The following is a 72,089-nucleotide window of genomic DNA, read 5'->3' as shown; positions in this document are numbered from 1 at the left end:
GTACGGACTGTGACACGATACGCCCATAAGGACTCGAAGAGACGATCATGCCAGTCTCTCCGATTCCTTGTCACCGTCTTCTTGAGTATCTTGCCGAGCGTCTTGTCAAAAGCCTCGATCGCACCGTTAGCTTGAGGGTAGTAGCCAGTGGAGTAGTTCCACTTGATCTTGTACTTCTCCGTGAACCTGTACATCTTGTTGGACTTGAAGGCCTTACCGTTGTCGGAGGTGATTTGATGAGGTATCCCAAAGCGATATATGATGTTTCGCTCTAGGAAGTTGATGACGTTGTTACTCTTCACTTCCCGTAATGGGACAGCTTCCGCCCACTTCGAGAAGTAGTCCATCGTGGCGAGGATGAAGCGATGCCCCCTGGAAGATGGAGGGTCGATAGGGCCGATGACGTCGATTCCCCAGGCATCGAATGGCCAAGAAGGGATGGTAGGGTGAAGAGGGACAGGCGGCCTGTGCTTGAAATCACCATGAACTTGACAGTTGTGGCATGATCTAGCCACCCGAAGGCAGTCTGGCATAATGCTGGGCCAGCAGTATCCTGCTAGACGTATACTATGATACATCTTGGCCCCTCCTTGGTGCCCGCCGCAGACTCCATGATGCATCTCCTGTAGGATCTTGTCGGCTTTTGTTCGGTTGACGCATCGAAGTAGGACCTCCTGCCCATGGGAACACCTATATAGGACACCTCTTCAAAAAGATAGAAAGGAAGTCGTCGTTGTAGTTGGCGCCTCATGACAGGGTCGTCGGGGAGGCTCCCATGCTTGAAGTAGTCGAGGAATAGTTGCAGCCACTCGCCCTCCTCTATGGCATTTGTCATGATGGTATTGACTTCGTACTCTGCCGGGATGAGCTCTAAAACAGCCGGGAGTAGCCACCTTTCTTCCACGTTCACCTGCATTGTTTTATTATTTGGGAGCACCAATGCCGCTGCTAGTTTCGCCAGGGCATCAGCAGGTGCATTCCTACTTCGCGGGACATGGAGCACTTCAACATGTTGAAAATTTTCCATTAGATTCCAGGCCGCGGAATAGTACGCCACCAGTTCAGGCTTGCGAACCTCATAGGCTTCGTTGACTTGACAAAGGATGAGTTGAGAGTCTCCATAAGCCCGCAAGGAACGAACCTCCATGGAGAGTGCCAAGAGGAGGCCGAAGATGAGCGCCTCATACTCTGCTTCGTTGTTGGAGCATTCTTCTTTGAGGAGGGAGAATGAGTGATACATCACCCCTCCTTGTGGCGTCTTGAACACCAATCCTGCACCGGCTCTTCGTCTTGGGGTACCATCAGAGTCAGCGTCCATGCGGGAGGCACCGTCAAAGTAAAGTTCCCACGACGCGTCGAGGTTGACATCGAAAACCTCCTCGTCAGGGAGGTCCGTGACAAGAGGTGAGTCATCTGGAATTGGGTGCGCTGTGAGAAACTCCGCCAAGGCTTGACCCTTAATTGCTTTTTGAGGCACAAAGGTGATGTCAAACTCCATCATGATAAGGGCCCATTTTCCAAGTCGCCCCATGAGCGCGGGCTGACTTAAAACGTACCTCACGGGGTCTGCCCTCGCGACGAGCTGGACTTCATGCTTCAACGTGTAGTGCCTGAGCTTCTTCAAAGCAAAGATTAGGGCCAAGCACAACTTCTCTATAGAAGAGTAGTTTCGCTCAGCCCCCACCATGGTGCGGCTCAAGTAATAACACGCCACCTCCTTCCCTTCATCATTGTTTTGGGAACAAAGCACCTATCGAAGTAGGCTGCGCTGCAATGTATAGAATGAGGAGAGAATTCCTTATTTAACACTCTGTCTAAATTTTATGCCCTATTTGACATCGACATATAATTTCTTCCCTATTTGACAACGAGTCTAAATTTTATGCCTTTTATAATACTTGTGTCCATTTTAAGCCTAAATGATACCTTAAAAGACCATTTTGCCCTCATGTAGTATGTTTGTGTGCGTGTGCGCGCGCGTGTACATGTGTGCTACTGCCGTGGGTGTGCGTGTGTGCTACTGCATGTGGGTTTGCTATTGCATGTGTGCGTGTGTGTGCGCTGTTGCGTGCCCGTGTGCTGCGCATTAGGATTAATCTTGTTATATGTTATACAATGCAAGTGTGGATCATGGGTGTGTTGCATGTCACTTGAGCACTAGAGATAAGGTGAGTTAGTTAGTCTGTTAGTGCTTGACCGCGTTTGTACACATTGCATGCAGGCCAGATTGTGTGGCCATTACGGGGGAAAAAGGTTATGGGATGCTGCACAAGTTCTAGACTTGGGCATGCATGTAGACAGGGATTAGCTAGTGGCCAGGTTACGGTTTTTTTTATCTAAGGCCGAGTTATGGGTTAGTGGGCGAGAGTGCCGGATAGTCGGTGCATGCGTGAGTCCAACCCTATATATGTTGCATATTACACATAGTGGGCGAGAGTGCGGTCGTCTCTCGTGTGAACCAAGGAGCCGACCTCTTGGCAAAGCCATTGTTCCTCTTCCTTAGTGCTAATGTGTGTGTGGGTGTGTTTCCCTGGTCATATGTGTTCTTTGTGTTGAGAGAGAAAGCAACAAAGAGACTTGTATGAGGCAACGGAGGAAGAAGAAGAGGTGTTGCGAGAGGCAGCATCAACACTGTGTGCATCCGTGCTGCTGCTACTGTTGCGTGTGTGTTGCTGCCTGTGAGTGTGTTGTGTGCGTGTGTGCGTGTGCGTGTATGTGCTGCTACGTGTGTGCTACTGCTCGCGCACTGATGCTGCGTGTGTGCGCTACTGCCCTGCACACACACATAACATGAGGGGCAAAAGGGTCTTTTCAAGTGCTATTTAGGCTCAAAATGAACAAAAGTGTTATGAAAGGCTTAAAATTTAAACTCGTTGTCAGATAGGGAAGAAAAAGTTTATCAGTGTCAAATAAGGAAACGAAATTTAAGATAGTGTTCAATAAGGAATTCTTTCTAGAATGAGTGGGCGCCCCTTCACGGGAGCTGCAAAGACAGGTGGATTAAGGAGGTACCTTTTGATCTCATCAAATCCGTGTTGGCATCCTTCATCCCACACGAACGGAGCTCCTTTCTTCATGAGGCTCGAGAAGGGCTGGATACGTCCGGAGAGGTTGGAGATGAAGCGCCTGATGTACGCAAGCTTCCCTTGCAATGACCTCAACTCTTTGAGATCTTGAGGCGGCGGCATGTCGAGGATGGCCTTGATCTTCTTAGGCTCGATCTCTATGCCCCGGTGACGAACAACAAAGCCGAGGAAGAGGCCTGACTGAACAGCAAAGGCACACTTCATTGGGTTCATCTTGAGTTGATGTTGACGTAGCCACTCGAAGACAACTCGAAGATCCTCCTGATGATGCTTGCGATCCTTGGTTTTGACTACCATGTCATCAACATAGCATTCCACCGAATGGTGGATTAAATCACCAAGAACACATGTCATGGCGCGCAGGTAAGTTGCACCAGCATTCTTCAGTCCGAATGGCATGACGGTGTAGTAGAAATTTCCCTTCGGGGTCCTAAAAGCGGTGTCGATGGCATCAGCGGTATCCATCTTGATCTGGTTGTAGCCTGACGAACCGTCCATGAAGGAAAGTGCGCCATGGCCTGTGGTGGAGTCGATGATTATCTCTGGGATTGGGAGAGGAAACTCATCCTTTGGGCAGCCGCGATTGAGGTCGCAGAAGTCCTGGCAGATTCGTATCTGCCCATTCTTCTTCTCCACCGGGACAATATTGGCGAGCCACCGTGGATACTTCGTCTCCTTGATATAACATGCGGCAATTAACTTGTCTACCTCTGCGATGACATCGTCTTCAAGTTTTGGACGTAACCATTATGGTTGCTGCTTGATGGGACGGAACCGTGGGTCAATCGCCAACTTGTGCGTAGCAACACGAGGGTCCAAACACTAGTAGAAAAAGGGTCAAACGTGAAGCACATTAGTGTCGGTTTAAATTTGAGCTGGCACTAATGGTACCATTAGTGCCGGTTCGAACGGCTATGCATTAATGCCGGTTTGTGTTGAACCTTTAGTATCGGTTCATGCCACAAACCGATACTAAAGGGGTGATTGCAGGCTGGCGTCAGGCCGGGGCCCCACGATCACCTTTAGTACCGGTTTGTGCCACGAACCGGTACTAAAGGGGTCTGACCTATAGTACCGGTTTGTGACACAAACCGGCACTATAGGACAATTTTCAAACTCCCCCCCCCCCCCCCCGTGTGTCGCCATTTCAGTTCTGAAAAAATCAAAAGAAAATGAGAAAAACTTCAAAAAATAAAATCCTTCGAGAGGTAGTTATATTACTACATCTACTAGTTAGGAAAATTTGAAAACTTAAATTTGGACATGTTTTGCAAAAAGTGTAGGGAAAATGTAAAACGGCTATAACTTTTGCATACGATGTCGGAAAAAAACATATAATATATCAAAAAATTCAGCACGGTCTACCTGTTTGCAATTTTTTAGGATCCTCAAATTCCAAAACAAAAAAAAGATATGGTCAAATTTTAGTTTTTTTAAAAAAAATTGGTTAAATCTGGTCAAACTACTTATTCAAGAAGTATTAATGTTACTACATAATTATTCAAGAATATTAGTATTACTAAATAATTATTTCAATTTTTTAAATTTTGGTCAAATCTAGTCAAACTATGGTAAAACTGTGGTCAAACTATGGTCAAACTTATTCAAGAAATATTAGTGTTACTAAACAATTACTGTTTTTTAGAATAATAGTTTCAAACTCAAACGGTGAAACGTGTGACCTAATGCTCAAGTTAAACTGCTGAGGGTTAATCGGATTGATAGCTTACATTTGTCAGGAAAACAACAACTGCAGACTTGGAATGTAGGGGGAATAGAACTCCGAAGTTAAGCGTGCTCAGGCTGGGGGAGTGAGAGTATGGGTGACCGGCCGGGAAGTCAGGCGATTTGGAATGAGTGATCCACACTTGAGCAGTTAAGAGAGGTGCTAAACCATCAAATAATTCAAAAAAATTAAAAATCGAAAAAAAATCAAATTTTTTTTCCAAAAATTTCAAAAAAAAATTCAAAAAAAACCTTTAGTACCGGTTGGTAACACCAACCGGTACTAAAGGTCCCCCATACCAGGGTGCGAGCTCACGCCACGTGGTGGCACTTTAGCGCCGGTTCGTGCCGAACCGGTACTAAGGGGGGGGGGCCTTTAGTGCCCACCCCCTAGTGCCGGTTATGGAACCGACACTAAAGGCCCTTACGAACCGGCGCTAAAGCTCCGTTTTCTACTAGTGAAACCTGGCATCTCCTTGTAACTCCAGGCGAAGCAGTCTCGGTACTCCATCAAGAAGCTTCGATAGTCCTCCCGCTCCTCTTCCGTCAGTGTGGCGCTAACGAAAGTGGGGCGTGGGTCGTCGTCCGTTCCAAGGTTGACTTGGACGAGATCATCGAATGTGGGTTGTGCTCCATCTTTCTAACTCATGTGGTGCCGATATGGAGCTAAGTTCATCGGCATCACTTGGCTCACCGTTGGTAGAGTGTTGTTGATGAGGAATGGCGGACAAAGTGTCGGACTCATCGCTTGATGAGACGGACATGGCGTGGCAGTTGACTCGTGTTCCGACACCGAGCTCCTCCTCTTCATCGGCAGGGACATCGTAGGTACAACATTCCATCGCATCGTGTATCGGATCACCAAGGACGCATGTCATGGCATGCTGATATGTTGCACCTGCATTCTTCAATCCAAAAGGCATGTCATTGTTGTAGAAGTCTCCTTCTAGCATTGGTCGCCTTCTATCTTCTGGTTCTCGTGGTGCTTGCATGGAGCTGAGCTTCCCCTCATTGTCGGGGGCGTCGGGGTTGTTGCATCCAAGCCCAAACTTTGGTTGAGCTTTGCCCTTTTGCTTGATGAGGTCTTTTGCTTGTCTCCACCATTCCTCACATATGTCGGGTGGTGAAGGCATCCTGTTGTTCCGCCCAAGAGTGATCCCGGCCTTCTCCAGCAAACGAACCATCTTGGGCTCCGCCTTCATTGTCGATAGTACCTCCTCTGGGTCACTACAAGTTTGGGGAAATTCAAATACAAAATCACATTGTTTTACCTGCGGGACTTTGTAGAAAATGGTCTAGACTCTAGATCCGGATAAACTGGGGATTGCCCAAACCTCCAATGGGGAAGTCACTGAGATATAGAGCGATGGGGGTTGTACACCTTGAGCTCCCCTTGCGATTTCATCCACTTCTTTTATTCTTCTTCTATTAGCAATTGGTACGGGCGCAGGCTCTTCCCTCCGGGGGTTGCGTGCCCGTAGCGTGATGGGTGGTGGCGCATCATTGCCGCCTGTTAGCATCCTAGAGCCTTCCTGGGCACCTACAGAGCTTCCAAGTGTTAAACAAATGGGCTCTCGGCGCGCCAAAGTTGATGAAGAAGTGGTAGCCTCGTGAGAAATTGTTGTGGCCAACCTCAGCGTGATTGGTGTTGACGTCGGGAACCTTTCCTTCAACAATAATGGGGCCACTGGACTAGGGATAGAAGATCTTGTTCCACATGATGTCGAAGTAGAGTTCCCTACCTGCAATTGGGAGGAGGGGTTATAGTCGTACCGCACAGATGAAGATGGCGTCCTACGGACTTGGCCCCTGTAGGTCCGAGGGGAGGAGCCCTTTGCATCGGCAGGTGAGCTCGGCATGATGGGGAGCTTCATCTCGGCTACTAGCCCAAAACCTGGTTTGGTCAAGAGATCCATCGGAGGTGTTGTGCGCCCCAAATGCTGGTCGCTGTCTACAATGGGGAAATAGTACTTCGCATCTGCATGGTGAGACTCCTGCATAGTATAAGGAGATATGTTGCCGATGATGCGCTTTTGTGTACCGCTGGCATCGAGGAACTTCAGGCATTGATGGAGGGTGGATGGAACGACGCGGTACTTGTGGATCCACGGTCTTCCTAGAAGGGCGGAGTAGGAGGTATTCGCCTCAATGACGAAGAACTGCACCTTGAAGCTAAAAGTTGACATCTGGATCTTCAATGTAATGGCACCTAGTGTAGGCTTCCCATGGTTGTCGAAGCCGCATATCATCATGTCAGTAGCCTCCAAGTCGTCCACCGTAAAACCTGCCCGCGTCAAACTCTGAAGATGGAGAATGTTCACGGCAGACCCTGGGTCTATGAGGATCCTGCGAAGATGTGCAACACCAATATTACCTTCCACATACAATGGCCGGTTGTGGTCACCATCATCTATGAGCTTATCATCCTCGTCGAACGTGATCTCGTTCACGAACAAGGGGCTGGAGCAAAGACGGTGTTTCGCCATGGACACCTCGTAGAGTTCCGGAGCCTGGAGCGCCTTGATAAGGGCTTCGCGAAGGTCAGGCACCATCATGAGCGCATCATGCACACTCAAAAGTGCAGGGATCCGCTTGAGGTGGGCGATGATGTTGTAGTCGATGTCACGTGCCTTCATCTTCTCGGCCTTGGTGTTCAGATTCCTCCTCCTGCACAGGCGCCTCCTTTGGGGCGCTTGGCTTCTACACCCTTGTTGGCTTGATCTTTAGTGGTTCAGGTAGGACTTTTCCCCCACGCAGGTTCATGTTCACCTCTTCCAATGGCACTTCCTTTGTCGCCTCTTCGGCGTGGAGGACAGCTTGCTCTTCAGGAGTAAACACGTCTTCGGAAGGGGTGTCGCTGTAGTCATGGATGACGTTGCAACTCTCTATGCTTGGTGATTGGGATGAGCTGGCTCCTTCTTGAACTTTCTCCCCCTCCTTTGTTGGTGCTTGCCCCTAGCCGGGTGGCAAGAACTGCGCCAAGGTTGGTAGCACACGCCCCCGTCGAGGAAAAGGCTCGTCTCCCTCTGACATAGGGACAAATCTTGGTGTGGAGGCCGGCGTTGACTTGGATTGAACCGCCTTAGAATTCTTGGGGGAGCTCGTTTTGGCAAAGCCGAGCGAGGATGTCGGGGTGGAAGCCTCCTTGTGTACGACCTTTGGTGCACCGTCCTCCAAGGCTCCTCCCTGGGAATGGTTGGGGTCACCTGTGGCCGAAAGGGAGATACCGGCGTCTTGGAGAGGACGAGGTTGGATAGCTGGTCTTCAACTTGGGATAGTGGCACCCATGTTTCTTCGAGCTTCGTGTCTTCACTTGGCGGAGATGGTAACTTCATGCTCACCATGTTTACTGCATGGTAATCTGGGTTGATAGCTTCTGGGTCGAGGTTGATCCTCCTCACATTAATGGCTCTTTGGAGCCATTCTTTGAACGCGACACAATCTTCAATGACATGTCCCACATACCTTTGATATGGGCAAAATAAAGGATTATCTGTCATCCTCACCTGATCAGGCCTCCGAGGCTCTGGTAAGCTCAAGGCTCGATGTTCCATCAACTGGTCGAACATGTCCTTGATGAGCTCCCGACGAAAGACATACTGCTTCTTGAGGAGCTCCTGCATCGACTGGCGTTGCCTCCCTCCGGCTTGTTCGCCTCTTGCACCCAAGATAGACACATGGCCTTGCGGTGTAGACAAGAAGACCTTGGTGGTGTTCGTTTCAGCTGGTGCCTTCGCCTTGCTACCGTTGTTGATTTTCTTGGACGTCGAGGCGAAGCGCTTGGCGGGATCAAATGCACTGGCATTCTTATAGAGCTCCATTATCTGCAGTGATTTATCCGTGCTGAGGGCACTAAAAGTTCTAGGCTCACGCCGAGAGACTTCAAGTGACCAATGCTGCTGCATCCCATGGACGCACATCTCAATGGCATCCTCGAGGTGCATCTCCCTGGAGAGACGCACATAACTATTGCGGAAGCGGATGATATAGTCATCAATGGACTCATCTCGTCGTTGTCGTACTTGTGCTAGCTCGACAACCGAGAAGTCCTTCTTCATGGCGACGAAGTGCTTCTTGAAAACCTATTTCATGGCCGCCCAACTCCCAATGGACCCAACCGGTAAACGGCTGTACCAATGGAAGGCGGGCCCGGTTAATGACCCTGAAAATTGGCGAAGGAGAAGTGACAGGCTGTTTGCTGTGTCGCTCCGCCTCAAAGTACGCCAAGTGCTCCCTTGCATCACCAGTTCCATCAAATTGACGAAACTTTGGTGGGTGCCACCCTGCGGGATACGCCATCATGTCATGCCACGCCTCGTAAGGCTTCTCCAGCTCACTCTCGGAGGTGCGAGGGGCTTGATCTATCGCCATTTGCTTCAACTTCTTGTCCACCATATCCCCGACCATGTCGTGGTAGTCCTTCAACTAAAACTGCGTGTGGTACTGCGTTGTCAGAACCAGCAGGGCTAAACCAAGGCCGGGCTTGAGTGTTGGGGTCGTGTTGAGGCACATCATTTAAGGGCACCCTAGCAGGAGGGCCCACCTGGAGTTCCTCTTTTTGCGGATCCACCACTCGTTGTAGCACGCCTTGTGGGGGAACGCCTTGGTTGTTCATCATGAGCTCCATGAACTGGTCAAGCTTTGACGCCAACTGGTCAATCGTCTGGCGCTGGCTTCTGACCTCTTCTTCTAGAGACACTTCTTGTGGTGCTACTTGGTTTACAACACTTCGGCCCTGGGTGCCATCAACGGGTGGCTTGGCAGCTGGATCTTGATCCACAAGGCTATCACCATGATTCACCATGCGAACTGGTGCGGTGTGGAGGTCTTCATCACCTCCCTCGTAATCTGACAAAACCGATGAAGCTAGTTCATGGTAACGAGGGGAGTGCGGGCGACTCTCCAACGATGGCGAGGAAGATGAGTCGGAGAATCCTTCGTCATCATCAAGGTTAACTTGGCATTCTCTATCTCTGGGAAACCCATCCGTCATGCCTTGATGGGCGATGGATTTTAATCTTGTATTGGCCCCTGGCCGGTTTGCAACTTGTCGTCGTCCTTAAAGGTCTTGAGGAAGCCTTGATGTAATGTCGGTGTAGTGACGCTTGTATGTATCTTCATTTTGTGAAGTGCTCCCTCCATCTAATGAGCCTTTCCTTGTTGTCACAGGAAGACACGTGGCCCTGGATCTTGTAGCTTCTTGCGACGTCGATGAGCTCGTCTTGGCATCCCCGTCTGCACCCCTGAGCCATGCACGAACAAGGCCAAGGCACGGTAGGAAGGTCCTCTGGAAGTCTGCCTTTGGGTTCGGCACAATCTCTTCTTCAGAAGGATAGTCGAACTCCTCGGTGATGGCGGGAGGTCGCCATCCATTACTTGACCCTTCACTTGGCTGCACTCCAAGAGTACCGCACAAGGCAAGGTTCTTCTCAGTTGATTCCTTCGCTTTTTCAGCCTCCTGTTGAGCTTGGGCTTCTCCATCTTTTTCCATCCTTTCAGAGGGAACAAGAGGAAACTCTGTGGGCAGTGTTGCTTCTTGCGGGAGGGCAGCGTTGGCTGGACCATCGGAAGCTACTTCGTTGTTGGAGGAGAACGTAAGCTTGGCTTCTTCAACGCCTTCCATCGGTGTGGCCGTCGGCACTGGCATCTTCTGATTCTCTAGTGGAGGTGCTGGTGCAGTCGCCTTCACCTGTTCATCATTCATCTGGGGAAGGGATGAAGAAGGAACCACCTTGATCCCTTGCTCAGTGCTTCTTGTGGACGTCTTGCGTTGTTTCGGCGCCAACCGACTGAGCAGGTAGCTATACCGCTCATGCCGCTCCAAGTCGGGGGAGATGCGAAACTTGATCCTGTCATTTTCTTGCACAACCCCACCATCGGGTCGTAAACGTACCTGAGTGTGTCGAAGGACTAAGTCCTCAAGTTCTTTATAAAGAACATGACGGTTTCTCCGACGCCTCTCGCGCTTGTGCTGGTTCTCCGTTGGAAAGATACCATCCCTTTGTACCTGTGGCGTGCGTAGGAGTGCTGGTGCAGGGCACCTCGTGGAGGATGAAGTCCTGTCCGTCATCGCTTGCAGCTGTGGCCGATCTCCCCGCCTAGGAAGTGGCGAAGGTCGTGGTAGAAGTGTCGATCACAAAGGTTCCCGTGGTGGCCACTGTTGAGTGGGCCAAGGGTCCCTCTCATCGTCTTGATGTCCCCGCCTGGGAGGTGATGAAGGTCGTGGTGGAAGTGCGTGTCGCAAAGGTTCCCGTGGTTGCCACTGTTGAGTGGGCCGGGGGTCCCTCTCATCGTATTGATGTCATGACCATCGGTTCCAACGTGAAGGCATGTTGGGATATCTCCCTTGTGGGAAGTGTCGAGTTGGTGAAGGTTGTCGCCGAGGTGCCAAAGTCTGGCGCTCATGTTGAGGATGATGGCTTGGTGCTTGACGCCTCATCCTTCCCGCTGCTTGAGTTGACGATGCACTTGGCGCCGCTGGGTCCTGGAGCCTCCTTTGGATACTGTTCATCTGCTCTTGGAGTTGGCGAAATTCTTGCCGTAGGTCATCGTCCCGTGGCACGAGTGCTTCATGCCGAAGGGTGGAAAACCTGTTGTTGTTAGGGTCGACCGCCGAGTTGTGGAGACACTGCGCCCATGCACCCCTTCGAGTGTCGCCAATGTTGAGGAAGACAGTAGGGCCTGGTAGAACGGGCTCTTTGCGTGAGCGCCTCTTCTAGAACTCCTTCATGATGGCGCGTCTCACCAGTTCCTTGACCTTGCATGGCTCGTATGCACAATCATCAAGGAACAAGTCATACGGAGGGGTTAAGGTGCTTCGGTAAGTGAACACCTTATCAGCTAGGTCCATGGCGCCGAGTGACCAATCCTCCTCCGGCACCGTGCTCTGAGCGATGCGGGAAGCTATCTGTTGGTGGAGTAATTGTACCTTGCGGTACTTCTGTTGGGGAACGTAGTAATTTCAAAAAAAATTCCTACGCACACGTAAGATCATGGTGATGTATAGCAACAAAAGGGGAGAGTGTTGTCTACGTACCCTCGTAGACCGTTCGCGGAAGCGTTATATTAACGCGGTTGATGTAGTCGTACGTCTTCATGTCTGACCGATCCAAGTACCGAAAGCACGGCACCTCCAAGTTCTGCACACGTTCGGCTCGGTGACGTCCTCGCCTTCTCGATCCAACAAGAGGGGCGAAGTAGTAGATGAGTTCCGGCAGGACGACGGCGTGGTAACGGTGTTGGTGAAGAACAATCTCCGCAGGGCTTCTCCTAAGCACTACGAAAACCATGACGGAGGATAAACTAGAGCGGACGGGGTTGCCGGCACACGGATTGGTGTTTCTTGATGTGTCTTTGGTGCTAGCCCTACCCCTCTATTTATATGTTGAGCCCTGGGGTCGAAACTTGGAGTAAAAGCCTCCTCAAAGTCGGTTTCACCCAAAAGGCAAGAGTCCTTCTCGGACTCCAGGGCTAGACGCCAGGGTTCCCGGTGTCTACCCCCTAGACGCCAGGGTTCCTAGCGTCTAGCCTCTGGTCTCCGCAAAACTTCCTTTTGCACTTTCCAAAAGCCTCGTGGGCTTTCCCCTTTGGCCTAGATAAAGTGTTCTCATGCCCAAACATTCCGGGAAACATCCGGAACGCCTTCCGGTGAATTCCAGAACCCTTCCGGAGATCAAAAACTACTATCCCATATATCAAACTCTATCTCCAGACCATTCCGAAGTTCCTCGTCATGTCCGTGATCTCATCCCAGACTCTGAACAACATTCGGTCATCAACATACATAACTCATATAGTACTATATCGTCAACGAACGTTAAGCGTGCGGACCCTACAGGTTCGAGAACTATGTAGACATGAACGAGACACCTTTCTGGTCAATAACCAATAGCGGGACCTGGATGCCCATATTGGCTCCTACATATTCTACGAAGATCTTTATCGGTCAGACGCATAACAACATACGTTGTTCCCTTTCTCATCGGTATGTTACTTGCCCGAGATTTGATCATTCGTATCTCAATACCTAGTTCAATCTCGTTACCGGCAAGTCTCTTTACTCGTTCCGTAATACATCATCCCGCAACTAACTCATTAGTTGCAATGCTTGCAAGGCTTATAGTGATGTGCATTACCGAGTGGGCCCAGAGATACCTCTCCGACAATTGGATTGACAAATCCTAATCTTGAAATACGCCAACCCAACAAGTACCTTTGGAGACACCTGTAGAGCACCTTTATAATCACCCAGTTACGTTGTGACATTTGGTGGCACACAAAGTGTTCCTCCAGTAAACGGGAGTTGCATAATCTCATAGTCATAGGAACATGTATAAGTCATGAAGAAAGCAGTAGCAACAAACTAAACGATCAAGTGCTATGCTAACGGAATTGGTCAAGTCAATGACATCATTCTCCTAATGATGTGATTCCGTTAATCAAATGACAACTCATGTCTATGGTTAGGAAACATAACCATCTTTGATCAACGAGCTAGTCAAGTAGAGGCATACTAGTGACACTCTGTTTGTCTATGTATTCACACATGTATTATGTTTCAGGTTAATACAATTCTAGCATGAATAATAAACATTTATCATGATATAAGGAAATATATAATAACTTTATTATTGCCTCTAGGACATATTTACTTCAGTCTCCCACTTGCACTAGAGTCAATAATCTAGTTCACATCGCCATGTGATTTAATACCAATAGTTCACATCACCATGTGATTAACACCCATAGTTCACATTGACATGTGACCAACACCCAAAGGGTTTACTAGAGTCAATAATCTAGTTCACATTGCTATGTGATTAACACCCAAAGAGTACTAAGGTGTGATCATGTTTTGCTTGTGAGAGAAGTTCAGTCAACGGGTCTGCCACATTCAGATCCGTAAGTATTTTGCAAATTTCTATGTCAACAATGCTCTGCACGGAGCTACTCTAGCTAATTGCTCCCACTTTCAATATGTATCCAGATTGAGATTTAGAGTCATTTGGATCAGTGTCAAAATTTGCATCGATGTAACCCTTTACGACGAACCTTTTTTGTCACCTCCATAATCGAGAAACATATCCTTATTCCACTAAGGATAATTTTGACCGCTGTCCAGTGATCTACTCCTAACTATTGTACTCCCTTGCCAAAAAACAGTGTAGGGTATATAATAGATCTGGTACACAGCATGGCATATTTTATAGAACCTATGGCCAAGGCATAGGGAATGACTTTCATTCTCTTTCTATCTTCTGTCGTGGTCGGGCTTTGAGTCTTACTCAGTTTCACACCTTGTAACACACGCAAGAACTCGTTCTTTGACTGTTCCATTTTGAACTACTTCAAAATCTTGTCAAGGTATGTACTCATTGAAAAACTTATCAAGCGTCTTGATCTATCTCTATAGATTTTGATGCTCAATATGTAAGCAGCTTCACCGAGGTCTTTCTTTGAAACACTCCTTTCAAACACTCCTTTATGCTTTTCAGAATAATTCTACATCATTTCCGATCAACAATATGTCATTCACATATACTTATCAGAAATGTTGTAGTGCTCCCATTCACTTTCTTGTAAATACAGGCTTCATCGCAAGTCTGTATAAAACTATATGCTTTGATCAACTCATCAAAGAATATATTCCAAGTCCGAGATGCTTGCACCAGTCCATAGATGGATCGTTGGAGCTTGCACATTTTGTTAACACCTTTAGGATCGACAAAACCTTCTGGTTCCATCATATACAACTCTTCTTTAATAACACCATTAAGGAATGCAGTTTTGGTTTATCCATTTGCCAGATTTCATAAAATGCGGCAATTGCTAACATGATTCGGACAGACTTAAGCATAGATACGAGTGAGAAACTCTCATCGTAGTCAACACCTTGAACTTGTTGAAAACCTTTTGCAACAATTCTAGCTTTGTAGATAGTAACACTACTATCAGCGTCCGTCTTCCTCTTGAAGATCCATTTAATCTCAATGGCTCGCCGATCATTGGGCAAGTCAATCAAAGTCCATACTTTGTTCTCATACATGGATCTCATCTCAGATTTCATGGCCTCAAACCATTTCGCGGAATCTGGGCTCATCATCGCTTCCTCATAGTTCGCAAGTTCGTCCTGGTCTAGTAACATGACTTCCAGAAAAGAATTACCGTACCACTCTGGTGCGGATCTCACTCTGGTTTACCTACGGGATTTGGTAGTAACTTGATCTGAAGTTACATGATCATCATCATTAGCTTCCTCACTAATTGGTGTAGTAGTCACAGGAACAGATTTCTGTGATGAATTACTTTCCAATAAGGGAGAAGGTACAATTACCTTATCAAGTTCTACTTTCCTCCCACTCACTTCTTTCGAGAGAAACTCCTTCTCTAGAAAGTATCCATTCTCAGCAACGAATGTCTTGCCTTCGGATCTGTGATAGAAGGTGTACCCAACTGTCTCCTTTGGGTATCCTATGAAGACACATTTCTCCGATTTGGGTTTGAGCTTATCATGATGAAACTTTTTCTTATAAGCATCGCAACCCCAAACTTTAAGAAACGACAACTTTGCTTTCTTGCCAAACCATAGTTCATATTGTGTCGTCTCAACGGACTTAGATGGTGCCCCTTTTTAACGTGAATGCAACTGTCTCTAATGCATGACCCCAAAACGATAGTGGTAAATCGGTAAGAAACATCATAGATTGTACTATATCCAATAAAGTACGGTTATGACCTTCGGACACACCATTATGCTGTGGTGTTCCAGGTGGCACGAATTTGTGAAACTATTCCACATTGTTTTAATTGAAGACCAAACTCGTAACTCAAATATTTGTCTCCGCGATCAGATCGTAGAAACCTTATTTTCTTGTCACGATGATTTTCCACTTCACTCTAAAATTCCTTGAACTTTTCAAATGTTTCAGACTTATGTTTCATCAAGTAGATATACTCATATCTGCTCAAATCATCTGTGAAGGTCAGAAAATAAAGATACCCGCCGCGAGCTTCAACACTCATCGGATTGCATACATCAGTATGTATTATTTCCAATAAGTCAGTTGCTCGCTCCATTGTTCCGGAGAATGGAGTTTTTAGTCATCTTGCCCATAAGGCATGGTTCGCAAGCATCAAGTGATTCATAATCAAGTGATTCCAAAATCCCATCATCATGGACTTTCTTCATGCGCTTTACACCAATATGACCTAAACGGCAGTGCCACAAATAAGTTGCACTATCATTATTAACTTTGCATCTTTTGGCTTCGATATTATGAATATGTTTATCACTACGATCGAGATCCAACAAACCATTTTCGTTGGTGTGTATGACCATAGAAGGTTTTATTCATGTAAACAGAACAACAATTATTCTCTAATTTAAATGAATAACCATATTGCAATAAACATGATCAAATCATATTCATGCTCAACGCAAACACCAAATAACACTTATTTAGGTTCAACATTAATCCCAAAAGTATAGGGAGTGTGCGATGATGATCATATCAATCTTGGAACTACTCCAACACTCATCGTCACTTCACCCTTAACTAGTCTCTGTTTATTCTGCAACTCCTGTTTCGAGTTACTAATCTTAGCAACTAAACCAATATCAAATACTGAGAGGTTTCTATAAACACTAGTAAAGTACACATCAATAACATGTATATCAAATATATGTTTGTTCACTTTGCCATCCGTTCTTATCTGCCAAATTCTTGGGGTAGTTCCGCTTCCAGTGACCAGTCCCTTTGCAGTAGAAGCACTTAGTCTCAGTCTTAGGTCCAGACTTGGGCTTCTTCACTTGAGCAACAACTTGCTTGCCGTTCTTCTTGAAGTTCCCCTTCTTCCCTTTGCCCTTTTCTTGAAACTAGTGGTCTTGTCTACCATCAACACTTGATATTTTTTTGATTTCTACCTTCGTCGATTTCAGCATTACGAAGATCTTGGGAATCGTTTCCGTTATACCTTGCATATCATTGTTCATCATGAAGTTCTACTAACTTGGTGATGGTGACTAGAGAATTCTGTCAATCACTATTTTATCTGGAAGATTAACTCCCACTTGATTCAAGTGATTGTAGTACCCAGACAATCTGAGCACATGCTCACTGCTTGAGCTATTCTCCTCCATCTTTTAGCTATAGAACTTGTTGGAGACTTCATATCTCTCAACTCGGGTATTTGCTTGAAATATTAACTTCAACTTCTGGAACATCTCATATGGTCCATGACGTTCAAAACGTCTTTGAAGTCCCGATTCTAAGACGTTAAGCATGGTGTAATAAACTATCAAGTAGTCATCATATTGAGCTAGCCAAACGTTCATAACGTCTGCATCTGCTCTTGCAATAGGCCTGTCACCTAGCGGTGCATCAATGACATAATTCTTCTGTGCAGCAATGAGGATAAACCTCAGATCACGGATCCAATCCGCATCATTGCTACTAACATCTTTCAACTTGGTTTTCTCTAGGAACATATCAAAAATAAAACAGGCGAGCTAAACACAAGCTATTGATCTACAACATAGATATGCTAATACTACCAGGACTAAGTTCATGATAAATTTAAGTTCAATTAATCGTATTACTTAAGAACTCCCACTTAGAAAGACATCCCTCTAATCTTCTAAGTGATCACGTGATCCAAATCAACTAAATCATAACCGATCATCACGTGAAATGGAGTAGCTTTCAATGGTGAACATCAATATGTTGATCATATCTACTATATGATTCATGCTCGACCTTTCGGTCTCAGTGTTCCGAGGCCATATCTGCATATGCTAGGCTCGTCAAGTTTAACCTGAGTATTTTGCGTGTGCAAAAACTGGCTTGCACCCGTTGTAGATGGACGTAGAGCTTATCACACCCGATCATCACGTGGTGTCTGGGCACGACGAACTTTGGCAACGGTGCATACTCAAGGAGAACACTTTTATCTTGAAATTTAGTGAGAGATCATCTTATAATGCTACCGTCAATCAGAGTAAGATAAGATGCATAAAAGATAAACATCACATGCAATCAATATAAGTGATATGATATGGCCATCATCATCTTGTGCTTGTGATCTCCATCTCTGAAGCACCGCCATGATCATCATCGTCACCGGCGCGACACATTGATCTCCATCGTAGCATCGTTGTTGTCTCGCCAATCTTATGCTTCCATGACTATCGCTACCGCTTAGTGATAAAGTAAAGCATTACAGCGCAATTGCATTGCATACAATAAAGCGACAACCATATGGCTCCTGCCAGTTGCCGATAACTCGGTTACAAAACATGATCATCTCATACAATAAAATTTAGCATCATGTCTTGACCATATCACATCACAACATGCCCTGCAAAAACAAGTTAGACGTCCTCTACTTTGTTGTTGCAAGTTTTACGTGGCTGCTACGGACTTAAGCAAGAACCGTTCTTACCTACGCATCAAAACCACAACGATAGTTTGTCAAGTTGGTGTTGTTTTAACCTTCGCAAGGACCGGGCGTAGCCACACTTGATTCGACTAAAGTTGGAGAAACTGACACCCGCCAGCCACCTGTGTGCAAAGCACGTCGGTAGAACCAGTCTCGCGTAAGCGTACGCGTAATGTCGGTCCGGACCGCTTCATCCAATAATACCGCCGAACCAAAGTGTGACATGCTGGTAAGCAGTATGACTTATATCGCCCACAACTCACTTGTGTTCTACTCGTGCACAACATCAACGCATGAAACCTAGGCTCGGATGCCACTGTTGGGGAACGTAGTAATTTCAAAAAAAAATCCTACGCACATGCAAGATCATGGTGATGTATAGCAACGAGAGGGGAGAGTGTTGTCTACGTACCCTCGTAGACCGCTTGCGGAAGCGTTATATCAACGCGGTTGATGTAGTCGTACGTCTTCACGTCCGACCGATCCAAGTACCGAAAGCACGGCACCTCCGAGTTCTGCACACGTTCGGCTCGGTGACGTCCTCGCCTTCTCGATCCAGCAAGAGGGGCGAAGTAGTAGATGAGTTCTGGCAGCACGACGGCATGGTGACGGTGTTGGTGAAGAACAATCTCCGCAGGGCTTCGCCTAAGCACTACGAAAACTATGACGGAGGATAAACTAGAGGGGATGTGGTTGCCGGCACACGGCTTGTGTTTCTTGATGTGTCTTTGGTGCTAGCCCTACCCCTCTATTTATATTTTGAGCCCTGGGGTCGAAACTTGGAGTAAAAGCCTCCTCAAAGTCGGTTTCACCCGAAAGGCAAGAGTCCTTCTCAGACTCCAGGGCTAGACGTCAGGGTTCCCGGCGTCTACCCCCTAGACGCCAGGGTTCCTGGCGTCTAGCCTCTGGTCTCCGCAAAACTTCCTTTTGCACTTTCCAAAAGCCTCGTGGGCTTTCCCCTTTGGCCCAGATAAAGTGTTCTCGTGCCCAAACATTTCGGGAAACATCCGGAACCCCTTCCGGTGAATTCCGGAACCCTTCCAGAGATCAAACACTACTATCCCATATATCAAACTTTATCTCCGGACCATTCCGGAGTTCCTCGTCATGTCCGTGATCTCATCCTGGACTCCGAACAACATTCGGTCATCAACATACATAACTCATATAGTACTATATCGTCAACGAACGTTAAGCGTGCGGACCCTACGGGTTCGAGAACTATGTAGACATGACCGAGACACCTCTCGTGTCAATAACCAAGAGCGGGACATGGATGCCCATATTGGCTCCTACATATTCTACGAAGATCTTTATCGGTCAGACCGCATAACAACATACGTTGTTCCCTTTGTCATCGGTATGTTACTTACCCGAGATTCGGTCGTCGGTATCTCAATACCTAGTTCAATCTCGTTACCGGCAAGTCTCTTTACTCGTTCCATAATACATCATCCCGCAACTAACTCATTAGTTGCAATGCTTTCAAGGCTTATAGTGATGTGCATTACCGAGTGGGCCCAGAGATACCTCTCCGACAATCGGAGTGACAAATCCTAATCTGGAAATACGCCAACCCAACAAGTACCTTTGGAGACACCTGTAGAGCACCTTTATAATCACCCAGTTACGTTGTGACGTTTGGTGGCACACAAAGTGTTCCTCCGGTAAACGGGAGTTGCATAATCTCATAGTCATAGGAACATGTATAAGTCATGAAGAAAGCAATAGCAACAAACTAAACGATCAAGTGCTATGCTAACGGAATGGGTCAAGTCAATCACATCATTCTCCTAATGATGTGATCCTGTTAGTCAAATGACAACTCATGTCTATGGTTAGGAAACATAACCATCTTTGATCAACGAGCTAGTCAAGTAGAGGCAAATTAGTAACACTCTGTTTGTCTATGTATTCACACATGTATTATGTTTCCGGTTAATACAATTCTAGCATGAATAATAAACATTTATCATGATATAAGGAAATAAATAATAACTTTATTATTGCCTCTACGCATATTTCCTTCAACTTCCTCCTGTAGTTGCGTAGGAGATGAGGGCTATCCGACAAACGAGCGTTGGCCATGAGCCTACGCAAGTCTTGTGACATAGCCTCTAAACCCTCGAGAAGCTCAACCTCGGTACGCCGCGGTGTTGGTGTCAGCGGCTCCGAGTGCGTAGTCGCGGTAGGGGCATGGAGAGACGCCGCACTAGACCGCCTGTTGGCGGCTCTGGTGCGGAGGCGTTGAGCTTCCTCCACATCTCCTTTCATATCCGCCCTTGTCGATTCCTTCAACAGGGCGCGTGCCTCGAGCATTAGCTCGCGACGCTCCTTCTTCATCTTGGCAGCCTCCCGCCTTAGCGCCTTCTTCGACTGCACAATTTGAAACTGCACATGATCCTGGGCTTGATGGATGTAGACCTTCTCGCCAAGCTCGATGACGACCATGGGCGGCATCGATCCAAACCGGATCATCACCGGCTCCGAGTCGCTGTCATGGGAGAGTCCACATGCATGAAAGGGATCTTGATGAGCGGAAACCCTTGCCGACGTCTTATCATGCAGCATGCTGTGCAGGTTGGGAGACGAGCGAAGACGATTCAGACGACGACACCGTAGAGAAGATGGGAGGAGAACCAGGTCCCACCGGGCGTGCCAATTTGTTTGACACGAGAAAAATCTTATGAGCACTTCGGAAGAAGGGAAGAGAAGGAGTATGGATTTCTCTCATGCGCCGGGGAAAAGAAAAATGCGGGCGTGCCAGTGTACCATAGTACACAAAGAAAAGGGGTACGGAAAACAAGTATTTCATTAATCTCATCGGATAAACAAAATTACAAGATCCCATAAAAAATGGTTGCGGTCCGTGGCCTACTAGCGCGGCCTGCCTGACTATGGCGATGTGCGGTCTCCTGGTTCCCGGGGCCTCGAAAAACTCCCGGTTAATTACTCCCGCGGGTTGCTCCGCGAGATACCTCCGATTAAGCCGTGTGGTTGTATTTGTCGTCTTCGCTTCGCGTTCTCCATGCATGATGATGATGGTGTGTGTGTGTGTGTGTGGTGTGGGCAGCGGCAAAGCCCGTGTCCTCTTCGGTACACGTGCCGCTTAAAACATGGCTTTGTGCTAGCCACGTTCGCCCTCGCCGTCGCGCCTCGTCAGTCTTGACAACGTTGATATAGTCGGTGTTCAAGTTGCATGGGTCCTGCTCAGCTCGGACTTCTTGACGATGTAGCGGCTTCGTCGGGTATGCAAGGGTTTGCCTCGCGGGAGTATTCTTATGGAGACCGGTAACGGTGTAAAACCAACGCTCGCTCGTATCGGCAATGCCGATGTGGTTGGCGCCTCGTCTCGGTTGGACGCTGTGTTTACGGTAGTCCTCTAAGACAAGGGTACCGCCTCACGGGGCCATCGGGAGTTAGTGTTGGTGAAGTCACGTCGCCTCCTCGCCATCACGCCTCTTCTTCTTGGGCTCCGGGTCGTGGAGAGCATCATGTGGCACCATCTTCTCCTCCAGGTCATGGACAGCACTGCCTCCCTGCTCCGTGTTGCAGGCAGCACCAAGGGTGTGTGTTATCTTCTTGGCTCCGTGTCGCGGGCTCCATCTTGACGAGGTAGACATTGGTGGTGATGTCCCGCGAGCTCTATGCCTCCGGTCCATCTTGATGATGTTGATGTTGGTGGTGTCCTCCTTGCGAGCTCCACGCTACGATTCTCCGCGGTGCCGGGTTGACGATGTTGGCGATGGGCGTCGTCTTGGCGAGCTCCGCGCCACTATCCAATGCGGCACGGTGGCAGCATCGTTGCGAGCCTCCACGCCTTTGTTCTTCATGTAGCCAGCTTGATGAAGAAGACAACGGGCGTCATCCTAGCGAACTCCGTCTCCGTCCTCCATGGCACACGGTGGAATCCCTGCGAGCTCCATGTCTCCAGGCTCCATCTTGACGAAGTAGACGTTGGCGGCATCCCCAACGGGCGCCACGCCTCCGTCCTCTAGCTCCAGCATGATAAGTGGATGGCGGGAGTCCTTCTTGCGAGTTCCCCGTCACGATCCTTGCGACTCCGGGTTGATGATATTGAAATTGGCGTCATCTTGGAGAACTCCGTGGCGCCATCCACCGCGGCACGGCAGCGGCATCCTCCCGAGCCTCCACGCCTTCGTCCTCCATGGCGCCGGCTTGATGAAGTTGACACTAGCGTCATCTTGGCGAACTCCGCGCCACGATCCACTGCGGCACAGCGGCGGCATCCTCCGCGGAACACGGCGGAATCCTTGTGAGCTTCGCGCCTCCGGGACTCCAGCTTGACGAAGTAGACGTCGTCGGCCTCATTACCAAGGGTAGCCACCACAAAGGAGGCCAACGGGCTGCGCGCCGGTAGCCCCATCGACACGCCCTCTTCTTCCACGCCTTGGTGAAGTCCGGAGTAGCCTCGTCGTCTTGGTTAGCTTGAGGAAGATAATGATAATACCAACGAAGTGCTGCATGATCGCGAGCTCCACCGCGCCACCACGCGTGTTGTGCATGCATGCAATAATAAAGGATGAAGGAGTGATTAGATGATAAATTTACCGTTCGGGAAGATCGACTTGGCGTTCATGTTGCTGTCGAGGCGCCGGCTTCTTGTACGGATGATCGCCGGCGTTGTTGCTAATTGGTATTCTTTACTGCAGGATTAACTGCCTTTTATATGTTTCGGATATATTTACTTACATTTGATGGGTATTTGTATGTTCATTTTCAAAATTACAGTAGCACTAAAGAGAGTTCCTTGTATTCAATATCCTTATGGGGAAATCTCTCTTCTCTCCTTCTACTTCTTCTTGCTGCGCGAGTTATGGGACCGTGGTGGCTGGATGTGATCGATGGATTTGTGGATGTGTTGCTGCGTGGATTTGTTGTGCACATGATGGCGGCGACCGTGGTGGCTGGGTGTCTCTGCGTGCCGGCCAGGACGTGGTAGCTCCTGTATTTATAGGACGGGAGGGCTAGACGTTGTACGCAGCCCGCCGCTGATTTCTTCCTTCTATTCTTCTTCTTGATGTCCAAGTCTGCGCAAAGAAAAGGAAACAAAGCGATGCATACCTTGTTTCTTCCAGCATGCCTTCCAATAAAAATCAACGAGGTCGGTTGAGTCTTTGGTTTTCCTAATGTTGAAGCTTGCCAATTATACGAGCACACACCGGCTGCTCCCGTGCATGTAACTTGCACCGGGTATTCAGATATGTATTTGTACCCTTGCCAACAGGCGATACATACTCAAATACATACACATATGATGTATAAATACAAAACGGGTATTCGGATATGTACGCACGCGAGCTTGCCGGCCGGTCGAGACACCCGAATACGTACACGTACAAAGCTAGACTACTACATCTAGCCAATGTGCATGTGGCCAGGATGTACGCATGCACACGAATTTCTTGCACCAGCATTTCATGCACGTGCATGTGAAAGAACGTGGGCAACTTGCCATTCATGATTGTGCCATGCTAAATGAATTTTGCCTTTGTATTTATAGCCTGCATAAAAATCTCATTAAAAATATATATATTATTTTATGCAACAGTGGACAAAAACTCATAAACACTAGTGGCGCACCTAGCAAATGGTGCGTCATTACTAAGTTTGAAAATTTTCCATTTTTCCCCCTCTAGATCTTAAAAGCAGTGTATCTTTTATTCTGTTAGGTTTTTAGGGATTCTAAAAATCTTCAACGGGGTTCGCCCAGTTGAATTTGGATGTAACTTTTCGAGTAGATAATTTTTCATATAAAAAACCTCCGAGTTCGTATGCAAAAGTTATGCTCATTTTACTAAATTCCAGAGAGATTTTACAAATAAAAGCAAAATTCATATTTGTAAATTTTCCCAACAACTAGACCACATATCACATAGGAAACTTATTTTCTTTTATTCTTTTGACATTTCCATCATTTTCTTTTATATTTTTAAAACTGAAAAGGCGGTCCAGGAGGGGTGGGGGTGCATTTAGTAGCCATTACTATGTGTATGACTTGGTCAAACCTTGGTCAAAGTTAGTAATGCCGCATTTTGTATATGTGCGTCATTAATAAGTTTGACATAGTAATGGTGCACCTATGCAAAGTGCGCCATTACTAAGTTTGACCAAGGTTTTGATCCAGTCATACACATAGTTATGGCGCACTTTGTAAAGGTGCGCCATTACTATGTCAACTTAGTAATGGCCCACCTATACAAAGTGCGTCATTACTATGTGTATGACTGAGTCAATCCTTGGTCAAACTTAGTAATGGCGCACTTTTCACCTGGTGCACCATTACTGTTTTGGTTACTAATGGCGCACCTACACATGGTGCGCCATTACTTGGCGCACCACATGTATAATGCGCCATTAGTGTCCATATTGGTTATAACTGTTTTTCTAGTAGTGAGTTAGAATCCAAAATGATGGGTGCATGATCTGATAACGCTTCGATATGCTCTAGGGCTCACACAATTGGCGGAGGAAATTTTAGTTGCCATTCGGTTTCCGTGAGCACTGTATCAAGCTTCTCATATGTCGGCATAGATCTATTATTAGCCCAGGTGAACTACTGCCCTGACACAGTGGCTTCCCGAAGATCCAAACTATCTAACAACATTGAATAGGAAAGGTCAATGAGTGTCGAAGCGGTCATTATTTTTGTCTTCGTGGTACCTAAAGATATTAAAATCCTCCCCAATAATCATTGGATATGGTTATCCTTAGTCAGGTTCACCAATTCACGAAGGAAAGTCGGCTTATACTCATCTTGGGTAGCCACATAGACTACAACCAGGCTTCATGTAAAACCATCAACTTTGTTTCCTAAGTGAAATTTGATATGAAATTCTCCGGTCGAAATAGACAACGAGTCTATGGCCGTGGCCTGCATCCCAGTAAGGATTCCTCCAAACCTTCCACGATCTGGTAGACTATGCCATGTGTAGTCGAAACCACCTAATAGGTGATCGATGTCGTGCAGGCAGAAGTCACATTTACCAGCCTCAGAAATTTCCACAAAATTTAACCCATGTTCGTGCACACAATCATCGACGTTTTTATGTTTAGTCAAGTCTGAGAGACCTCTGCTATTCCAAAGCATGCCTGTTATGTGGAAAATCTCGGGTCGGCGTAGAACATTACACCTTCTTTGAGAGGTTATTATTTCTTTTTAGAATAATGCGATTTAGATTTTCACGAAGACACCGTGAAGTCACAAAACGAGGAACCAGGTCTTGGGTCATCCAAACCAACCTCGGGAACCTCACCAATCAAGTGGGAAATAAGCGGACCATCATATTTGGCATATGTTTCATCCCCCTCCTTGGTTTCGGGCTTAGGTAGGGTGCTATTACACTTCGGAGCAATCTTAAACTGGTCAATCTCCATATGTTTAAGTACCCCAACCGACAGATTAATTGCACTATCCTTCTTTCCCAAAGGAACACCAACGTTCTTTAGGTAGTGGAAATGGGAGTATCCAAAAAAGAAAGAAAATATTGAACGGATGTGGTAGCTGGCATGAGGTCCAAATTCCTCGAGGCCTGGCGGCGCATTGCTTGCTAGCTAGCGAATGCTCACCAGACAGAGAGGAACTATCAGTAGAGATGGAGACAGTTACTATGTCGAAGGGGCAAAGTTAGCCATCCAGTCATAATACTCGTCGGTGTCTTCGACTGAGCTATTGGTGAAGTTTTCCGCAACATAATACCCACCGGTCTCTTCCAATGTTAACTGGCACAGACCTTTGGATGACACTTCTTGTTGCTGCTACTCTGATGCCATAATACATTTTGTTTAAGAAGTTTTTGTTCATGGCATTTTATTTTAAAAGTTTATCTTTATGTGTCAAAATCTTTTTCTATGGACCCAGATAACGCCCGAACGTCACACATGACAACACTTTTCATGGCAAGTTTAGTTATGCGAGGATGTCAACTTTAATTGGCTAGTATGGCAATTTTCGTGTTTCAGTTTGTTTTTGGCAGAAACTTGTTATGTGTCACTGAAATATACCATCTTTGCGTGAGTGAAATTGCCATTGAAAAATGACATGGCCGGGATGCCATGCATCATTATCTTATCATTTGAGTTTTCTATTCCTGTTGAATCAGGCCCGACCTTGATGGAGGGGCAGGGGGGGCGGCCGCCCCGGGCCCCCGAAAACGAGGGCCCCCCAAGTCTGCATGTGCCTGTGCTAATACAATTTGTAAAATGTTATAACTGGGCCTACATTACCTGCACTGGTTACGTTTTGGAGAGATCGATCGACCGGATCCGGCTTGCTTGCTCCCTCCCCATGCTTCCATCCGTGCTCCCACTTCATCCTACGGTTGTTTTTTTTTTTCTCTTTTTTCTTTTTAATCTAATCATCTCTACCCTGATTTTAAGGGGGTAGGGCCGGGCCTTATTTTGTTCCAATTAAGTCATGCCACATATGCGGAAGTACGGATGGGCGCACACTGGAGGAGTAGGCAAGTCTCGTCCCGATCGACCAGGGATCGAGAGCGGATTCTGCGGCGTAACGTGGGGGAGTGATTTCGTGGGTTTACATCACGCACGATGACAATCGCCTACAGGCTGTTCGCCTTGTTTTAGGCCAATCGCCTCAAAACCTCATCGCCGGCAGGCTGCGGCGGCCGGATGGCAGCAGATTGCAGACGCGAGACAACCACGCCTCACCGTGGCACCGCCGCAGCAGCAGCTCCAGCCTACGCCTCATCACCGCCGCTGATGTGAGAGGTGTCCTATATCTTAACGATTTTGCCCTAACTTATGCCCAGCTTTTTTGCTCCCTATAACTACGACTCATCAAGGCTTGAAGGGTCGGTACAGGGCTGGGTTTACTGAGCTGCTTGCCGGACCGCCGAATCCAGGTATGTACATACCATGTAGAACTCTCGACGCAATGAAAGTTATGTATAGCTTATAGTTTTCTGCATCTTAGCCGAGTAAAATTGTTTGATAAAAGGTAGTGTTTGCGTGTACTTGCAATATGAAATTACATTCACTTCTTTCCTAAAAAAATTACATTCACTTCTTTTTCTTGAAAACCATCAAAAAAATGTCAAAACACAGCAAAATATATAACTACGTGGTTAATTTTGTCGGATTAATTAGGAATAGTTGAAGCACCCGCAAATAAGAAGGGCATGACAATGCTAATAAGCAACGGATCTTCATGGAGTAATTGAAGAATCGTGACCGAACAATTATTCTTTTATAGTAATCCATAATCTTTCCTATTGCATGTTGTAGTATGTTGTATAGTAAAAAACTTAATGTTTCACAAAGTTTATACTGAAAGTAGCTTTTGAAAGTTAAAGGGCCCCGGGTTCTAGTTTTGCCCTGGGCCCCTAAAATCTCAGGACCAGCCCTGTGTTGAATTCCGAAAATGCTTGGGTTTACCACCGAATAATTGGAGGAGGCGCACTATTATTCTTCGAGGTCGAATCTTGACGATGGCATCCCAGGTCAACCCCTCGTCACAAGTGAGCACGTGGAAGTCAGAAACTGCGGAAGAGCTTCCTATAGCTAGCCAGATTCCATGTCTGGCCCGCTGACCATTACTTTCCCCTCCCCTGCTCTGCTCTGCTCTGTTCTTCTAGGCCGGGAAATGGAGGAGCCCCCGCCGGCGGAGCCTCAGTCGTAGCGGTTCGTGTTCTGGCTGCATGAGCTGGGGGACAGCGGGCGCGCCAACGAGCCCATCACCTTCGTCGGCGCCCGATGGGCCTTCCCCACGGCGCCCACCGCACCCGTCACATGCAACCGTACGTATACATCGGACCTCCTTGACTTCCATTGCTTGCTTGCTTGACGCTTGAGCTTGACACTCTCATGTCTAATTCGTACGTGTTCTGCATCAGGTGGCCTGTTGATGGTTCGACATCTAGGACACGCCCATCACCTCCGTAAGAGCTCGACCATCACACAGATCACATGTCACGAGGAAGTTCACCTCGGTTTTTGTGACTCTTGCAGAAATCCGCGAGGGGCGAGGCGGACGTGCTGAGAGCGGTGGAGAGCGTGCACGCCATGATCGACTGGGAGATATCTGCCGGGACGAGGCCGGAGGACGTGTTCGTCTTCGGACTCAGCCAGGGAGGTACGACCTGCTCGAACTTGCCTGCGGGGACGGCTCGGCATGAGCTGCGAGTTAAAGGTGTAGGACGGGCTCGCCCACGAGCTGGCGCCCAACGAGCTCCAGTACTGCGAGCGATGGGCCGATGAGGGGGGCGGTGGCTCCAGCGACGACCCAGGGAGAAGTGTGGACCGTGGCGCCCCGAGGAGCAGGCAGTCCTGCTGCGGCTTTGCCTTCTTCTCCGGCTCGTAACGCTCCATGAACCTCCGAGCGAAGTGAGTATTTTTTTCTGTCTTTCCCTTTGTACTGAGAATTATCCATGTCAAGAAGCGAGACACCAATGACAAAGTCGCGGTAAACGAGCCCATCACCTTCGTCGGCGCCCGATGGGCCTTCTCCACCCTTGCGATCTGCTGGTCGCCCCAAAGCTGCTCTGGCGCCGCCGCTCAAGTTCAGAAAAGAAGGGGACGCGATCGCAATGTGACTCGGCTTCCTGCAGACTCCCCTGTGTTTCGCTTCCTCTGGCTGCCACTGAAAGTTTAGAGCGCTAGGAGCTTAGCTCATCCAGCTCGTTTATATTTTCTCTGTATTTCCTGCCTAGGCATCAGCTTCACTGATGCGCGAGTCGTGTGACTGTAATAAGTACGAACCCTCGAACATAAGCTGGGGCTGTAAAAGATTCCGATGGTTTCATTCCTGTTAATGGAACCGGGGAGAGGCCTCCCTGTTCATCCAAAAAAAATGATCCATGTCAAAGGAAAAAAAATCGATGGAAAATGATCCATTTCAGTTGGTCCTACACGTCTGCACTTGAGATGATGACTAACTGATGTTCCATTTGCTTCCATAATTTTGCAATAATATTTGACATCGGTGGGCGCTGCCGGCATTGTGACGTTTCTATCTAGGAAAGCTTTTGCCTTTCAATCGTGTTCGTCAGGGTGAAATTGAAATTAAAATGGCTCATCCAAAGGGATATCACACATATGTCAGGGATTCACTGGAGGTAAAGGGTGAAACTGAAATCAGATTGGGGATATCACACATTTTAATTTTCTACATGCGTTTCTCGTTACACCACACTAACAGCAAGCACACATAACATTTCTTACCTTTTGAGAGCAGTCTTATGCACAACTCCTAAATGACCACCAAACGAAGCATCATGTTGTTTCCACATGAACTCTTGTTGGTACATTATTTGCAAAATGAATGAATACCAAACTCACATGCAAGTTCACACTTTCTGAATGACAAGAACTTGATTGAAAACAAAACTACTGCAGACTGAGAGTGATAATCCTTGGGAATGAGTCATGCTAGGCTTACGTTTTCTTCCCTTACCCGCTTAATGTATTTGTGAAATCTGAGATACTGGAGGAAAACAAAGAGACACGACGGCATTTCATCTGTTTTGTTTCTCGGTAGTTGTACCACACTGGTTTATTCATGTGTTTTATCACCTGTGTTTTTCTACTTGGTTGCGGATGGCCCTTTTGGTGAGAAAATGATATGCCATAGTAAATTAGTAATGTACAATGTGATACGTCTCATGGAAAGCTATCTCATTTCTCTAAATTCAATATGTAAATATAGGAGTGTCTACAAGACAAGAGTCACTAGTAGAAAACAGGGCTTTGGTCACAGGGCAATATTCACATTAGTCCCGGTTCAGTCACAAACCGAGACTAATGTGAGCATTGGTCACGGTTCGTGCGGCTAAGGCATTAGTCCCGGTTCACCTGAGCCCTTTAGTCCCGGTTTGAGACACAAACCGAGACTAAAGGGTGCGATGCCCTTTAGTCCCGGTTTGTGTCTCAAACCGAGACTAAATATTAGACCTTTAGTCCCGGTTTGAGACACGAACCGGGGCTAAAGGGCACCCTTTAGCCCCGGTTCGTGTCTCAAACCGGGACTAAAGGTCCCATTTTCAAACTCTACCCCCCTCCCCCCTGTGGATCGCCTTTTTTGTTTTGAAAAAATCAAAAGAAAATGATAAACACTTCAAAAAATAAAATCCTTCGAGAGGTAGTTATATTACTGAAGGAAATATGCCCTAGAGGCAATAATAAAGTTATTATTTATTTCCTTATATCATGATAAATGTTTATTATTCATGCTAGAATTGTATTAACCGAAAACATAATACATGTGTGAATACATAGACAAACTCAGTGTCACTAGTATGCCTCTACTTGACTAGCTCGTTAATCAAAGATGGTTATGTTTCCTAACCATGGACAAAGAGTTGTTATTTGATTAACGGGATCACATCATTAGGTGAATGATCTGATTGACATGACCCATTCCATTAGCTTAGCACCCGATCGTTTAGTATGTTGCTATTGCTTTCTTCATGACTTATACATGTTCCTATGACTATGAGATTATGCAACTCCCGTTTGCCGGAGGAACACTTTGTGTGCTACCAAACGTCACAACGTAAATGGGTGATTATAAAGGAGCTCTACAGGTGTCTCCAAAGGTAGATGTTGGGTTGGCATATTTCGAGATTAGGATTTGTCACTCCGATTGTCGGAGAGGTATCTCTGGGCCCTCTCGGTAATGCACATCACATAAGCCTTGCAAGCATTGCAACTAATGAGTTAGTTGCGAGATGATGTATTACAGAACGAGTAAAGAGACTTGCCGGTAACGAGATTGAACTAGGTATTGGATACCGACGATCGAATCTCGGGCAAGTAACATACCGATGACAAAGGGAACAACGTATGTTGTTATGCGGTCTGATCGATAAAGATCTTCGTAGGATATGTAGGAGCCAATATGGGCATCCAGGTCCCGCTATTGGTTATTGACCGGAGATTTGTCTCAGTCATGTCTACATTGTTCTCGAACCGTAGGGTCCGCACGCTTAACGTTACGATGACAGTTATTATGAGTTTATGCATTTTGATGTACCGAAGTTAGTTCGGAGTCCCGGATGTGATCACGGACATGACGACGAGTCTCGAAATGGTCGAGACATAAAGATTGATATATTGGAAGCCTATATTTGGACATCGGAATTGTTCCGGGTGAAATCGGCATTTTACCGGAGTACCGGGGGGTTACCGGAACCCCCCGGGGGGTTATTGGGCCTACATGGGCCTTGAGGGAGAAGAGAGAAGAAGGCAAGAGGTGGCCGCGCGCCCCTCCCCTTCCTAGTCCGAATAGGACAAGGGAAGGGGGGCGGCGCCCCCCCTTTCCTTCCTCTCTTCCTCCTCTTTCCCCCTCTCTCTCCTTGTCCAACTAGGAGTCCTACTCCCGGTGGGAGTAGGACTCCCCCTTGGCGCGCCACACCTAGCCGGCCGCCCCCTCCCTCTTGGCTCCTTTATATACGGGGGCAGGGGGCACCTCTACACATACAAGTTGATGCACGTGATCGTTCCTTAGCCGTGTGCGGTCCCCCCTGCCACCATATTCCACCTCGATCATATCGTTGTAGTGCTTAGGCGAAGCCCTGCGTCGGTAGAACATCATCATCGTCACCACGCCGTTGTGCTGACGGAACTCATCCCCGAAGCTTTGCTGGATCGGAGCCCGGGGAGCGTCATCGAGCTGTACGTGTGCTAAGAACTCGGAGGTGCCGGAGTAACGGTGCTTGGATCGGTCGGATCGGGAAGACGTACGACTACTTCCTCTATGTTGCGTCAACGCTTCCGTTGCGGTCTACGAGGGTACGTAGACAACACTCTCCCCTCTTGTTGCTATACATCACCATGATCTTGCGTGTGCGTAGGAATTTTTTTGAAATTACTGCGTTCCCCAACAGTGGCATCCGAGCCAGGTTTTGTGGTTTGATGTTATATGCACGAGTAGAACACAAGTGAGTTGTGGGCGATATAAGTCATACTGCCTACCAGCATGTCATACTTTGGTTCGGCGGTATTGTTGGATGAAGCGGCCCGGACCGACATTACGCGTACGCTTACGCGAGACCGGTTCTCCCGACGTGCTTTGCACAAAGGTGGCTTGCCGGTGACTGTTTCTCCAACTTTAGTTGAACCGAGTATGGCTACGCCCGGTCCTTGCGAAGGTTAAAACGGCATCAACTTGACAAACTATCATTGTGGTTTTGATGCGTAGGTGAGATCGGTTCTTGCTTAAAGCCCGTAGCAGCCACGTAAAACTTGCAACAACAAAGTAGAGGACGTCTAACTTGTTTTTGCAGGGCATGTTGTGATGTGATATGGTCAAGACATGATGCTAAATTTTATTGTATGAGATGATCATGTTTTGTAACCGAGTTATCGGCAACTGGCAGGAGCCATATGGTTGTCGCTTTATTGTATGCAATGCAATCGCGATGTAATGCTTTACTTTATCACTAAGCGGTAGCGATAGTCGTGGAAGCATAACATTGACGAGACGACAACGATGCTACGATGGAGATCAAGGTGTCGCGCCGGTGACGATGGTGATCATGACGGTGCTTCGGAGATTAAGATCAAAGGCACAAGATGATGATGGCCATATCATATCACTTATATTGATTGCATGTGATGTTTATCTTTTATGCATCTTATCTTGCTTTGATTGACGGTAGCATTATAAGATGATCTCTCACTAAATTATCAAGAAGTGTTCTCCCTGAGTATGCACCGTTGCGAAAGTTCTTCGTGCTGAGACACCACGTGATGATCGGGTGTGATACGCTCTACGTTCAAATACAACGGGTGCAAAACAGTTGCACACGCGGAATACTCAGGTTATACTTGACGAGCCAAGCATATACAGATATGGCCTCGGAACACGGAGACCGAAAGGTCGAGCATGAATCATATAGTAGATATGATCAACATAATGATGTTCACCAATGAAACTACTCCATCTCACGTGATGATCGGACATGGTTTAGTTGATTTGGATCATGTGATCACTTAAAGGATTAGAGGGATGTCTATCTAAGTGGGAGTTCTTAAGTAATATGATTAATTGAACTTAAATTTATCATGAACTTAGTACCTGATAGTGTCTTGCTTGTTTATGTTTGATTGTAGATAGATGGCTCGTGCTGTTGTTCCGTTGAATTTTAATGCGTTCCTTGAGAAAGCAAAGTTGAAAGATGATGGTAGCAATTACACGGACTGGGTCCGTAACTTGAGGATTATCCTCATTGCTGCACAGAAGAATTACGTCCTGGAAGCACCGCTGGGTGCCAGGCCTGCTGCTGGAGCAACACCAGATGTTATGAACGTCTGGCAGAGCAAAGCTGATGACTACTCGATAGTTCAATGTGCCATGCTTTACGGCTTAGAATCGGGACTTCAACGACGTTTTGAACATCATGGAGCATATGAGATGTTCCAGGAGTTGAAGTTAATATTTCAAGCAAATGCCCGGATTGAGAGATATGAAGTCTCCAATAAGTTCTATAGCTGCAAGATGGAGGAGAACAGTTCTGTTATTGAGCATATACTCAAAATGTCTGGGTATAATAATCACTTGATTCAATTGGGAGTTAATCTTCCAGACGATTGCGTCATTGACAGAATTCTCCAATCACTGCCACCAAGCTACAAGAGCTTCGTGATGAACTATAATATGCAAGGGATGAACAAGACTATTCCCGAGCTCTTCGCAATGCTGAAATCTGCGGAGGTAGAAATCAAAAAGGAGCATCAAGTGTTGATGGTCAACAAGACCACTAGTTTCAAGAAAAAGGGCAAAGGAAAGAAGAAGGGGAACTTCAAGAAAAACGGCAAGCAAGTTGCTGCTCAAGAGAAGAAACCCAAGTCTGGACCTAAGCCTGAAACTGAGTGCTTCTACTGCAGGCAGACTGGTCACTGGAAGCGGAACTGCCCCAAGTATTTGGCGGATAAGAAGGATGGCAAGGTGAACAAGGTATATGTGATATACATGTTATTGATGTGTACCTTACTAATGCTCGCAGTAGCACCTGGGTATTTGATACTGGTTCTGTTGCTAATATTTGCAACTCGAAACAGGGACTACGGATTAAGCGAAGATTGGCTAAGGATGAGGTGACGATGCGCGTGGGAAACGGTTCCAAAGTTGATGTGATCGCGGTCGGCACGCTACCTCTACATCTACCTTCGGGATTAGTATTAGACCTAAATAATTGTTATTTGGTGCCAGCATTGAGCATGAACATTATATCTGGATCTTGTTCAATGCGAGACGGTTATTCATTTAAATCAGAGAATAATGGTTGTTCTATTTATATGAGTAATATCTTTTATGGTCATGCACCCTTGAAGAGTGGTCTATTCTTGTTGAATCTCGATAGTAGTGATACACATATTCATAATGTTGAAGTCAAAAGATGCAGAGTTCATAATGATGGTGCAACTTATTTGTGGCACTGCCGTTTAGGTCATATCGGTGTAAAGCGCATGAAGAAACTCCATACTGATGGACTTTTGGAACCACTTGATTATGAATCACTTGGTACTTGCGAACCGTGCCTCATGGGAAAGATGACTAAAACACCGTTCTCCGGTACTATGGAAAGAGCAACAGATTTGTTGGAGATCATACATACAGATGTATGTGGTCCGATGAATATTGAGGCTCGTGGCGGATATCGTTATTTTCTCACCTTCACAGATGACTTAAGCAGATATGGGTATATCTACTTAATGAAACATAAGTATGAAATATTTGAAAAGTTCAAAGAATTTCAGAGTGAAGTTGAAAATCATCGTAACAAGAAAATAAAGTTTCTACGATCTGATCGTGGAGGAGAATATTTGAGTTACGAGTTTGGTGTACATTTGAAAAATTGTGGAAAAGTTTCGCAACTCACGCCACCCGGAACACCACAGCGTAATGGTGTGTCCGAACGTCGTAATCGTACTTTACTAGATATGGTGCGATCTATGATGTCTCTTACTGATTTACCGCTATCGTTTTGGGGATACGCTCTAGAGACGGCCGCATTCACGTTAAATAGGGCACCATCAAAATCCGTTGAGACGATGCCTTATGAACTGTGGTTTGGCAAGAAACCAAAGTTTTTGTTTCTGAAAGTTTGGGGCTGCGATGCTTATGTGAAAAAGATTCAACCTGATAAGCTCGAACCCAAATCGGAGAAATGTGTCTTCATAGGATATCCAAAGGAAACTATTGGATACACCTTCTATCACAAATCCGAAGGCAAGACTTTTGTTGCTAAATTCGGAAACTTTCTGGAGAAGGAGTTTCTCTCGAAAGAAGTGAGTGGGAGGAAAGTAGAACTTGACGAGGTAACTGTACCTGCTCCCTTATTGGAAAGTAGTACATCACAGAAAACTGTTTCAGTGACACCTACACCAGTTAGTGAGGAAGCTAATGATGATGATCATGAAACTTCAGATCAAGATACTACTGAACCTCGTAGATCAACCAGAGTGAGATCCGCGCCAGAGTGGTACGGTAATCCAGTTCTGGAAGTCATGCTACTAGATCATGATGAACCTACGAACTATGAAGAAGCGATGGTGAGCCCAGATTCCGCAAAATGGCTTGAAGCCATGAAATCTGAGATGGGATCCATGTATAAGAACAAAGTATGGACTTTGGTTGAATTGCCCGATGATCAGCAAGCAATTGAGAATAAATGGATCTTCAAGAAGAAGACTGACGCTGACGGTAATATTGCTGTCTACAAAGCTCGACTTGTCGCAAAAGGTTTTCGACAAGTTCAAGGGGTTGACTACGATGAGACCTTCTCACCTGTAGCGATGCTTAAGTCTGTCTGAATCATGTTAGCAATTGCCGCATTTTATGATTATGAAATTTGGCAGATAGATGTCAAAACTGCATTCCTGAATGGATTTCTGGAAGAAGAGTTGTATATGATGCAACCGGAAGGTTTTGTCGATCCAAAGGGAGCTAACAAAGTGTGCAAGCTCCAGCGATCCATTTATGGACTGGTGCAAGCCTCTCGGAGTTGGAATAAATGTTTTGATAGTGTGATCAAAGCATTTGGTTTTATACAGACTTTCGGAGAAGCCTGTATTTACAAGAAAGTGAGTGGGAGCTCTGTAGCATTTCTGATATTATATGTGGATGACATATTACTGATTGGAAATGATATAGAATTTCTGGATAGCATAAAGGGATACTTGAATAAGAGTTTTTCAATGAAAGAGACCTCGGTGAAGCTGCTTACATATTAGGCATAAAGATCTATAGAGATAGATCAAGACGCCTAATTGGACTTTCACAAAGCACATACCTTGACAAGATTTTGAAAAAGTTCAAAATGGATCAAGCAAAGAAAGGGTTCTTGCCTGTGTTGCACGGTGTGAAGTTGAGTCAGACTCAACGCCCGACCACTGCAGAAGATAGAGAGAAAATGAAAGATGTTCCCTATGCTTCAGCCATAGGCTCTATCATGTATGCAATGCTGTGTACCAGACCTGATGTGTGCCTTGCTATAAGCTTAGCAGGGAGGTACCAAAGTAATCCAGGAGTGGATCACTGGACAGCGGTCAAGAACTTCCTGAAATACCTGAAAAGGACTAAGGATATGTTTCTCGTATATGGAGGTGACAAAGAGCTCATCGTAAAATGTTACGTTGATGCAAGCTTTGACACTGATCCGGACGATTCTAAATCGCAGACCGGATACGTATTTACATTAAACGGAGGAGCTGTAAGTTGGTGCAGTTCTAAACAAAGCGTCGTAGCGGGAACTACATGTGAAGCAGAGTACATAGCTGCTTCAGAAGCAGCAAATGAAGGAGTCTGGATGAAGGAGTTCATATCCGATCTAGGTGTCATACCTAGTGCATCGGGTCCAATGAAAATCTTTTGTGACAATACTCGTGCAATTGCCTTGGCAAAGAAATCCAGATTTCACAAGAGAACTAAGCACATCAAGAGACGCTTCAATTCCGTCCGGGATCTAGTCCAGGTGGTAGACATAGAGATTTTCAAGATACATACGGATCTGAATATTGCAGACCCATTGACTAAGCCTCTTCCACGAGCAAAACATGATCAGCACCAAGACTCCATGGGTGTTAGAATCATTACTGTGTAATCTAGATTATTGACTCTAGTGCAAGTGGGAGACTGAAGGAAATATGCCCTAGAGGCAATAATAAAGTTATTATTTATTTCCTTATATCATGATAAATGTTTATAATTCATGCTAGAATTGTATTAACCGGAAACATAATACATGTGTGAATACATAGACAAACTCAGTGTCACTAGTATGCCTCTACTTGACTAGCTCGTTAATCAAAGATAGTTATGTTTCCTAACCATGGACAAAGAGTTGTTATTTGATTAACGGGATCACATCATTAGGTGAATGATCTGATTGATATGACCCATTCCATTAGCTTAGCACCCGATCGTTTAGTATGTAGCTATTGCTTTCTTCATGACTTATACATGTTCCTATGACTATGAGATTATGCAACTCCCGTTTGCCGGAGGAACACTTTGTGTGCTACCAAACGTCACAACGTAAATGGGTGATTATAAAGGAGCTCTACAGGTGTCTCCAAAGGTAGATGTTGGGTTGGCATATTTCGAGATTAGGATTTGTCACTCCGACTGTCGGAGAGGTATCTCTGGGCCCTCTCGGTAATGCACATCACATAAGCCTTGCAAGCATTGCAACTAATGAGTTAGTTGCGAGATGATGTATTACAGAACGAGTAAAGAGACTTGCCAGTAACGAGATTGAACTAGGTATTGGATACCGACGATCGAATCTCGGGCAAGTAACATACCGATGAGAAAGGGAACAACGTATGTTGTTATGCGGTCTGACCGATAAAGATCTTCGTAGAATATGTAGCAGCCAATATGGGCATCCAGGTCCCGCTATTGGTTATTGACCGGAGATTTGTCTCAGTCATGTCTACATTGTTCTCGAACCGTAGGGTCCGCACGCTTAACGTTACGATGACAGTTATTATGAGTTTATGCATTTTGATGTACCGAAGTTAGTTCGGAGTCCCGGATGTGATCACGGACATGACGACGAGTCTCGAAATGGTCGAGACATAAAGATTGATATATTGGAAGCCTATATTTGGACATTGGAATTGTTCCGGGTGAAATCGGCATTTTACCGGAGTACCGGGGGGTTACCGGAACCCCCCGGGGGGTTATTGGGCCTACATGGGCCTTGAGGGAGAAGAGAGAAGAAGGCAAGAGGTGGCCGCGCGCCCCTCCCCTTCCTAGTCCGAATAGGACAAGGGAAGGGGGGCGGCGCCCCCCTTTCCTTCCTCTCTTCCTCCTCTTTCCCCCTCTCTCTCCTTGTCCAACTAGGAGTCCTACTCCCGGTGGGAGTAGGACTCCCCCTTGGCGCGCCACACCTGGCCGGCGCCTCCTCCCCCTTGGCTCCTTTATATACGGGGGCAGGGGGCACCTCTACACACACAAGTTGATCCACGTGATCGTTCCTTAGCCGTGTGTGGTGCCCCCTGCCACCATATTCCACCTCGATCATATCGTTGTAGTTCTTAGGCGAAGCCCTGCGTCGGTAGAACATCATCATCGTCACCACGCCGTTGTGCTGACGGAACTCATCCCCGAAGCTTTGCTGGATCGGAGCCTGGGGAGCGTCATCGAGCTGTACGTGTGCTAAGAACTCAGAGGTGCCGGAGTAACGGTGCTTGGATCGGTCGGATCGGGAAGACGTACGACTACTTCCTCTACGTTGCGTCAACGCTACCGTTGCGGTCTACGATGGTACGTAGACAACACTCTCCCCTCTCGTTGCTATACATCACCATGATCTTGCGTGTGCGTAGGAAATTTTTTGAAATTACTGCGTTTCCCAACAATTACTACATCTACTAGTTAGGAAAATTTAAAAACTTAAATTTGGACATGTTTTGCAAAAAAATGTAGGGAAAATGTAAAACGGCTATAACTTTTGTATACGATGTCGGAAAAAAACGTATAATATATCAAAATGTTCAGAACGAAAATCCGCCTGTTTGCAAATTTTTAGAATTCTCAAATTCGAAAAGGAAAAAAAGTTATGCTCAAATTTCAGTTTTTTTTCTTATTTTCATTATATCTGGTCAAACTATGGTCAAACTACTTATTCAAGAAGTATTAGTGTTATTAAATAATTATTCAAGAACATTAGTGTTACTAAATAATTATTTCAGTTCTTTTGAATTTTTGTCAAATCTAGTCAAATTGTGGTCTAACAATGGTCAAACTACTTATTCAAGAAATATTAGTGTTACTAAATAATTATTTCGGTTTTTTTGAATTTTGGTCAAATCTGGTCAAACTATGGTCAAACTATTTATTCAATAAATATTAGTGTTACTAAATAATTATTGTTTTGTAAAATAATAGTTTCAAACTCAAAAAGTAGGGATGGCAATGGGTAGGATAGGGGGGGTACAACCTCCTTCTACCCAAACCCATACCCATAGAAACTTTTTATACCCACCCACTTCAATATCCATGGGTATAAACTGACACCCATGTCCATACCCATCGGGTATCCTATATCCAATGGATATCCATTGGGTACAATATATAGCATTCAAATTCTTAAGAGGTAGAGAAATGAGTTCAAAATTCAAATGATCATGGTAGAGTAGTATAGCACGTATGTGGCCTCCTCCAGTGGGTGGCCTCTTGGAGGCATCAGGGGATTATGAGCAGCGGTTGGTGGAAGGCCGACGTAGTGGAAGGCGGAGGTGCGAATTGGCGATCGCTGGATCGAGTATTCGACAAGAGTCTGGTAGTGAAGAGTCGATATTTCATCTTTTTGAGGAGTCACATAGGACGTATGAGGAGTGACGAGCAGGTGATTATGAGCCTATGAGCTATGACTTGTTTAAGGAATACGAGATTTAGGGTTGGACCTTATGAGTTGGATGTTATCCCCACATGTTATATGAGTTATTTTCATTTTTTGGGGGGTATCTATTGGGTTACCCATGGGCACAATTTCTTACCCATGCCCTACCCATATATTTTGCGGGTATGGGTACCCATTACCCGTGGGTAGAAAATCTCTTCAAGTCTTGTCCATACCCATTGTTTTCGGGTAGGGTACCCGCGGGTACCCATACCCATGGGCAAAACTGCCATCCCTATCAAACAGTGAAATGTGTGACTTCATGCTTAAACCAAACTCTCGAGGGTTAATAGGATTGACATCTTACTATTGTCAGGAAAACAACAAGTGTAGATTTGGAAACGAAGGAGAATAGAACCCAAAAGTTAAGCGTGCTCGGGCTGGAGTAGTGAGAGGGATGGGTGACCGGTCGGAAAGTTAGATGATTTGAAATGATGAGGGGTGATTAGAGATTAGAGGTTAAATTGAGCAATGATGAGGGGTGGGTGATTAGAGATTAAATTATAAAATAATTCAGAAATTTGAAAATCAAGAAAAAAATTCAAAAAAATTCAAAAAAAAAACTTTAGTCTCGGTTGATGTTACCAACCGGGACTAAAGATGGAGCTGGTGGAGCTCTAGCTAGCGGCCACGTGGAGGGCCTTTAGTCCCGGTTCGTGTAAGAACCGGGACTAAAGAGGGGGCCTTTAGTAACGACCCTTTAGTCCCGGTTCGAAAACCGGGACTAAAGGCCCTTATGAACCGGGCCTAATGACCCTTTTTCTACTAGTGAGTAGTTGTTTAGAACCTTGAGGGGTGTTTGAAATTCTCAATTTGTGGCGGAATTCGATACGAAAACTTCATTTAATGCCTTCAGGAATTCAGAATAGAAACAAAATTCTAGAGGATTGGCTTCCTATCCTTCACACTTCAGAAGAAATGAAACATTTGGTTTGATCTACTAGAAACTTTCTTGATGCGAACTTGAGCGCTGTGAGGCGCTTTCACGTTTCACCTTCCAATCTCACGCACTGGCAAAAAGGCACACGTATTAATCTGCTCATCACCTAAAGTGAAACAATGTTCCGTGTACAATCGTGCTGACACAAAGGCAAGAATAAACAATGCACCGCCAAGCAGGGCCGACAGCAATTTCGTCTAGGACGGCAGGCGGTAGCTAAGGAAGAAGCAAGCGGCGCGTGGTGCAAAAGGTTCAAGTCACAACTCGGCCTGGCGGTGTGTCGCGTGCGGTGGTCTTCGGGTGTCGGAGCGACCCGGCACGCAGGCTGCCAGTGATCGCGGGTGCGCGGCAACAATTAACAAGCATCGCTCTCACCTTTGACCATTAGAATGTTTGGTACAGACAAAAATTATCTTGTTGCATGTGTGTAGCTAGTTATTATTTATTTATTGTTAGATCTAATTTTATTGCGTCAGATGAGCATGTTTGATTGGTTATTTCTCAAGGGACCATCTCAATTTCGAAGGTGTTTTATTACTTTTTTTCAGATGGTTGATGTGCAAACCCAAATTTTCGCGCAGCAACTACTCGCATTGGTTTGCAGGTCATTATGCTGGAAAAATCACCATATCCAGAACCATTGTGCAATCAAGGCAAAGCGATGTCAGCATTTACCAAAAGGATATATGTTCATGTCCACCAAAAGGTTTCCTGTGTTTTTCCCTATCCTACATTTCAAATGGCTAACCTATGTAAATTCTTCATTTCTGTAGGATTCAGAAGCATGCTATTCAAATTTCTGTCTTTTCCCTACCATTCATTTCAAGCAGAGCTTTTACCGGCTACCCAAAAACTAGGCACTTAAAATATATGCTCAACTGAGGTATATCCTTCTCCCATTGCTTGTAATATGAAAAGTCATGCAATAGGAATTTGGTTACCCACTAAATGACCTTTATTTTTTGCTAGAAAATTTGGTTATCTTTCTGTACAAATTTTTAGATGGTATAGTAAGCACTTCTACCAACACCAACTTACCAAAGGAAATGGATGGACATTGAAATCTCATTAGGGTCTGCAACTTCACATGTTTTGTCACACATATAAATCTATTTTACATGCACTTCTCGCTAGCTACACCACAACTAACATGAAGCACTAATAACCTTTCCTTAGTTTTTGAGTGTATTTTATATTCATAATTCATAAATGACCACCAAGAGAGCATATTTCTTCTTCGAAAAGAAGGATAACCCCCGCCTCTGGATCCACAACCATATATTACTAAAGAAAGAAAATTCATTAGCCGAACAAAATCGACCCAAAAAATGCGAGGTTGCATGCCTCACGACAGTAGCTCCACAATCCAACTACAAACTCTATGGTAAAAGAAAGAAACAAACGAAAAGTACACAGTTCCTAGGCTAAGCTTTCAAGAAAGAATCGGCGCATGTGCGCCGATGATGAAAAGTGCAACCATAGGCCTGTCACGGGATTTTCATCCCCAAACCCGAGTTTTGATCCACCACCTTTGTGAAGGACATGACGTAGGCACGCGTAGGCATAGCCTGATAAGAGATCTTGTATTTCCGCCAAAGTGCACAAACTCATCGTTGACGCGGCCCCTACTATCATCCTCGGACTATCGGCGCCTAGATAACCAGATACCTCTGGAGAATATACCGGAAGACAATGATATCTCATACCTCCTTGCCTCCCATCACTGTCTCCCTACCTTTGATCCAGCAGCATCATATATGAATTTCCGCCTCTATTGAAGCCACTTGTGCGTAGCATCTTTTGGCAGTAGGCATGACTTGGTGCCACTGCATGAGTCGCCATGCGTTGCACCTACCGGCGATAGGCATGACATGCGCACTCGGAAGAATCATCGTGTGTAGCACCCGAGCCGGATGCAACATGATCCGGAGTTAGAGGCGGCATCCCATACCGCTGCCGTCCTCGGAGAAGGCACTTGCCATCTCCAAATCCGACCACCACATCGTCCACATGACCATGATGTCGCCCTCATTGAAGAACCAGGGCCGCCACCCCAATCCCAAAACTCGTGCATCGCCTTCAGATGAGGTCGACGGCCGTCGCGCCACACCACCCATAGAGAAAGCCACACAACCATTGCCACCAAGGCGCCGTAGCGATACCGCCACCGAAGATGTTGATAGATCTAGAAGCCACCCAAAATCCGTCACGCCGGCCCCCTTCCTAACCTTCATAGCCCATGGCCGAGGTGGGGAAAGCTGCCTTCCAGGCCATTGCACCGCTAGGGGAGTAACAAGGGCACCCATACCCCCGCTCTCCCGCATCACCGCAACACTTACCCACCATGCGCCTCCACACAACGTTCCAGCCGCATGAGATCAGGGTCGTCAGCCTGACTCGCTACGTTGCAAACGCAAAAGAAGACGCAGAGAAAATCCCCTCGTCGATGTCTCCTCCATCCTTGAGACCATCGGGGACCAAATCCACACCGCCCCATCTTCGGCGCCACACGGCCTCCAGGAGCGGCGAGGGGAGAGAGAAAGAGATAGGAAGGACGATGGCAGCGCCGGTCGGCTATGGTTCCGTGGTGTTGGGTCTCAACCGTATGCCTCCTCAGTACAGATACCTGAAGATAATATACATGGAAGCCAGATGTTTACATGTGAGCTCATGTGAGGTACATGAACCACAAAACGAATGAATACGATACCCACATGCAAGTTCACACATGAAGAATGCCATCCCTATCCTATATATACATGCTTCTAGGAACTTGCTTGAAAACAAGACTACATGAAGATCAAGAGTGACAATTTGTGCTGATGTGTTATGCTTGGATTACATTTGTTTCCATCCCCATTCAATATGTCCATGAGCTCTGGGATACTGGAGATAAACCAAGGAAGTGAAAGACACTTCATTCAGTTTATTTATCGCTAGTTGTATCATGCTAGATTATTCACGTATTGTGGTGCTACTGATTATTCAAATAGTTATGTGACCTTGATGGAAGTATTGTACAATCTAGAAGGAAGGGGATTCTGCATAGCATGCCGCCTCTCTGCTCTAGCACTAGGAAATCACGAAGGTAGCGACGAAGGAATCCGTCATCATCTCATTTCCCCAAATTCACTAGTATTTAAATAATAGTGCCCGTGAGACAATTTTTTTTTACAAGTAGGCACCACTATTGGAATCGCCGTGCATGCTGAGTTCTGAAGTTTGCTGAGTTTCTCTTATCGGGAGCTCGGCAGTGAAAGACATCTTCCGATTACAACGGTAATTGCACTCGACAGTGCTGAGCAAATCGGCAAACATCATCATTGGCCCAGTGCTTAGAAAAGGAAGTAAAAATTTTGTTTTTGCTACTCTAGATATTTTTCATTTTTTCTTATGCCACTCTAGATTTTAACATTTCAAATTTGCCACTTAATTTTTAAAATTTATCATAATTGTCATTCCATGACAAAAGTAAAAAAAATTAGAATGACAATTATGATAATTGTGAAAAAATAAGAGTGGCAATTGTGATAATTGCCTACCGTACCTGAGCTGAGCTGGGATTTGAGCGGGCTGCCCCTCTCTAGTGGCTTCTGGGATTTGACAGGTCAGTCCACTCCAGCTGTAGAGCAGAGTTGAGCTGGGATTTGAGCGGGATGCCCCTCTCTAGTGGCTTCTGGGATTTGACAGGTCAGTCCAGTCCAGCTGTAGAGCAGAGCTGAGCTGGGATTTGAGTGGGCTGCCCCCCTCTAGTGTCTTCTGGGATTTGACAGGTCAGTCCAGTCCAGCTGTAGAGCAGAACAGAGGAGAGTTCGAGCAGAGCAGAGTTAGGTTTTTTTTGGAAATGGAGCTTTACCCCCGGCCTCTGCATCATAATAGAGCAGAATTAGGTAGCTGCCGAAAACCGTATCGCCGTCGCCCTAATTTCCCCTCCGCATGAGCGCCGGCAATGGCGGCACCGCAGAGGCCTACTTCGGCGACTACGGCTTCCGCGTGCATCCCGGATACGGCGCGGGGCACACACGTGTTCACGGTCGTCGGCTACAGGCTGCACAAGGGCCTCGGCGTCGGCAACTTCATCAGATCTGCCACCTTCGCCGTCGGCGGTTACGACTGGTGCATCCGCTACTACCCCGACGGATTCAGTTCTGAATACAAGGACCACGTTTCAGTCTGCGTCGAGCTCCAGAGCAAGAACTCTGTGGTGAGGGCGCTCTACGACTTGAGGCTTACCAACCGGGCCACCGGTCTGTTGTCACTCATCTTCTCCCGGTCGTCATCCTTCCCGGTGTTCGACTCCTGCAAGAACGACCATGTCAGGGGGGCTTACATGTTCATGAAGAGAGACCTCCTAGAGGCATCCCCCTACCCGCAGGATGACTGCATCATGATCTAGTGCGATGTGACTGTTCTTCTGAAGAAAATACCGGCCATGGCGAACAAGACCACCAAGACACCCGAGATCGAGGTGCCACCCTCTGACCTGTCAAATAATCTCGCAAGGCTGCTTGAGGGGAAGAAAGGAGCAGACTTGGTGATCAATGTCAGTGGGGAGACCTTCTACGCACACAAGATCGTGCTCACGAATCGTGATGCGGTCTCCGGTCTTCCAAGCAGAGCTCTATGGGCCAATGGCAATGTGCGTCACCGAGAAGCAGTGCACTGAGGTTGTCGACATGCAGCCCGCCGTCTTCGGAGCATTTCTTCACTTCATATACACAAATTCATTGCCTGCCATGGATGACCTCCTTGACAGCCATGACAAGAGGGAGGTGATCAGGCATCTCCTTGTGGCTGCAGACAGGTATGCCATGGACAGGCTCAAGCTGATGTGTGAGGCCATCCTCTGCAAGGGTCTAGATGCCGAGAGTGTTGTCGCCACGTTAGCTCTCGCTGATCAGCATCGTTGCAGCAAGCTGAGAGACGCTTGCATGGAGTACATCAAGCTCTTCACCTAGACAGAGGAAATGCCTCATCGCCTGACTAGAGAGCATGTATTGTGTCTTTATATACAACCTATATATGTATGTATTTATGTGATATGCACTGCTGTCCTTTAGATCATGCTGCCTTGTCCTGAAGTCCACATATATTTGGGAGGAGATGAGTAAGTTCATCAGAATTTATGTTGGCTAGACCTATAGTATTATGTACGAATCCATGCGAGCTTCCCGTGAATTTGCTGATAATTATATATGTTGGCTAGACCTATATGTGAATCCATCCTAGCTTCTTGTGAATGTGCTGATATTTATCCTTATCTTCTTTCCTTTTTGTGCTCTTCCTTTTGTTATTGAAATAAATCTGTGATAACAACAACGGGCTACATGCCATAACCATGTACAGTAGTACTGTAGGCAAACAACTACGGAATTTAGTCTATTGATAATCATAATTTTAGTCTGACAGTGCCCAAGATAGATTGTTTGTGACTCCTGTTGATCTTCAGTAACCAGAGTTTGGGCGTATGTGCCAGAGTTTTATTCCTTTGGAGTTTCTCTTCCGGTTTAACTATTGGACCTTTGGGGGATACTTCTGGTTGCTACTTAGTGCCATGTTACTACATTTGATGCCATGAGACATTCTATTTTAGAAGTTACACGCGCATTTTGATTTCAACGGGAACCGAACTGTTTCATACTATGGAATTTCTATTGAATTTCAAACATACCTGTTTTTACCTCTGAATTGACATACCAAGCATGCCTGTTTTTACCTCTGAATTGAAATTCCAAACATGCCTGTTTTCACCTGCTATGGTAACTGCACCTGGTGCCCGAATCGCGCCCAAGTGTTGTTCATGGTTCGAGGGGGGAAACATATCTGTGATGTGATCTCATCCTGTTGGCCGGTTGGTTTGTGGTGTTGCTGTTTTTTTTATGGTTCGGCATCCTGGAGGTTCCCATAACCGCCGTATTTCCCCTCTCAATTACCCCAAAAATAAATGTTTGCTCTTGAGTCATTTAAGAATACTGTAACCACTTGCAGTCTCTTCAGCAGTATATATTCGTTGATCCTCAGCAACCTGCACTACTGCTAAAAAGTAAAAACTGGCTAGTGTTACTTGTCGAGGCTGCAATCTGCTTGCTTCACAATTTTGTTTCGGACAGTAAATAATTAGTACATTGAAACTGCTAGTGTTATTTGCAGGTCAGTTTATAGGACTATTACAAAGTACATGTTGTTGAAGAATAATAAGTTAGTATCTTTTGCACTGTTAAAAATAACAACATGGCATCATTTTCACATGAGTTTGAAGTTTTAAAACATAGAATCCACATGACTATTCAAGGGCATCAGTGCACAACTTACAATAGCTGAGCATTAGAACTCAAAATGGAACAAAGAACAGATAAACTAACACAAGTCTATGAATTTACAGGCTAGTACCTATTTTGCTATTATAGCATTATATTATTATTATTATTTATTTTGCTCTTTGTCTCCACTCTGTTTCTTAGACCACTGTTAGAGATGGGGAATGAGTCCAAGATGCTATTGAGCATGTGCACGAAATGTTAGACAAAGAGGTGGCTGCCGGAACATGTCCTACACGCATATTTGTTTGTGGATTGAGCCAAGGAGGTGAAGCCCTGAAATATGCGCCTATCATCTCTGCTGTCAAGATAGCAATGACAATTTTGATTTCCATTCACCTTTCGCATGTGCTCTAGCCATAGCAAGTGTTCTGCTCGACCCCAAGACTTTAGGTGGGTGTGTTGTTTTCAGTGCTTTAGTTCCTTTGAGCAAATCATTTGCTGATAGGGTGGCACTTGAAGCCAGAAAGGTAACAACAGCCCAGCAACCATGCTTACACTGAACATATTTCATACCAAAATCTTCCTGCAAATGTGGTGTCGCTGATTTCTTAAAAACCTCCAGACGCCGGTTTTATGGTTCCATGGGAAGGCAGACGGCCGGGGTGGTACTTTTTGAAGCCGAGCACGCTGAATGCACATTTCTCCAAGCGCTTGGCATGGCCTGCAAATTCAAGGTGGTACACAAACAGATGAATTTCAACATTGGAGCTTTGATTTTTTTAAGCTTCTCTAACTATATTGTTCTTCATTGTTTTTTGCCTTGAACATGTATACTATCACACTTGCCCAAATCTTGGTCACTCACTTGTGGATGAAGATCTCCAATATTTTTGATGATGGATATTTGACCTCTAGGGATGTCTCAAGGAACTGAAGCTGCAACACCATTATCTTCGTCTTGACCACAAAGATTTCCACTTGGTACTCCTCAGTTTCCCTTGCCACATGATCCACTGAAATGTTTATCATACTGCTAGATGTCTAGCTGTCTGGTATCTCAGTTCGTGTGAGACTGACAAGAGGTCTCTAGGCCCGCATGACTCTGGCTTATCAATGTTTAATGTTTTTCTTTTGGTCGTAGGAACAGATTTATAGCCTGAATTCTTACAGTTAATTTTTTTGCAGTTAACAGAATTGACATGTCACTGGTTTTTTTGGGGGGTATTTTTCTTTTTAGGATGGGCTTTAGCCTTTTCTATGGTTCTATTATCCACCACAGCGCCACCTAGGCAATAGATAGCACATGGCAACGGCGTGATCGGCTGTCACAAACACAACCAAAATCTTACACCTAGGGATGGCAGTTAAAGTGTGATACAGACCCCCCCCCCCCCCCCCCCCCCGCCTGCCCCCAAACATTTCCCCTAGTTTCACTGTGTGGGCCCCCTTCCTTTTTTTCCAGTTAAATCCTTTTCACCTCATCTTGTAACTTTAATTTGGCAGTTTTTGTCTGTTGGTGCAGGAAAGCACCCAACACAACACAACTACCACTACACCTACCAGCTGATCGCGCCAACAAACGGTGACGTCGCTGTTTTCTCATGCTATGTGGGCACGCACAAAAAGCATTTTCAATGGCTTGCGGAGCCCTCTCCACCAATTGCATGCCACCAGCCGAGTGGAATTGAAACCTGATTAGGCATGTGTGACATCTTGTGTTTTATGCATCATGCATTTTCTTACATGCATTTCTCACTACACCACAACGTTGTATGGATATCATTTCTTATCTCTGGAGCGACCTTTGTATTCACAACTCTTAAATGACCCCCAAAAGATATTTTTTTATGAAGGAAATGCAAGTTAACACTTGTAGCATGACATGACTATACTATATATATGGATGCTTTCATGAACTTGCTTTGAGAACAAAATTACATGTAGACCGAGAGTGATAATGCTCTTGGATGTGTATCATCGTAGGGTTACATTTCTTCTAGTCCCAGATCAATATATTCGTAAGCTCCGAAATATTGGAGGAAAACAAAGAAACGACAACGCATTTCACTCCTTTAATTTCTTGCTTGTTGTGCGACGAAATCTTCTTCACCGGTTGTTCCTTCAAGGTTTTTCTAATACAAAGTCACAAATACACTTAGCAAAACCATGATATGCCTTCCTGAATGAAGGACTGTACTGTGGTCTGGCTCCACTCTGGCCCAGCTAACATCCCTAGTTTATGTAGGGAGGAACTCCCTTGCTCCTGAATAATGTTAGAATAAATTCGAGGTACGCGGTCGATCCTCCGAGGAACAAGCAATCACATACAATGATGACACCAAGATTTGTTAACGAGGTTCGGCGAACTCGCCTACTCCCCGGGGCAATGACTACGGGCGCTCCTCCCCGAGATACCGCAACACCGGACACCCGGGCGCCGGCACAAGCCGCCAGCACCCCCTTGCGAGCCTGTCGCTATCTAGTCGTCATAGGGTTACAACGTGGGGTGCCTCCTCATATATAAGGCCAAGGGTACAATGTGTCCGACTCCGACACTACAAGTATCCTACCCACACTACAACACCAAGTCCAAGCCTAACCCAACTAGTACAAAATATTCGACACAAACACAACAAATAATATACTCTTTTTACCCCCGCAAAAAAAAAGTGATGAAGATAGTTACAATAGAGACCAGGACCATCACGTTTACTAAATTTGTTTAAGTTTTTTAGTGCTCGTGAGAGGCAAGATTATTTTTTCTACGAGACACTCTTACGTGCAGTCAAATCTCGCCTTGCGGATCTTGATACTCCGCCTCCTGCTTCTTGTTGTAATAGGATAGACATGTGAATGAATAAATTGAGTCATTGCAAAATGACACACGAGTGTATAAACTAAGTTATCATGGTTCCGTGGACAAATTTGGACATGTTATTGTTTGAGAAATGCAAAATATTTTTGGGACTCCATTGGTTATCACATTGTCAGTGACAAATAAAAAGTGATGGAATCACCCTCCTTTGCCGCCACTCACACAAGCATCCACATGGTCAGATAGTTCTTAGAACCGACCCGTCTATATTTCTAGTGCGTAAGGCTGGCCTTGGTACATTATTTCCTAGACATATACGTCCATGGCTACAGAGTTGCAGGTGTGGGTTATCCTTCTGAAGCCTGGTCTGACTCCTACTAGCTGGCACAAAAAACATTAATATTTTTTAATGGGAAACGAGCAAGCGATCTGAAACACGGGAAGCGTCATGGTAATTACACTTGAATATCATACTTTTTCATGCATCGCACGCCCCACTCATACAGACAATGAAAATGTGGGTCATATTTGCAGCTCACGAGAACCACCAGAAGTCCACACCACATGCAAAATTGTCCACTTCAGTTTCATGCTTCTACCAAGGTCTACAGACACGTACGCATCCATAGTTAATAAAAATGTCTAATTAAAAAATGAGAACCATCCCCCCCCCCCCCCCCCCCCCCCGCGGTTTTCTTGAGTTTTCTTGAGGAGATTCCACACTATTCTATTTATTTCACGTACTAGAATGAGGAGCTTTCGATCTATCTATCTATCTCTCACTGCTCTCTCCAGTGAGAGAGAGAGAGAGATGAGAAACTTGGAGCCTGCTTGGTTTGGTGAAAATATTTGGCATCCCTAAAAAAGTTGAAGTTGATTGGTTGGGCTCCAATTTTGGCAATCCTTCTACCCAAGTTGGCATTTTTTTTGGTTAAAACTGCTCTTCTCCACCCATAACCTTTGGTAAAGCCGTACTCACATATTGACCATGATTTCATTCAAAATTTTACAGAAAAATATTAGTGACTTTCTTCACAAAAATGATTGATGGATGCAAGGAGCTACTTGGTCTAGAACCAAATTTTGGCAAGACAACATTGGTCAAAGATCAAACTTGGGTGAAATATGAGTAGGGTCGATGGATGAATGTGTTTCATCAAACATACAATATTACATGTATTTCGCGCTACACTATAACTGACAACATGCAGAAATAACATTTCTGATCTCTTTAAAAAAACCTTTCTTGCCTCTTTATTGAAAATTATTTTTACAACTGCTAAATGAATACAAAAGAACATATATGAAAACAAGATGTTTCCACATGATATTTCCTAAGCTAGATGACCCACAAGATGAATGAATATCAAACTTACATGCAGTTTCACACTTCCAGGATGTATGATGCCTTTGGGAACTTATCGAGTGTGCCATGCTAGGTTACATTTCCTCGTTCAATATATTCGTGAACCCTATGATACTAGAGGAAAGCAAAGAAACTCAATGCATTCACTTATATTTATTTCTCCATAGCCGTCCCACGCAAGATTATGCATGTGTTGTATCATGGGCACCTTTCCAATGGACCGACGTCACTCAGGGAGATTATCTTATGTGTTAGAAGAGAACCCGTTCATAGCACTGAGAATAGGGAAGTCATCATGAAGACCTGGACCATCACATTTCTCTAAGTTTAGTTTTATATGAATTTGTTTCCGAGACATGTTTTTACAAGGCACTCCTATTAAAGGAAATTTGGACCTTTTACCGATGGATCTTGTGAATAGTCCCACACCCTTGCCGAAACTGGCTTAGAGAATGGTTCCAAAGACACAAGGCAGGGATCAAGGTGGGGGGATATACTGTGTTGTAAAACACTACCACACCCACGCATTCTCAGCCTACATAACCACATCCGCACAACAGACGCCTTAGAAGAATGATTTTTCCTCCCTCATATTGTTCACCAACATAAACCTCTGTCTTGCCGATTGATTGGGAATTCCACCTATTCGGATGGTGCCCCCCCCCCCCCCCCGCCGCGGTGGTGACAGAGTGCGCGCTCGTCTTTCTGGTCAAACTTTAAAATGGAATCATGGGCACTCTGTTGGTACCAAAGGAGTTCTTGAGTTGGCAGAATTTTAAATATTATTAGTGGTCCATGAATTTATGTGTTTCATCACTCATTTAAGTAACATGCATTTCTCGCTACACCACAACCAACACTAAGCACTCATAACATTTCACATCATTGAAGTGTAGCTTGCGTTCACAATTCTTCATGACCACCAAAAGAATATACATGAAGTCAAGATGTTTCTACTTGAGCTATTTTATAGTACATGATCCCAAAAGAAATGGATACCTTCCTGAAACATCTACCCATGCTATATATACGTAACTTGTTTGGAAACAAAACTGTGTCTAGGTTGAGTATGATAGTCCTCGCAAATGGGTCATGCTATAGTCTTACATTTCTTCCCTTCCCCATCTAATATATCTGAGCAATGAGATATGGGAGGAAAACAAATAGACTAGATAGCATCTTCTTCTTTTAGTTTATCTGTATTTGTCCAATGCGGTTTTGGTTATGCACTTTATATATGATGCCGTTTTCAAGAGATTATGATGATGTTGTCATGCTAGTTGATAATATGGTTTTCTAATGAGAAAACTTACGCTATATGGTAGAAACATGAGCCAGATCATAGCATGCAACCTCTCGGCATGAGCTCCACCAGCAGGCATAGTGAACAGAATCCCCATGATCACCTGAACAGGCTCATTTGTCTAAATTCAGCATTACAATATGTGATTTACTAGGAGATGGGAGTATCTTTTGGCAAGGCACTCAAATTATAGGGAGTTCAATATTTGTCCAAAGGAGGGTTATGTTGCATGCTTGTAACAGGATAATCATACAAATGGAAATTTGATACTCAGTAATTCTTAGCAGTTTTAAGACAAACTAACACATTTTGGTGCGACTTATGCAAATATCGTAGTCCAACTCATGTGTGTGACGAATAAGAAAGCAATGCAACCTTCCAGAATGGGCGCCTCCTGGCCGTCGCTCCCACCCACAGCACTAGCAACGACAACAGGGTAGGGTGAGGCCCCGCACGCTCCCGCCATCGTCGTCATGCAGAGTCCACGCCTCCCACGCTTGCACTCTTTTCTCTTCCCACACCCTTCATCAGCAGAAACCACCACCTCACTAGTTAGTTCTTCGGTGACTCCGAGCTATCCGTATGGGGCCTCCCCCTGCTCCTGCTTCTGCTACGGCGGCGGCGAGGGATGGTGTTGTGGCTGCATGGCTCCGGCGAGACGGGCGAACAGAGCCGCGCCACTGCTTCTCCGACGCCCCCATCACTTGTGGTTTCTGATTGGAGGGAGAAAGACACGTGTGATCTCACCCTGTTGCTCGATCGATTTGTTGTGTTGCTGTTGCAGGTGAGGTGGTGATCAATGCTTGGTTCGGCATCTCGGAGGTCCCCATAATCGTCGTAATTCCCTGCTCAATTAACGCCAGAAACAATTGTTTGCTGTTGATGTTCCGTTTGTTACATAGACTGTAGCCATGCACGTTTTCGTCTTCAGTACTCAATATTTGTTGCTACAATTTACCACTAAAAATTGCCTAACACTATTTACTGATGTTGCTGCAGTTTGCACAGTATGCATTCATCAGAAACCAAGCTTGCTTGATAGTAGTTTATTCGCAGACCATTACAAAGCAAATGTTCCTTTGGCACATGATGAACATGGTTTTGGTCTGCGGTAGTGTTACTTTAGAACAAAGATGACATTATTTTCTCTTGAATAGATTTAAACTGTAGAGTAAGTTCTTGAGTTCTTTGCATTATACTAAAAGGCACTTGCTCTAAGTTAACCATTTGGGATCCTCATGACCATTAGAGGACATCAGTGTACAAGTTACAAAAACAGAGTACCTGGAGTCCGGGTATACAACACATAGTAGGATGAGAATATATATTCGGCCGCATAGCTTGACACACCCAAACACTGCACACACCCACCATTTGTCGCCACACAGAGGCCATGGCTCCCAAGCCTTCACTCTTTCCCCTCCAACATCCTCCACCAGTATAACTACCACTTCATTACCTTCCATGTCGTTGATCCATTGGTAACAAGCCCGCACTATCCGAATGACAACTCCCTCTGCAATGATGATGGTGGATAGGCTCATGTTGGGTTCCAAGGTGTCACGAGATGGGCAAGCAGAGATGAACCCAAGTCGTCCCCTACTTCTTTGTCTCCCCCGCCCTCTGTGTGCCGTTTCTCACTGCCCCATCACCGGCTACACTATGTTCTTTGGTGCCCAAATGTTGGTCAAGAATCAAGACAAGTAACACGGGAACGTCGTATGCATGTTAATTCATCATTTTTTAGCTGGGAGAACAAAGATATGTCGTGGTTATTTAGGAGGAATGGCTATAGACTATAGTAACAAGAAACCATTTTCGAAATTTTGGGTATATGGCATAGAGCGGACCTTTCAACATAAAGCTATTGGTACGCCATTGAGAATTTAACAGTAAGTACTATATTAGTCATGGTATTGAGGTGTACTAAACTTAGGCTTCATCCCACATGAGATCATTCTTATCATAATTAAGAGGCAATTAGTATGGAGTCCATTAACTGGTCAACAATACTTGAGAAGACCTATGTACTATAAGCACTCTCTTTAGCTTGTGCTCGAGACAACCGTGAGACCTGGGCCGTCTCTGAACGCAATTTAGTTTTATTGCCTTTTATTTATTTTCAATTCTCAAACTAAAAAATATTACTCAAACTTGGTTTCCAACACTGAGAAATTTTTCTAGGCTATTTGTAAAAAAATCCTCTTAGCTCGAGAGAAGTGCATATTACACCTCCCCCCCCCCCCCCCCCCAACTCCACCCCTAGTCTAATATACAACCCCCAACTTCAATACCGTCTAATCTACAACCCTCACTCTCAAAATCGGCCGGAATTCAACCCTCCCCCTGCCGCCCCCTTGACTGGGGCGAACACTAAATTCAAAAAAATGCAATTATTTTTTGGAATTTACTGTTCATCCGGTGAAAAAAGTAAACATTAATTTTTTATTTTTTGAAAAAATATAAAAAATCAATTTTTTTGCTCACTCATCTGCACCCGGTGAACAGTACATTCACAAAAAACGAATTTATTTTTTGGATGGAACATGTCTCAATTCGTGAGGACCCTGCCAATTTTCATCGTGTTCGGACATCTGAGTAGCTCTCAGCAAAAAATACAAAACCGGCCCGAACTGTGCACAAACAGTTAATTGTTTCACATACCCCACTTTTTTATTGTTTTGCTGAGAGCTACTTAGATGTCCAAACGAGCTGAAAATTGGCATGGACATCACGCACTCAAACATCGCTCATGCAAAAAATATTAATTTTTTTGTATTTGTTTGAACTTAATGTTCACCCGATGAAAAATTTGAAACTATTTTTTCATTTCTTTCCAAAAAATTGAATTTACTCACCTGGTTAAAAAACCGATTTTTTTTGAATTTTTCCCACATGTTTTTGAATTTACTATTCGCCTAGTCAGCGGGTCAAAACCGGTCAACGCGGAGGGGAGGGTTAAATTCTGGCAGATTTTGAGAGTTAGGGATTGTAGATTAGACGGTATTGCAGTTGGGATGTATATTAGATTAGAGCCAGAGTTGGGGGTGTAATATGCACTTCTCTCTTTTAGCTCCTTGTTGTCTTTGACACCCCTATTTGTTGAAAAGATTACAATGATCCACATGCATTTCTGTGTAAACATACTTCACGAAATATGGTTAATTGAAAAATAGGATCCTTCGATGACAATTAAGTTAGCAACTAGCGCAATATCAGTGATGGTTTCCATGTCTTAGTTGAAAACATATTTCACAAATTTATTGAGGGAAAGATACAACTTTAGACAAGCCTTAAATCTTAGCATGTCTTGGAAGCGCGCAGAGAACAAAATTTCTAATCTTCTTGTTCAGGCATTCTAATGGGAACATGGGCACTCCATTAGTGATACCGCCGACATACCAAAGACATAATGGATGGAAATTGGAACCTGATTAGGCCTATGCAACTTCTTGTATTTCCTCATGCATTTCTCTCTACACCCCAACTAACATCATGCACGTATACCATTCCTTATCTCTTGAGGGTCATTTGATTCACAACTCTTAAATGACAACTAAAAGAACATTACATGAATGAAATGCAAGCTCACACTTCTAGCATGACATTGCTATACTATATATGCATGGTTTCGTGAACTTGCTCTAAAACATTACTACATGTAAACCGGGAGTGATAAACCTCCCGCATATGCATGTGCCAAAGCTATAGGCTTGCATTTATTTTCTTCCCCCGCAAGACAAATCCATGAGCTTTGAGATATTGGAGGAAAACAAAAAACTCGGGCTGCATATAATTATTATTTCCAATATGTAATTCCTTTCCATAACTTCTGATATGCACTATGTCTGTGCTTTCTTTCCAATCTGCAGTTGGTTTATTGTGGGCCACCTCTCGGCGTGAATTCTTCCAATATGAACAGTGAACATAGTCATCACCATGGCCGGGAGTCCGGGACAATCCCATTTCCTTCAGTTTGGTTTATTAGAATATGTGGTGTTCCATCAAATGGAAGTACTAGTTGACAAGGCCCTCAAATTATAGGGAGTTAAAAAAATGTACATTGTACTGGCCTTTGACGTCGGACAAATCCTTGTAATAGGATAGTTTTATCTTTTATGAATGAATACTTTGGAGTACATTTGTTAGCAGAGACCATGGTTTCGTATACAAATTCGCACACATTTTTGTCTGGCTGATGCAAATATGGTAGGGGCAGCATGTTAGAAGTAATTGACTAAGCCAAATTTCACCATCACCGTTGTCAGTGACGAATAAAAAGGCAACACGCAATCCGGCAGCAGCGGCAACTCCCGGCCGGCGTCCTTCGCTGCCCCTCCCGCCGGCAGGGGGTGTTCCAGAGCCCCACGGCAACGGGATAGGGTGAGGGTATATTCGGGTCGCGCGGGACAGCCCGCTCACGTCCCGCACGCTGCCGCCATCGTCATGCAGAGCCCACGCCTCCGGCCTCCCACGCCCTGTTGGCGCCGCCTCTTCGCGCAACGCCGCTTCTTCTTCCTTGTGCTGCCGCGCACAACTCTCTTCTCTCATGGTTTCTCTCAAGAACACAAGAACACACGCACACACACACAACCAAGGAAGATGACCATCGGCTTAGCCCGGAACACTCTCCTTTGGTGAGCACAAAGATTACATTATTTTGCCCAGCCCTCACGGCCACGCTTTCTCATTCATCTGATCACCTTAAATACCAATACAGAAAGATCCACACATGCACTGACCAGCCGCCACACTCGGTGCTAATCCCCACTAATCCAACTAACTTGCATGCATCCATGTACGCACGATTCACTCAGCCCGGCCACGCGCATGGCGCGCTCCTACACGCACGACGCGGCTGCCTCCAACGGCTCCTACTGCACGCACTAACAAACTGGAGTGTAACTCAAGCTACGTACACCAATCATCACAGCCATCGTGTGGCTTATTCCTAACATTCTCCCCTTAAGCCACAACTTCGCCGCCCATCCTGACAGGACTCCGGCCTCTCGTCGACTGCCATGGAGAACGTCCTTCTTCACCTTCGGCGACACATGCCGCAGCTTCTCTTCCCGGCGCACTAACGCCGCCAGCCGCAATTACAGCCGATTTCCTCAAGCACGAACTCGAGCCACACCTGTTACAACGCATACGGGGGGTTCTTATACCCTGGGGCGCGCCAGGGCACATACCCTACGCCCCAGTCCACGCCGAGCGCCTGGTCCGGCCCGCTCTGCCCACTCCCGCAACATGTACACACACGTTCAGGTCGTGCGAGCCCGCCTAGGACCAACTCCGCGCTCCCCCCGATCTCGCCAACAGAATGCACACAAGCTGCACTCGTGCACGGACACGCCCGTGCACACCACACACACGACCCGCCGTGGACCCGACGCGCCCAGCACGCCCGGCGCGCGCCCATACACGCGCCCGACACGATAAGCTCGTCGCCATGGTTCCTGCCGCCCGACGCCACCGTGTGCTTCCAGCACGAGCCGCCACAGATGTCGTGCAACGGGGCCACCTCGCCGGCCGCTGTCGCACACCATCGCCGATGCAGCTACCGTCGTGTTGCGCCCCGTCGAGCGCCACTCGCTGCCGCTGCCGAAACCCGCAGCTCTGTGCGCCGCCGTGCTGCGTCTCCGTGCCTCGCACCACTGCGCCTCCACGGCCGTCGCGCCGAGCTGCCGCGGCCTCTGCGCAACCAGGCAGGTCCTCCACGACCTCCTCGCCTCCACGACCGCCGGCGCGCGCCACGGACGCCCCTAGAACTTGGCTCTGAATACCAATTGTTGGCGCCGCCTCTTCGCGCAACGCCGCTTCTTCTTCCTTGTGCTGCCGCGCACAACTCTCTTCTCTCATGGTTTCTCTCAAGAACACAAGAACACACGCACACACACACACAACCAAGGAAGATGACCATCGGCTTAGCCCGGAACACTCTCCTTTGGTGAGCACAAAGACTACATTATTTTGCCCAGCCCTCACGGCCACGCTTTCTCATTCATCTGATCACCTTAAATACCAATACAGAAAGATCCACACATGCACTGACCAGCCGCCACACTCGGTGCTAACCCCCACTAATCCAACTAACTTGCATGCATCCATGTACGCACGATTCACTCAGCCCGGCCACGCGCATGGCGCGCTCCTACACGCACGACGCGGCTGCCTCCAACGGCTCCTACTGCACGCACTAACAAACTGGAGTGTAACTCAAGCTACGTACACCAATCATCACAGCCATCGTGTGGCTTATTCCTAACACGCCCACACTATTTTCCATCGCCCCACCCTTCATCGCTGTAGCCACACACGTTTTTCGCTTCATTATTCAATATTTGTTGCCACAATATACCACCAAAAATTGCCTAACACTGTTTACTGTTGCTGCTGCAGTCTGCACAGTATGCATGCATCAGAAACCAAGCTTGCTTGATACTACTTTGTTTGGCAGACCATTACAAAGCAAAAGTTCTTTTGGAACATGATGAATAAGGTTTTGTATCTACGGTACTGTTAGTTTAGAACAAAGATGACATTATTTTCTCTTGAATGAATTTAAACTGTAGAGTAAGTTCTTGAGCTCTTTCCATTATAAAAGACACTCCCACAGTTGGAAGAGATAAACTCAATTGATATTATTGTTGACAAAGTACATGCCTTATATACAGAGAGGGAACCGATCGCCCTACAAGAGTGGCACGCAGGCCATGGGCATCGTGATCTAATTACAAGGAACGTATACATGCACAGTAACGTTACATACAATTCAACACCCCCCCCCCCCCCCCCCCTCAGCCGGAACTCCATTGGCGTGGACGTTGAGGCTAGATCGAAACTCATGGAACACCAATGATGGTAGGCCTTTTGTGAACACATCCGCGAACTGAGAGCTAGATGGAACATGCAACACACGAGCTTCGCCCAAAGCAACTCGATCACACACAAAATGAAGATCAATCTCAATGTGCTTGGTGCGTTGATGTTGAACCGGGTTATATGCAAGATAGGATGCGTTGATATTATCACAATAGACAATTGTGGCACGGTGCGGTGGACACTGGAGTTCATGGAGGAGCTGTCGTAACCAACATGACTTTGCAACACAGTTAGCAACACCTCGGTACTCGGCCTCGGCACTGGAACGAGACACGGTCGCTTGACGTTTGGAGGACCAAGAGACGAGGTTGGAGCCGAGGAAAACACAGAACCCGGACATGGATTTGCGGGTGTCGAGGCACCCTGCCCAATCACGTCCGTATAAGCAACGAGATCCGTGGAGGCGGACTTGTAGAATTGTAGTCCGTAATGAGAGGTACCTTGGAGATACTTAAGGATCCGCTTGATGAGTTGCATGTGAGTGTCACGAGGCTCATGCATAAACAAGCACACCTGTTGAACTGCATAGGAGATGTCCGGTCGAGTCAACGTGAGATACTGTAAAGCACCGGCGAGGCTATGATAGTATGTGGGATTAGAAAAACGACGACTAGCTGCAAGGGACAAGTTAGAACTAGTGTCAACTGGTGTGGAAACTGGTTTTCAGTGGAGCATGTTAGCGCGGTCTAGGATCTCCAACGTGTACTGTTGTTGGGAGCGGAATATTCCTGCGCGGTTTGGGTGACATTGATGCTGAGAAAATGATGGAGAGACCCCAAGTTGGTCATGGGAAACGCGTACTTGAGAGAAGAGATGATGTGGTTGAGTGTTTGGGTGGAGTTGGCTGTGACAATTATGTCATCGACATAAACAAGCAAGTAGGCGAGAGATGCACCATGGTGTATTATGAAGAGTGATGTGTCACTCTTGGACCCACGGAAACCAATGGAGAGCAGGAAGGCCTGAAAGCGGAGAAACCATGTACGTGGTGCTTGTTTGAGACCATAAAGAGACTTGTGGAGCCGACAGACATGATCCGGGTGAGAGGAGTCCACAAATCCCGATGGTTGAGAGCAATACACGGTCTCATGAAGGTCACCGTGAAGAAACGCATTCTTGACATCCAACTGATGAATGGGCCAAGAACGGGAGGTAGCGAGACTCAGAACCACGCGGATGGTGGCAGGTTTGACCATAGGGCTGAATGTTTCACCATAGTCCACACCTTCCCGTTGAGTGAACCCACACACCACCCAGCGCGCCTTGTAGCATGCTAAGGAGCCGTCCGTGTTGAACTTGTGCCTGGAAATCCACTTCCCCGTGACCACGTTGACACCTACAGGCTTAGGCACCAAAGACCAAGTAGAGTTTTGCATTAAAGCATTGTATTCATCTAGCATAGCATGTCGTCAATTAGGGTCTTTGAGAGCTGACTTGTAGGTGGGTGGTATGGGTGATATGGTGGACGCGTCCGCAAGAAAAAGGCGACGAGGCATGCAGAAACCGGATTTGGAGCAAGTGGACATTTTATGTGCGTTCTGTGGTGGCTGGATGGGCACGGCACGATGCGGGACACGCTGTGGAGGTGTGCATGGGAGCGGGGATGCCAATGAGGATTCGGTGGGGCTAGTGGCATGCTGAGTAGATTGGCTGGGCGCAGGTGCCGAGATGGATCCGGTCGCAGAGGCAGACACGGTGGGATCGGTGCAAGGCGACGGGTGGGGAGTGGACGTGGTTGGCGTCGTGCGGGTGGACCCGGGCGTAGCGGCTGGGTGGTTGGACCGCGTAGCGGAGCGAGACGAGGCCGGCGAGTCGCGAGGCGGGGGACTGCATGGCGAGGTGGGGTCCGAGGGATCGGGATCTGAGGGAAGGAATCGTGGTGGGTGGGGCGGGTACGAGGTTTCCGCATTGGCCGATGAGATATCACAGCGGGTAGGTGGGATACGGGGTGTGGGATCGTCTGTGGACGTGTTGGTTTGTTGTGGCGTGTATGGAAAGGACTGCTCATAAAAAATGACATGGCGTGAGACAATAACACGACGCGAATCTAAATCAAAACAACGATAGCCCTTGTGCTCGAGAGGGTAATCGAGGAAGACACAACGGATGGAGCGAGGAGAGAGTTTGTGGTCCATTGTCGCGGATGTGTTGGGATAGCATAGGCAACCAAACACGCGTAGATGATCGTATGTTGGGTGAACGCCATGGAGGAGGGAATATGATGTATTGTGGCCAATGGCACGTGAGGGCCGTCTGTTGAGTAAGTAGGTCACTGTGTGAAGGGCCTCGACCCAAAAGGGAGGTGTGAGATGAGCTTGGAACAAAAGAGTGCGTAGGATGTCATTTGTGATACGAATGAGGCGTTCGGCCTTGCCATTTTGGGGAGACGTGTGTGGGCAAGAGAAATGATACGCAATGCCGTTGGAGGAGACACTACTAGGAAAAGGGCTATAAATAGGATTGACACTAATGGCGCACCAGGGAAGCAGTGCGCCACTACTATATACTAATGGCGAACCAGTTGGTGATGCACCATTAGTGTGGAAGACACTAATGGCGCACCAGAAAACAGGTGCGTCACTAGTGATAATATTTTTTCATTTTTACATACATACTAATGGAGCATCCTACCGAAGTGCGCCATTACTAGTTCTAACTAGTAATGGCGCACCAGACAGGGAGTGCGCCAGTACTGAATTTTTTTATTCTTTTTTTTTGCAAAACTACTAATGACGCACCGCCTCATAGTGCGCCATTACTAGTTTAAACTACTAATGGCGCACCCTGTAGAAGTGCGTCATTAGTATATATTTTGATATCATGAATATTTTTAAATATCATGGGCACTTTTTGATATCATGAATATTTTTAAATTTCATGGGCACTTTTTGAATTCATGAATATTTTTTCAAATTTGATGATATTTTTTCATATTCAATATGATAAAATATTGAATATTCATGAGGACACTCGATCTCGATCCCCCTCCATCTCGATCTTGATTCCCCCTCCATCTCGATCTCGATCCCACCCGCGCCTCCTATCTCCTCTTCATTTTTAAAAAAATAATAATAATAAAGTGTAGACTACAATTGTTGTTAAACAACAATTATTACTGTTTTTATAAAAAAATATTACTGTTTCATATTCATATTCATTTTCTAAAAAATTATTACATGCAACAAAAAAAATTACTTATGGCGCACCTCTGGCTGGTGCGCCATTGCTATATATATAAAAATATTACTAATGGCGCACCTCTGCCTGGTGCGCCATTGCTATGTAAAAAAAGGATTACTAATGGCGCACCTCTGCCCGGTGCGCCATTGCTATGTAAAAAAAAGATTACTAATGGCGCACCGACCGCAGGTGTGCCATTAGTAAGATTCCCCCTAGCTAATTCCCTCCCTCTCGCCAGATCCCCTTCATCCCTCTCCCTCGCCCTCCTAGCTAATTCCCCCCGCTGCCCCAACCCACGCCGCCGCCGACGACCCCCCCTCCCCGCACCTTCCCCCGCTCCAAGGCCGCCGACGACCCACCGCACCCTCCCCCGCTCCACCGTCGCCGCCGACCCCCCGCACCCTCTCCCGCTCCACCGCCGCTGCCAACCCCCCGCACCCTCCCCCGCTCCACCGTCACAAATGAATGCAACTAGAAATCCAAAAAAACAAATTTGTTTATATTTTCAAATAACAAATTTGATGATATTTTCAAATAATAAATTTGATGATATTTTTTCAATTCATAAATATTTTCAAATAACAAATTTGATGATATTTTTTAAAAAATATTACTGTTTTTATTAAAAAATTATTACTGTTTCATATTCATATGCATTTTCTAAAAAATTATTAGATGCAACAAAAAATAATAATAATAAATTACTTATGCAAAAAAGTTACTTATGGCGCACCTCTGGGTGGTGCGCCATTGCTATCAGAAAAAAGATTACTTATGGCGCACCGCTCTGGGGTGCGCCATTGCTAATTTGACCGATCCCTTCGTCCCTCCCTTGCTAGATCCACTTCGATCCCCCCTCGCCACACCCTCACGCGCGCCCCTCCTTCCGCCGCCCGGCCGACGCCATAGCCGCGCCACCGTGCTCGCCCTCTCGCCCTCTCCCCCGCTCGCCTTCTCTGCCAGATCTCGAGCCTCGTCGCCGTGTTAGCCGCGGCCATCGCCGTCCCCGCACCTCGGCGGCAAGTCCACGAGCTCCGCTTCGTCCTCCCCGACCCCGGCCTCGAGCTCGTCTCCGCTGCATCACCCTCGTCTTCCCCCTCGGGCACCGCCACCCTCTGCTGCTACTAAGCTCCCGCCGGCCTCCTTGTGCCACCCGGTGAGCTTCCCCTCTCCCCCTGCTGCTCTCCTATTCCACCTGGTGCACCGTCGAGGTTTCCAATTGAAACATGTTCAACAATTGAAACAAGTTCAGAAATGTATAGTCTTAGCTAAAGTAATTCAGATGTTTGGGCTTGAACTTGGAGTAGAAAATCTACTGTAAATTCAGATGGTTACTGGATTCAGTTTGAGTTTGCTACTGTACATTGTTATTCACAGTAATCTTCAGTGTTCCCTCTTCAGTTTGCTACTGCATTCGAGCAAGATCTATAGGCTTCCTTGCAGATTAACTGAAGCAAGATCTATAGACTTTTCTTAAACTTGTAAATGCATGCCTTATTACTGTCCTAGTAGATTGCATTGACTGTTCCAACCAAGGTAGTATGGGTGACATCTGTACCTAAGTCTGCTTTGAAATATTCAGCTAACAACTAAGTTTGATAATTGGTGGTGTCTGGCTAGCTAGTGCCCCAAATAACTATTCTGCTCTTAGTTCCATGTTACTGAAGTTGCGCTGTTTATTTAAATATAAACAACAGAAACCAACAGAATTTAAAATTCAAGTGCTCCTGAAGTGTTCCAGGATTCTGGTTTTTTGATTTCCCCCTCTTCCCCCTCTTGATTTCCTTTTGATGTGTTCTAGGGTTAGGGGTTGGAGAATTTTGGACAAGAAAAGGGGTTGGAGAATTAAGTAGCTAGGGTTGGGGAATTAAGTAGCTAAGGAGATTATGTTTAGAGCATCAATGATGGGTGTTGATATACCTCTGGATAATTTTGATTTTATTCATGTTCTCAAGGAATTAGAATTATCCAGGGAACAAATTAGTAAGAAATTTGTACAGTAGCAACCAGGGGAGGTCGAGGGCAGCAACCAGGGGAGGATAGGAGGAGCAAACCAACAGCAGCAGCAACCATGGGATGAGGGGAGGAGCGGACCAGTAGCAGCAACCAGGGGAGGAGGGGAGGAGCAGACCAGCAACAGCAGCAACCAGGGGAGGTGCAGCAAGCCAGCAACCATGGGCGGCGGCAGCGGCTACCTAGGAGAGGGTTGGGTCGGGGGAGGGGAACATGTTTGATCTAGGTTTCCAGGGGTGGTTTGATACAGTAAAAAACATATGACAGATTGGGCCCAAAAAAATTGAGTCGCTCAACCCAGAAAACACGACTAGTCGCTCGACAAAATGATGGAGAGGCCCCAAGTTGGTCATGGAAAACGCGGACTTGAGAGAAGAGATGATGTGGTTGAGTGTTTGGGTGGAGTTGGCCGTGACAATGATGTCATCGACATAAACAAGCAAGTAGGCGAGAGATGCACCATGGTGTATTATGAAGAGTGATGTGTCACTCTTGGACCCACGGAAACCAATGGAGAGCAGGAAGGCCTGAAAGCGGAGAAACCATGTACGTGGTGCTTGTTTGAGACCATAAAGAGACTTGTGGAGCCGACAGACATGATCCGGGTGAGAGGAGTCCACAAATCCCGATGGTTGAGAGCAATACACGGTATCATGAAGGTCACCGTGAAGAAACGCATTCTTGACATCCAACTGATGAATGGGCCAAGAATGGGAGGTAGCGAGACTCAGAACCACACGGATGGTGGCAGGTTTGACCATAGGGCTGAATGTTTCACCATAGTCCACACCTTCCCATCGAGTGAACCCACACACCACCCAGCGCGTCTTGTAGCATGCTAAGGAGCCGTCCGTGTTGAACTTGTGCCTGGAAATCCACTTCCCCGTGACCACGTTGACACCTACAGGCTTAGGCACCAAAGACCAAGTAGAGTTTTGCATTAAAGCATTGTATTCATCTAGCATAGCATGTCGCCAATTAGGGTCTTTGAGAGCTGACTTGTAGGTGGGTGGTATGGGTGATATGGTGAACGCGTCCGCAAGAAAAAGGCGATGAGGCATGCAGAAACCGGATTTGGGGCGAGTGGACATTTTATGTGCGTTCTGTGGTGGCTGGATGGGACACGCTGTGGAGGTGTGCATGGGAACGGGGATGCCAATGAGGATTCGGTGGGGCTAGTGGCATGCTGAGTAGATTGGCTGGGCGCAGGTGCCGAGATGGATCCGGTCGCAGAGGTAGACGCGGTGGGATCGGTGCAAGGCGATGGGTGGGGAGTGGACGTGGTTGGCGTCGTGCGGGTGGACCCGGGCATAGCGGCTGGGTGGTTGGACCGCGTAGTGGAGCGAGACGAGGTCGGCGAGTCGCAAGGCGGGGCGGCGAGTCGCGAGGCGGGGCGGGTGAGTCGCTAGGCGGGGGACTGCATGGCGAGGTGGGGTCCGAGGGATCGGGATCCGAGGGAGGGAATCGTGGTGGGTGGGGCGGGTACGAGGTTTCCACATTGGCCGATGAGATATCACAGCGGGTAGGTGGGATACGGGGTGTGGGATCGTCTGTGGACGTGTTGGTTTGTGGTGGCGTGTATGGAAAGGACTGCTCATCAAAAATGACATGGCGTGAGACAATAACATGACGCGAATCTAAATCAAAACAACAATAGCCCTTGTGCTCGAGAGGGTAATCGAGGAAGACACGACGGATGGAGCGAGGAGAGAGTTTGTGGTCCATTGTCGCGGATGTGTTGGGATAGCATAGGCAACCAAACATGCGTAGATGGTCGTATGTTGGGTGAACGCCATGGAGGAGGAAATATGGTGTATTGTGGCCAATGGCACGTGAGGGCCGTCTGTTGAGTAAGTAGGTCACTGTGTGAAGGGCCTCGGCCCAAAAGGGAGGTGTGAGATGAGCTTGGAACAAAAGGGTGCGTAGGATGTCATTTGTGGTACGAATGAGGCGTTCGGCCTTGCCATTTTGGGGAGACATGTGTGGGCAAGAGAAATGATACGCAATGCCGTTGGAGGAGAAGAAGGTACATAGGAAGGAGTTAATGAACTCACCACCATTGTCACATTGCATAGCCTTGATAACAACATTGTACCGAGTGTGAACAAATGTGAAGAAACGTTGGAGGACAGTGGAGGTGTCAGATTTATGGCGCAAAGGAAAGGACCATGAGTAGTGAGTGAAGTCATCTAACACAACAAGATAGTATTGATATCCGGAAAAAACTTACAATGGGTGATGTCCACAAATCACAATGTATGAGATCAAATGGGGCAAATGTTCTGCTAAAAGAAGAAGAAAAGGGAAGGCGAGGCTGGCGGCCAAGCTGGCATGCACTACATGGAGAGTGTGCGGCTTTATTACAATCGGGAAGTAAGTCGCGAGCTAATACAGAAAGAGAGTGGGCGCCGGGATGGCCGAGGCGGCGATGCCATAAGTCCAAGGACGCCGTGGCGAGGAGCGCGAACGCCGGGGAAGCTTTATTGCCACTGAATGGGTAGAGGTTGCCGTTGCAAATGGAGATCATGAGAACCGTCCGTGTGCGAAGATCCTTCACAAGAAAACCACAGGGGTAAAACTCAACAGAACAAGAATTATCACGAGTAAATTTGCGGACAGAAATTAGACTAGTGAAGACACTAGGGGAGACAAGAACATCTGTAAGGCGAAAATCATTGAGGGGGAGGGAGACGGATCCGGTGGCCGTGACAGGGAGGCGGTGACCATTGCCGACAAGTATACTAGAGGGTACATGCTTTAAAGAAGAACTGTACAAGGTTAGGGTACCTTGGGTGCCGGTGACGTGAGAGGAAGCATCGCTGTCCAGAAACCACTCCAGCGAGGGAGTGGAAGGGATGCCACCGTTGCTGTAGGCTGCATTCAACATGGCGAGATGCTCCAAAGAGGGCGGCGGCACCGGGTAGTACGTGGATGGTGGTGAGGGCGCCGGCTGATACATCTGGTAGGCGTGTGCATGCATGCCGGGGCGAGGGCCAAGGACCCCAGCGGAGTTGGGCGGCACCCAGCCGGAGCGCGGAGCCGGCAGCGGTATGCCGTAGGATGTGAAGTAGCCCGTGAATGGAGGGAGCGAAGCCTGGGATGAGACGCCACGCCCGCCTGAGTCAGAGCGGCCACGTCCACGGCCACAGCCGCGGTCACCACCGTCGTCGCCGCGGTCATCACGACCACAGGTGTGCTGCAGAGGATGCGGCGCGGAGGAGCGGTCGACACTGCGGTCAGGGGCGCGTTCCTCGCGATCGCCAGGGAAACGCCTAGCCGATCCAGAGGCGCCACCGGAGGAGCTGCCGCTTGCAGAGGAGCCCCTGCCAGGGAGAGCAAATGGCGAGGCGCTCTCCTCGGTAGCCCGCTGCGCCTGGGTGTCTTCAGCGAGTATGATGCGGGAGAGGATCTCGTCGAAGGGCATGTCAGGCACCTTATCCCCGAGAACGACACGGATGGTGTCAAGGCGTTTGTCGAGGCCGTGCAGAAACTGAGTAGAGAGTTCCACCTCGGTGACGGCATGGTCGATGTCGGCGAGGCCGTCGGTGAGGAGCTTCATGGGACGAGCATATTCAGTGACAGAGAGGTCACCTTTTTTGAGGTTGCGGTACTGGCGATTTAACATCATGAAGCGGGTAGCCCGATTTGCGAGGAAGAAGGACTAGATCTTGGTCCAGAGGGCATAAGTGGAGGTGGCGCCAACAACATGGTTGATGAGGGGATCCGCAAGGGTGGTGTAGATCCAGAGCACGGCATGGACCAAGAAGAAGAACGACTTCCACGTGTCATAGTTGTGCTCAGCGGGATTGAGGAGGAATTTGATGTGGTTGGTAATGTCGTCGTTGAACATCGAGGTGCGGGGAGCGGGTGCTGGTGGCGTCGGGTTGGAGGAGGAGAACAGTGGTGCGAACTAAGATCCGGAGGGGGCAGAGGTGCCATGAAGGGAGAGGTTAGTACCGGAGAGAGAGGACGGAGCAGTGGCCGCAGAGGAGGCCACGACGGTGTCCACCGCGAGCGCCGTGGAGGAAGACAGAGAGCTTGGCGAGGTGGCGGAGCTGGAGGCGTCGGAGGAGGGAGTGCCAAGGTCGACCATGGTGGAGGGGCCTGGTAACTGATACCAAGTTGGAAGAGATAAACTCAATTGATATTATTGTTGACAGAGTACATGCCTTATATATAGAGAGGGAACCGATCGCCCTACAAGAGTGGCACGTAGGCCATGGGCATCGTGTGAAGGAAATATGCCTTAGAGGTAATAATAAAGTTATTATTTATTTCCTTATTTCACGATAAATGTTTATTATTCATGCTAGAATTGTATTAACCGGAAAGATAATACATGTGTGAATACATAGACAAACAGAGTGTCACTAGTATGCCTCTACTCGACTAGCTCGTTGAATCAAAGATGGTTAAGTTTCCTAGCCATAGACATGAGTTGTTATTTGATTAACGGGGTCACATGATTAGAGAATGATGTGATTGACTTGACCCATTCCGTTAGCATAGCACTTGATCGTTTAGTTTGTTGCTATTGCTTTCTTCATGACTTATACATGTTCCTATGACTATGAGATTGTGCAAATCCCGTTTACCGGAGGAACACTTTGTGTGCTACCAAACGTCACAACATAACTGAGTGATTATAAAGGTGCTCTACAGGTGTCCCCGAAGGTACTTGTTGGGTTGGCGTATTTCGAGATTAGGATTTGTCACTCCGATTGTCGGAGAGGTATCTGTGGGCCCACTCGGTAATGCACATCATTATAAGCCTTGCAAGCATTGCAACTAATGAGTTAGTTGCGGGATGATGTATTACAGAACGAGTATAGAGACTTGCCAGTAACGAGATTGAACTAGGTATTGAGATACCAACGATCGAATCTCGGGCAAGTAACATACCGATGACAAAGGGAACAACGTATGTTGTTATGCGGTCTGACCGATAAAGATCTTCGTAGAATATGTAGGAGCCAATATGGGCATCCAGGTCCCGCTATTGGTTATTGACCAGAGAGGTGTCTCGGTCATGTCTACATAGTTCTCGAACCCGTAGGGTCCGCACGCTTAACGTTCGTTGACGATATAGTATTTATGAGTTATGTATGTTGGTAACCGAATGTTGTTCGGGGTTCCAGATAAGATCACGAACATGACAAGGAACTCCGGAATGGTCCGGAAGTAAAGATTGATATGTGGATAGTAGTGTTTGATCTCCGGAAGGGTTCCAGAATTCACCGGAAGGGGTTCCGGATGTTTCCCGAAATGTTTGGGCACGAGAACACTTTATCTGGGCCAAAGGGGAAAGCCCACGAGGTTTTTGGAAAGCGCAAAAGGAAGTTTTGCGGAGTCCAGGGGCCAGACGCCAGGGTCCCTGGCGTCTGGCCCTGGAGTCCGAGAAGGACTCTTGCCTTTCGGGTAAAACCGACTTTATGGAGGCTTTTACTCCAAGTTTCGACCCCCAAGGCTGAACATATAAATAGAGGGGCAGGGCTAGCACCCAAGACACATCAAGAAACACCAAGCCGTGTGCCGGCAACCCCGTCCCCTCTAGTTTATCCTCCGTTATAGTTTTCGTAGTGCTTAGGCGAAGCCCTGCGGAAATTGTTCTTCACCAACACCGTCACCACGCCGTCGTGCTGCCGGAACTCATATACTACTTCGCCCCTCTTGCTGGATCGAGAAGGCGAGGACGTCACCGAGCCGAACGTGCGCAGAACTCGGAGGTGCCGTGCTTTCGGTACTTGGATCGGTCGGATCGTGAAGACGTAAGACTACATCAACCGCGTTGATATAACACTTCCGCGAACGGTCTACGAGGGTACGTAGACAACACTCTCCCCTCTCGTTGCTATGCATCACCATGATCCTGCGTGTGCGTAGGATTTTTTTTGAAATTACTACATTCCCCAACAGTGGCATCCGAGCTAGGTTTTATGCGTTGATGTTATATGCACGAGTAGAACACAAGTGAGTTGTGGGCGATATAAGTCATACTGCTTACCAACATGTCATACTTTGGTTCGGCGGTATTGTTGGATGAAGCGGCCCGGACCGACATTACGCGTACGCTTACGCGAGACTGGTTCTACCAATGTGCTTTGCACACAGGTGGCTGGCGGGTGTCAGTTTCTCCAACTTTAGTTGAACCGAGTGTGGCTACGCCCGGTCCTTGCGAAGGTTAAAACAACACCAACTTGACAAACTATCGTTGTGGTTTTGATGCGTAGATAAGAACGGTTCTTGCTAAGCCCAGTAGCAGCCACGTAAAACTTGCAACAACAAAGTAGAGGACGTCTAACTTTTTTTGCAGGGCATGTTGTGATGTGATATGGTCAAGACGTGATGAGATATAAGTTGTTGTATGAGATGATCATATTTTGTTGAAGTTATCGGCAATTGGCAAAAGCCTTATGGTTGTCTCTCTATTGCATAAGATGCAAGTGCCAAATAATTTCTTTACTTTATCGCTATGCGATAGCAATAGTTGCAAGAGCAATAGTTGGCGAGACGACCATGTGACGAAACATTGATGTAGATCAAGATGATGGAGATCATGGTGTCATGCCGGTGACGATGGAGATCATGACGATGCTTTGGAGATAGAGATCAAAGGCACAAGATGATGATGGCCATATCATGTCACATATTTTGGTTGCATGAGATGTTTATCTTTTATACATCTTACTTTGCTTAGTTATGACGGTAGCATTATAAGATGATCTCTCACTAAATTTCAAGATAAAAGTGTTCTCCCTGAGTATGCACCGTTGCCAAAGTTCGTCGTGCCCAGACACCACGTGATGATCGGGTGTGATAAGCTCTACGTCCATCTACAACGGGTGCAAGCCAGTTTTGCACATGTAGAATACTCAGGTTAAACTTGACGAACCTAGCATATGCAGATATGGCCTCGGAACACTGAGATCGAAAGGTCGAGCGTGAATCATATAGTAGATATGATCAACATAGTGATGTTCACCATTGAAACTACTCCATCTCACGTGATGATCAGGCATGGTTTAGTTGATATGGATCACGTGATCACTTAGAGGATTAGAAGGATGTCTATCTAAGTGGGAGTTCTTAAGTAATATGATTAATTGAACTTAAATTTATCATGAACTTAGTCTTGGTAGTATTAGCATATCTATGTTGTAGATCAATAGCTTGCGTTTAGCTCCCC

General features: G+C 46.5%; 1 protein-coding gene, 1 long non-coding RNA gene and 2 pseudogenes across 2 annotated transcripts; 3 read left to right on the top strand and 1 right to left on the bottom strand.

Moving 5' to 3' along the window:
* Positions 1 to 2,936: 2,936 nt before the first annotated feature.
* On the bottom strand, positions 2,937 to 7,447 carry LOC147987470 (uncharacterized). Its single transcript, XM_087542389.1, has 3 exons — positions 6,444 to 7,447; positions 5,506 to 6,038; positions 2,937 to 3,811 (listed from the first exon to the last, which is right to left on the bottom strand). Exons 1-3 carry the CDS (start codon positions 7,445 to 7,447, stop codon positions 2,937 to 2,939), a joined length of 2,412 nt encoding a protein of 803 aa, XP_087398515.1.
* Positions 7,448 to 27,828: 20,381 nt separating this feature from the next.
* On the top strand, positions 27,829 to 29,106 carry LOC147987469 (uncharacterized). The gene is made up of 3 exons (XR_015615289.1): positions 27,829 to 28,027; positions 28,124 to 28,168; positions 28,239 to 29,106. It is a non-coding gene; the product is annotated as an uncharacterized LOC147987469 (long non-coding RNA).
* A 15,723-nt stretch (positions 29,107 to 44,829) lies between these two features.
* On the top strand, positions 44,830 to 46,279 carry LOC125505954 (BTB/POZ and MATH domain-containing protein 1 pseudogene; annotated as a pseudogene).
* A 682-nt stretch (positions 46,280 to 46,961) lies between these two features.
* Positions 46,962 to 48,303, top strand: LOC125507342 (putative carboxylesterase Os04g0669600; annotated as a pseudogene).
* The last annotated feature ends 23,786 nt before the right edge of the window (positions 48,304 to 72,089 follow it).

Source organism: Triticum urartu, chromosome 2A (assembly GCF_056163025.1).
Source record: "Triticum urartu cultivar PI428250 chromosome 2A, HENAU_Tu73, whole genome shotgun sequence".
In the NCBI taxonomy this organism is placed as follows: domain Eukaryota; kingdom Viridiplantae; phylum Streptophyta; class Magnoliopsida; order Poales; family Poaceae; genus Triticum; species Triticum urartu.
Note: the sequence above shows the minus strand (reverse complement) of the source record. Positions and strands in the feature narration are given on the sequence as shown.

Bases quoted from the DNA above. Each gene is read 5' to 3' on its own strand.
- LOC147987470 (XM_087542389.1), bottom strand. From the start codon at position 7,447: ATGAAGGCACGTGACATCGACTACAACATCATCGCCCACCTCAAGCGG. The intron at 6,039-6,443 runs GTTGGCCACAAC...CCAAACTTGTAG, and splicing joins TCAACACCAATCACGCTGAG to TGACCCAGAGGAGGTACTAT. The intron at 3,812-5,505 runs GTGAGCCAAGTG...CAAAACTTGAAG, and splicing joins TCAACAACACTCTACCAACG to ACGATGTCATCGCAGAGGTA.